At 43.3% G+C, this 57,598-nt stretch overlaps 4 protein-coding genes across 4 annotated transcripts in view; all 4 read right to left on the reverse strand.

The window, feature by feature from the left end:
* Positions 1-2,789, reverse strand: part of LOC145351381 (putative G-protein coupled receptor 139) — an 11,915-nt gene extending 9,126 nt beyond the window's left edge. Inside the window, exon 1 of the mRNA XM_080200992.1 lies at positions 2,660-2,789. Coding sequence (XP_080057118.1) covers positions 2,660-2,789 — 130 coding nt within the window. The remainder of the gene's footprint in view (positions 1-2,659) is intronic.
* A 3,632-nt stretch (positions 2,790-6,421) lies between these two features.
* LOC145351382 (C-C chemokine receptor type 5-like) lies at positions 6,422-9,132 on the reverse strand. The gene is made up of 2 exons (XM_080200993.1): positions 9,066-9,132; positions 6,422-7,332 (listed from the first exon to the last, which is right to left on the reverse strand). The coding sequence occupies exons 1-2, from the start codon at positions 9,130-9,132 to the stop codon at positions 6,422-6,424; spliced, it is 978 nt and encodes a 325-aa protein (XP_080057119.1).
* A 15,838-nt stretch (positions 9,133-24,970) lies between these two features.
* On the reverse strand, positions 24,971-38,693 carry LOC145351384 (putative G-protein coupled receptor 139). The gene is made up of 2 exons (XM_080200994.1): positions 38,576-38,693; positions 24,971-25,881 (listed from the first exon to the last, which is right to left on the reverse strand). Exons 1-2 carry the CDS (start codon positions 38,691-38,693, stop codon positions 24,971-24,973), a joined length of 1,029 nt encoding a protein of 342 aa, XP_080057120.1.
* Positions 38,694-42,716: 4,023 nt separating this feature from the next.
* Positions 42,717-46,167, reverse strand: LOC145351385 (putative G-protein coupled receptor 139). Its single transcript, XM_080200995.1, has 2 exons — positions 46,104-46,167; positions 42,717-43,627 (listed from the first exon to the last, which is right to left on the reverse strand). Exons 1-2 carry the CDS (start codon positions 46,165-46,167, stop codon positions 42,717-42,719), a joined length of 975 nt encoding a protein of 324 aa, XP_080057121.1.
* Between the last annotated feature and the right edge of the window lie 11,431 nt (positions 46,168-57,598).

The raw sequence follows: 57,598 nt of genomic DNA on the forward strand, positions 1-57,598 counted from the left end.
TCTATGTATTACGTTCTAGTTTATAACGTGTGATTAGCTATTTATGTATCTGTACAGCTTGAGGTGGACGAAGTGCAAAGCGGTGTAATGGATGTGCAGGGTGCTGAAGCGTTTACCGGTCTGGTGACGGACACACAGCCATTATTCGACATTCTGCAGTTAAAACTAAATTTACAAAAATTGAGCGAGTTAAAACAATCCCATTGAAGCAAGTCCATATCAAAGTTATGTGGAAATGTCAAATGGATTCACTCTCGACTTGGACGACAAGGTGGAGACTGAAGAGACGTGGAGTTATGAATGCAAGAAGAACCATGATTTATTAAGCCACTGAACATGAAGCAATGTCCGTGAGAACGAAAGTAAAGGGCGATGGAGGTTATGCGATGCCTGGTTATTAACACCGCAGAATAGGTCAGTTGACATTGATGGAGTCATAGTCATAGAGGTTTGCAGCATGGAAACTGGCCCTTCGGCCCAACTTGTCCACGCTAGTCCCAGTTGCGCGCGTTTGGCCCATACCTCTCTATACCTATCTTACCCATGTAACTACCTAAATGCTTTTTAAAAGACAAAAGTGTAACTGCCTCTACTATTACCTCTGGCAGTTCGTTCTAGACACTCACCACTCTGAAAAAAATTGCCCCTCTGAGCACTTTTGTATCTCTCCCCTCTCACCTTAAACCTATGCCCTGCAGTTTTAGACTCCCCTACCTTTCAGAAATGGTTTTGACATTGCTCCACACAAGTGGAGTCGCTGACTTCTGGTGTCACCCCGGAAAACATTGTCTGTACCATTTTTCAGAAGTATGTGATACCCTTTGATAACCGGAGCGGTGTACATTACTTCATGCAAGGTCCAACCTATGATTGCTGAAGATTGAGAAATTCAGTTGACTGTCCATTTACCGAGCTAATTATCCCAGAAGTCTTCTTATCCATCTCACCAAACTAAACGTCTAGCCGTTTTCGCTCTGAAACATGAACTTATTATTACAAAAATTCTGTCATGTTTTTTTTTCCATTTCAACAATCTGTCCTGAGTGGGTTTGCGTTAAGGTCGCTACTTAGTCAATGGACAAAGTTACAGAACCATTATAGTTAGTTTATGCATAATGTAGCTGGAAGAATCTCCGCTCAAATTCCAATATGCGAATTTAACTTAAAATTAGAGAATTAACCACACATGGAATTAAACAAACATGGAAATAAGAAACAAATGTGAACAGTTATCGAGGAAAGTCCCATTGATGTCAAAGTTTGCTTATCAAAGGCCAAATCAGCTTTTCTCCTATTAGCAATCTCACTAAACCGAGCTTCTCTCCGTCTCCTGAATGGGGCCATTTGAAATGTTTTGAATGAGAGAGCAAATGTGACGTCCTATGAACGTAAATTATGTAGTATTTGTTTAAAATGGCCATTCAATGATGCAAAAATATAGCACATTCCTTAAAGTTGAAATCCAGATAGAAACAGTGACCCTTCAAGAAGAGAGGAATTTGAGAAGTTTATGTGTCGGTATAGTGAAAAAGGCTATATCTGGTAAAGACAATATTCCAAACTACAAATAATCTAACACCGTGATAGTAATCATGACCACGAGATAGGCCACTGGCATTCACATCATGTAACAAGTGGTGTTTTTGGGGAGAATTCTTCCAGGGAAAGGTGATAATCCTCAATAATCAGTTAATTAAAATAGGAAACTGAGGGGTTGATTACCAGACTTGGAGCCAAAGCAGCAAGTTGACAGATTTTGCATATAAAATGTCAGTCTTCTTGCAACATTGAATGGCACCAAGTGACTCATTGGCCTGTCCAGTGGTATCCTACTGAGAACAATTTGAAAATGAATCAGCGATAATAAATTGAGAGATCGATGCAGTAAGTAACAAAATCCGCCACGGAAGTGCAGAGTCTGGGTGTATTGCAAGTGGGGAAGGAGTGGATGAGCAATTTTCCAACATTTTCCTCTTCACCGTTCCTCTCCCCACCACTTTCCCATTCATCCGCAACCACCATCCTTGTGCGCCTCACAATCCCTTTCAACACTTCTCATTTCTCCCTCAACTTCTCGGATTTCCAGCCTCCTTCACTCCACAATTCTCCCCTCTTAATTCCCCCATACAACTTAATCTGCAACTCTCTATATCCCATTCCTCTGGTGCTAAATTCTCCCCTCATCTATCCTGTTATTTGCCTGCATTCTCTATGTCCAATTTCCAGCTCTTGTTTTTTTTTCCCCTCTCCTCCATTATATATTTATAAATTGTCCTCTCCTCCTCCCACTCCCCTTTCCTTTCCCACACTAATAATTCATCACATTCCACTTCATATTCCCCATCTGGAGAATGCTGGCACAGTGGTTATCACTGCTGCCTCACCGCGCCAAGAACCCAGGATCAGTTCCATGCTTGGATAACTGTCGATGCACAGGCTGCACGTCGTCCCCATGTCTGTGTGCGTTTCTTCCAGGTTCTTCAGTACCATTTCACAATCCAAAAGATATGCTGGTCAGGTGCATTTGCCATAATAAAACTGTCCCTTTCTGTAGCCGAACAGGCACCACAGAGTGATAACTAGGAAATTTTCAGTGTTAATGTAACCTTACTTCCAGCACTAACAAATTATCTATAGCCATTCACGATCTCCGTCTCACCAATTCTAACACCTCCATCGTCTTCCTTCCCTGTGTTTTTTCCCGATTTTCCACGTTCTCGCCCACTCAAAATTATGCCGTTGACGTTCTCAGCCTTGAGCATTCCACCATTAACAACCACATCGGTCATTTACCCTTTCCACAATTTCTCCTTTAGTTCTTCCCAAACATCATCTTTCCGCTTACATGTTCTCCTCTACCTCTTTCCAATAATTCAACCTTACGTTCTCCCCAACCATTTCTGGATTCTCCCGTTCCATAAGAACATAAGGAATAGGAGCAGGATTAGGCCATCTAGCCCTTCGAGCCTACCCCGCCATTCAATAAGATCATGGCTGATCTGTCGTGGCTCAGTTCCACATTCCCGCCCTCTCCCCATAACCCTTAATCCCCTCTCTTATCAAAAACCCATCAACCCGCGTCTTAAAAATATTTAGGGAGGCAGCCTCCACCACTTCAACGGGCAGAGAATTCCAGAGATTCACCACCCTTTGAGTGAAGAAGTTCCTCCTCAACTCCGTTCTAAACCGCCCCCCCCCCTTATCTTGAGGCTGTGCCCCCTAGTCCTACTGTCCTTTCTGAGCGGGAAGAGTCTCTCCACCTCTATCCTATTCATCCCATTCATCATCTTATATGTCACAATGAGATCTCCCCTCATTCTTCTAAACTCTAACGAGTACAAGCCTAGTTTATTCAGCCTCTCCTCATAGCTCAACCCCCTCAACTCCGGTATCAGCCTAGTAAACCTCCTCTGCACTCCCTCCAAGGCCAAAATATCCTTGCGTAAGTGCGGCGCCCAAAACTGCACACAGTACTCCAGCTGCGGCCTCACCCGTGCCCTATACAGCTGCAGCAAGACCTCCCTACTTTTATATTCAATCCCCCTCGCTATGAAGGCCAGCATCCCATTCGCCTTCCTGACCACCTGCTGCACCTGCAGGCTGGGTTTTTGCGACTCATGCACAAGGACCCCGACTTCCCTCTGCACCGTCGCCTGCTGCAGTTTTTCGCCACCTCTTCTCTTCTGCCTCCTCTTCTGCCCACCTTGTATTCTGTCCCATTTCTCCATTACTTCTTCCCTATTCACTCCTATCATTCTGCATGCCCCAGACTCCCACACGACACCGTGATTTAGTCCTCTGAAGCTGCAACGTTCTGCATTTCCCTCGCTCTCAACCACAGTTACCACGTTCCAACTTTGACCCGTCCCGTGCCTCTTTTCACCATCACAGCTTCCCCATTCTCTTCAGCACATTTTCTCCATATTTTCCATTTCCTATCGTTGCACCACTTCCCCATATTATTGTAACACTCACTCAACCCTTCCCGATCCCCTCCCCGCCTATGTCGCCCTTCCCATTCTCAGTGACAACATTTCTCACTCATTTGTTCTGACTTCTCACCCCACTAATGGTTGCACATCACCCCAAATTCTCATCAACACAATCTCCCTCCGAAATCTTTCGATTCCCTCTCACCCTATTCCATTTGCGCGTCCTCAAGTCAGCATTTAAATTCCGCCATGTCCTCAGCCCGAACATTATTCTCCTTTCTGTTCCCAACCTGTCGATTTGCTCATTAACCGTTCGCTATCTAAGCTTCTCATATCCACTGACCTCTCACACTTCTCCCTATCTGCCCTTTCCAATCATCCACATCTCCATTTCACCATCCCCTCCCACTTCCTAACCCATTCCCTCTCCCATTTACCCACTCTGCAAAGAACCTTTCTTATTATCCATCATCTTTTACTGAAAATTGTTGTTTCCTGTTCCCAATTCACCTGTCCTTCGCAATAATATTCCCCACCATGTATTTTCTTCCCGATTTCTCCTCCACCACTTCCTCCAATTATATCCACCCTTGGCCGGGAGGGGGCGTTGTGTGCACACTATGAAGAGGACTGCTACCGATGCAGAAAGCATGAAAATCAGATCAGTGATGGTGAAGCTCTAGCTCCGTTCTTATGATTTAAAAAATCCCATGTATAACATTTGGACCAATCTCCACATTCCTGTCTATTTTGGAAGATCGTCGGTGCCCTTGTCAACCTATAATCTAACACAACGTTGAAGGCTGGATTAACCCACTGTTCTCTATAATAGCTAATTCCACAAAAAACCTTTTGAGAGAAATTCCTCCACCTCTGAATTTTAAATGGATGGCGTTTTAATACAACGACGTCTAGTTCCACTTTCTCCCAAGAGCGGAATTATCATGTAAGTATCTACTCTATCATTCCGGATGATAATTATATGTCTTTCAATAAGATAAACACACCTTCTAAACACCAGTAAATTTAGTCCCAACTTCCTCAACCTCAGCTCATAAGACAAATTCATCGTTGGAGAAACCATCCCAATGAGCCAAAAGCGATGCAAATTAAAACACAAAGAATGCACCTCAGGATAGGAGTCTGGGCGGCACGCTGGCATTGTGGGTGCGGCACCGTGGCCTCACAGCGCCACGAACTCGAGTTCAATTCTGGCCTTGGGTGACAATCTCTGTGGAGATTATACATTCTCCCCGTGCCTGCCTGTTTTTTTTTCTCCTGCAGGTGCTCCTTTATTCCCCACTCCAAGAAGTACAGGGTAGGTTGATTTCTCACACATTTCTAGCTGCGTTAATGATATAGTTGAGCTAAAGTATGTCAAGTGTCTAACATGGAGGGACTGATACCTGTCGCTTTTCTAACTGCTATCATTGTTAATCCTAAAACGACATCTTAAGAATCTGTCAAGCATCCCAGTAACCTCTACTTCTACAAGTTTGTTGACCATTATCCCAATTTCATTTCTCCTAATAGTGCCATCAGCAACATGCGAGTATCGGTCAGCATCAGGATTGAAATGAAGCAATGACAGATTATTGTTCTGTTCCATCTTCCTTAATTCATGTGCCCCAGTCACTGAGTAAAATCCAGACAGAACTACACACGATATTAAACACACGAAGCCGTATAATGATTTCGTGGGGCAGTGACGTTGAGATAGATAATCAAAAATGATCTTCTGAAGTAACCAAGCAGATTTGGGGGGCGAATAGTATATCCTTGCTCCTATTTCCCAAATTTCTATGAGGAAAATAAATATTTTATGGTGGGAAATTTCTTGTATCTGAAGAAACTGAACCACATACACAACCGGCTCATGTGCGGACGAGGGAAGTACTATATTAGATTTTTCAAATCAGTCCAAAGCTAAGGCTCTGGGGTTGTTAGTTTGATGTCAGACCCAGGCTCATTCGATCGACGTGGTTTATATGTCCTAGCCCAAGACTCTTAGGTGGGCTAGTTCTGAGGAATCCCGCCCGAACTTCTCACCATCAGATTCAAAGATAGAGTGAGGAAAATGAGGAGTGGGCTGGGGGGAGACAGAGACACAGAGACAGACAGAAAGACTTTGGTAATTTGGCGGGAGGATTTGAAGAGTGGTGTGTCCAATAATGTGTGACAAAAATCCATTGCCACACTAATATTGCAAGCATTTGCAGATTTTGACTTCTGAATGTACAATTTTATTCATCGATTAACAGATGTGAGGAGCTGAGAATTGAAGTGAATGTTGGCAGGAGAAAATCCTCGTTTTTTCGCTCTCCTGTCTTGCACCAGGAATGCTGAATCTCGTGTTATATTCTCATGGTTCGAACATGCAGACACCATTTATTTTCCAACGTGCACTTCTTTTTCTGTTTCAATTTGAGGATCTGGGATAAACATTAAGTTAGTGGAGTGAACACATAGAAACCCATCGCTGGGTTTTCTCATTTGTTTCGTTTATTAATTAATTGAATCATTGTTGTAATTGGATATTTCACTGCACTCATGAGCTGTTCTCTAAATTTTGACTGGGTCGCCCCATAAATAAATGTATTTGTACAGCAACTTAAATTCTGCAGCATAAATCCAACTTGCCCGAATATGAATTCAGATGTGGTGTAATCCCTGGCGTTTACTCCTCTAATGGTATAATATAAGAAATGTAAAACATACACTAGCCATAGAAGTATAAAACTGCCGGATACGGTGAAAAGTAAAATTATGGATTTCCTTCTACTCTCCATCTCTGGGTCATTGCGATTGTCTCTATTGCCCTGACCCCTTAAGCTCTTGCGGACTCGACTTGCAACTAAAATATGCCTGACAGTCAGAGCATTGAGCACCATCACCAAAGTGAATGGCAGCAATGGAGTTAAAACCGTATCGGCCCAGTCAAATCCTATCCATTCCGGTGCTGTGTAATAAACTGGCTTAATATAACAGGACCACGGCACATTATCTATTAGTTCGGCAGGTTCTATTGCAAAGTAGAAAGGTATATTTTTCAAACAGAGCAGAATGCATGTTGTTGCCAAAACCACAGCTGCAGTTTCCTCAGTGCAATACTTTGTCTTTAACTTTTGGCAACAAATGGCTACATATCGGTCAAAGGTGAAAGTGATGGTGAACCAGACAGAACAATCTGTGGCGGCATGACGCAGCACATTAATAAAACTGCACACAGGTGTGATGTAAAAGAACCTCTGCGGGAAATAGTAATAGCCAACCTTCCACAGAATGACATTAGTCATAATGAATAGAAGATCTGCCACAGCCATGGCCACCAAGTAGTAATTAGTGCAAGTGGAGAGGCCGCACTTTCCCCGGGATAGTATCACAATCGCCAGTAAATTAACTATGAGAGAAAGGAAAACAGTGCAAATAAACGAATCAAACATTTCTTGCATTAGGATAGCAATTCAGTATTAAAAGCAAAATGGTTCAGGATGGAAAAAAAAGGTTGAAATTTCAAAATTGAATTTTATGGAATCGATTGTGTTTAAGTTAGAGAAATTGGTTTAGGATGGAAAAAAAGGTTGAAATTTCAAAATTGAATTTTGTGGAATCGATTGTGTTTAAGTTAAAGTAATTAGTTTGGGACAGAAAGCAGGTCGGTAGCACAGTGGTTAGGACTGCTGCCTTATAGCGCCAACAAGCAGCGTTTGAACCTCGGCTTGGGTCACTGGTTGTGCAGAATCTATGTGCTCTCCCATGTGTGCGCGAATTTCCTTGGGTGCTCTGGTTTCCTGCCATAATCCGAAAGACGTGCTGGTAGGTGTGTTGACCATGCTAAATTCTCCGTCAGTGTACCGAAACAGGCGACAGATTGTGGCGACTGGGACGTTTCACTGTAACTTTGTTGCAGTGTTAATGTAAACCTACTTGTGACACCAATAAATAGTCTTGACTGATAATTGTGTTAGAAGTCTGATTTTTGTCCTGAGGACGATAAATATTGTTGTCTCCTCAGCGTATCTCCGAGCACAGCTGCTCTTTTGACATCTATCAATCACTTGGCTTTTACATTTTAAATCACATATAAAATTTTAGAAGTGGTCGATGATACCAAAGTTGGAGGAACGACAAAGGGTGAGGCTGATACGAATCGCCTGCTGCAGGAAAAGTTAGGTTAGCGGAATCAACGCATGTGGAAGTTAGAATTTTATACAGATGTGTGAGATCATGCGTTCTGGTAGAAAGCTTACAGAGATGCATATGTACAAAATAATAATATAATTCCATAATATGTGTGTGAAGAAAACCTAAGGCTTGCATGTGCATCTGTTTTGGGGGCTGCCATATCCATAACTGCCACTAAGATATTGGCAGTTATGGATATGGATCTGTTCTTCATAAAGGAAAATTAGGATGGATATTTTTGAAGCTCTGGTTTGTCCTTAACTATTGCTTCCAATTCTTGTCACCACGGGTTATGGAATATGTAAAGATTCTTCAAGGGGTTCAGAGCAGTTTTAGAAGATTGTTCCAGGATGGATGATTTCAGTTGTAAGTATGGATGTAAGTTTAGTTTGGAAATGCCGGCATTGCTTTCCTTGGAGTGAAAAGAAGTTCAAGGTTGATTTAATAGCAGTGCTCCATGTCATAACAGACTTTGGTTAGATAGAGAACATGAAACTCTTCTCATTAGCTCATGGCTCAAGGACTAGGGTATGCGTATTTAACATTTTGACCTAGAGCTACTTGATCAGTGCCAGGTAGAACATTTTTCTTTAATAATGACTGATAGTGACATGTTATTTGTTGCTCATGAGCCCGTTGGAAGTTCAGTCAATCATTTCAGAAGGGAATTGTGCAGACATTTGAAGCAAGTATGGTATGTGGATCAAATGGGGGAATGGCACATAATACTGTTCCACGGGAAGCCAATTTAGAATCAATGAGCCAAATGCCTCTCAATGCCAAATGTCAACGGCTTGGCAATCAAATGATCACCTGATTGATAAATAGAGATTGTATTGGGGCAATGGAATAAAATTAGAACAAGATGTAACATTTACTACCACTGGGCAAATCTTGAAAGCAGATCTTAAACATTGTAAAAGTACTTCAATCATCACAGTCACTTACCAACCACACCAAACACAGAAAGGATGTTGTAATATATTTTCAGGATACTGTCACTTGGATAATGCATTTTGCCTGAGAAGTGATTCGCTGCTTCCTGCTGCACCAAACCTCTCTGCATTAAACTCGAAACCATTTGAAGCATTTAATTTATACCCTGTCGAATCCCCAGGGCAAGTTAATGTTGCACTATTTTTATCTCTATTTAAATTGATGCAACAGATTATGACACTGAGCTCAGCCTGTGTTAGGATGGAATATACCTATTTCCGCAATCGACTTAGAATGCTAATAAAAAAGTGCCCAATGCCAGCATCTTTAACTAATAATAGTAATAATGAAGTTGGCTCTATCTTCTCCCATAACTAAGGTTGTTCATTCAAATATAACAGCCCAACGCTAGATCGTATCTTGTTTATGATATGACTTTTACTCCATTGTGACCATTCATATTTGAAATTCTAAATGTACCCTGCCTGTCTCAGGGCGCTTCTTCTGTAATCTGAAATTCCTTTAACAGTGTATTTTTTGATGCGTTGTGGCGTCGCGGTGACTGAGGTGAGCACTGCTGCCTCACAGCAGCAGAGATCTGGGCTCGATTCCAATCTTGATCCACTACCTGGGTTCAATTCCGCTCTTGGATGACTATCTGTGTGAAACTTGCCTGTTTCTGTGTGGGTTTAATCCGGGTGGCCCTCTTTTCTCGCTCAGGCTAGATGGATTGGTCATGCCCAGAGATATAGGTTAGGAGGTAAAAGCGCGGGGTTACGGGGATAAAGTAGAGGGCAAGTGGCTCAGGTAAAACCCCTGACTGGCACACACTTTTCACGCGGTATGTACTCCCCAGCTGAAAAAGACGCTCTAATTGTTCCAGCTCTTCAAACATTGTGGCCGTTTGAAAGTTTGCCGTGGGCAGGACGGTGGTGCATGTTGCACTCCTGCCTCACAGCACTAGGGATGTAGGTTCAATTCCGGCCTTGGTCACTGCCTTCGTGGAGTTGCACTTACTCCCCGTATCTGCGTGGGTTTCCTTCAGATGTTCTGCTTTCCCCCCACACTCCAAAAATCTGCGGTTTAAGTTGATTGACGTGCTGAAATTGGCCCGAGTGTAAAGGCGATTAGCAGGGCACAGGGCCTGGGTGAGGTTGAGATCGGAACAGATTCTTCTTCTGTACTGTTGGGATTCTGTGATTTCATTTACAATCGCCACAAGTAGCACTAACATTCAGACCAGTCGATGTTCACCCTCCAATTCGGAACATAACTCTGCACCCAATACCGACAATGAAACTGCTTCTTCTCCTCTGACTGAAACAACATCCTAATCTATTACAACCCAGCTGAATTGGTCACCTGAAACTAACGGAGTCCTTAACCTATTTCTTAAAGTTGTGCAGCCAATTCATACTACTAAAAACGTGAAATGAACGTAAGTTTATTCATCAGTTCCTGTAATAAGATATCTCAAGGAAGTGGTACGTATTAGTCAGGCACCTCAAACTAAAGGTACTCTACAAACTAGTACAGTTCAGTGATCTGATGCAGTGTAGGACTATTGAGTCATTGACACTTCCGACAGATGAGACCATCGAACACTTTTTTTTATTCAAAGATAATACGTATTTGCAATAATACTTGTCTTGTGTTACTATGTGATACGAATATCGATCTGTTGAATTTTCAATAATACGATGCAACTCAGTGACTCTGTGATTCTGATACTCTCCAGTGTTTGGGTGAGAAATTATTGTTAAATTTCATGTTATACTGCTGCCACTGAATTTATTAGATTAGATTTTATTTGATTTATTATTGTCACATGTATTAACGTACAGTGAAAAGTATTGCTTCTTATGCGCTATCCTGACAAAACATACCATTCATAGGGAAAGAACTGAGAGAGTGCAGAATGTAATGCTACAGTCATAGCTAGGGTGTAGAGAAAGATCAACTTAATGCAAGGTATGGTCATTCAAAAGACTGACAGCAGCAGTTCTTGGTTCGTGACCTCAGAATTTTGTATTTTTTTTCCCGAAGAAAGAAGATGGAGGAGAGAATAGCAGGGGTGCGTGGGTCCTTAATTATGCTGGCTACTTTGCCGAGGCAGCGGAAAGTGTAGACGGAGTCAATGGATGGGAGGCTGGTTTGCGTGATGGATTGGGCTGTATTCACGGCTTTTGCAGTTCCATGCGGCCTTGGGCAGAGCAGGAGTCACACCAAGCTGTGATACAACCAGAAAGAGTGCTTTCTATGGTGCATCTGTGAACGTTGGTGAGAGTCATAACTGACACGCCAAATTTAGGAAGTTAGGAAGTTAGGATTCAGTCACAGAGGGAGGTGCCGAGGACCAGACCATGGAGTTTGGAGATGAGTTTTGTGGAAATAATAGTGTTGAAGGCTGAGCTGTAGTCAATAAATAGGAGTCTGATATAGTTGTCTAGGTCTTCCAGGATTGAGTGCAGGGCCAGGGAGATGGCGTCTGCTGTGGACCTTTTCCGGTGGTAGGCAAACTGTAGTGGATACAGGTAGTCCAGGAGGCTGGAATTGAGTCAGGCCATGGCTAACCTTTCGAAGCATTTATTAATGATGAATGTCAGTCATCGGCCGATAGTTATTAAAGCACACTGCTTGGTTTTTCTTAGGTAAGTGGATGATGGTTGTCTTCTAGAAGCAGGTAGGCAACTCAGATGGTTGTCAACAGAGGTTGAAGACATCCGCAAATATCTCCGTCAGCAGATCCACCCAGGATCTGAGTTCACGTCCAGATATCCCGACCAGGCTAGTTGCTTTCCTTGAGCTGACCTTCAAGAAAATTGCTCTGATATCAGACCCCAGATACAGGTTCATCCTGGGCTTCCAGGTTGGAGGGCATGCTCTCACTGACCTCTTGCTCAAAATGGGCATAGAATGTATTGAGCTCATCAGGGAGGGGTGCGTTGGAACCAGCAATTTTACGTGCCTTCATTTTGTAGCCTGTTATGTTTTGTAAACCATGCCATTGTCAGTGGGTGTCAGTTTGGCTAGCCTGGGACTCTAGCTTGGTCCTTCCAGGTCTCTGTATGCCATTAGTGTGACGGTATTCTCCATATCCTAAAGAGCAAAAAACAATTCATGGCATTCTAGTTCTGGCTCTGAGCGTGGTCATAAACATTTATCACAAACATCTTGTCATAGGTAGGACGTTTATGCAGAAATGAAAGCTTTGCTTGTTCTTCCATGTCATTGGTGATTAGTCTCACAAGTAACTTTATGTTTCAATTTTACTCCTATATTTATCTTATCAAAAACAAATTATTGAAAAATGACTCAACTTTTCATTATCCCTTTGGTTTAAAGTTATGTAACAAGCAACCGCATTGTAAAAAACACTTGTTCTTCTGTATCACTGTTCAGAATACAAATAGCATTCCAAATCACTTTAATGCCAACTAATTGTTTGTTGAGTCATCAGACAGTGGTATGCCGTAGTAAATGTGATGGTCCATTTGCTGAAAGCAACTTTGTACGATGGGCAACGTTGCAATGACTTTCAGAGTTGGAGTGTTACGGAGACAAGAAGCTTTTTGTGACCTCCTGAGTTTGCAGAGGTAAGGAAGGCATTAGCGTCTGGTGAAGAATATAGAGTTAGAAAAATCAGATCTCGGGGTCACAGTCTCAGGATAAGTGGTAAGACATTCAGGACTGAGAAAATGAAGAGCTTCTTCATTCAGTAAGTTTTGAACCTGTGGAAGCTTTTGAACCTTCACCACAGAAAGCTGTTAAATATGTTCCAGAGGGAGCTGGACGAGCCCTTGTGTCAAAAGGGATTGAGGGGGATGGACAAAAAGTGAGAGTGGGATACTGAGAGTGCATGATCAGCCACAATCATTTTGAATGGTGGTGCGGGCTCTATTTCTATGACCTATTTTCTATGTTTCTATGTCGTATTAAATTGCAGCATTGTCTAATTTAGATCTGCATTACGCAACTTAAAGAAAAATCTGCGCTGCAGGCAGACTGCTTCTCCAAGAGTAAACTGCCTTCCTGGGTCAGAAAATGATTCTGGTAACCTTCCTTACCAGATCTGCACTGCCAGCTTGAGATGGTGCAACCGCCACAAGGCAGTTAGATGTTCATCCGCGAAAGCAGTCTTTGTCTATACCAACATCTTCTCTTCCCGATTGTGGAACTTTGCTTAAACTTGTCAACAGTCTTATATCGACATCCCTGAGGAGGGATGTCTGAGGAGACGTTTAACCTCCATACAGATCCATTAATAAAGTCATAATCGCTATCCGTTCTTGTTGAAACTGCTGCAATAAACAATAATCATTGTTTCCCTCAAACAACCAATGAACCTTAGCCGAACTCATGGTAGGTAAATCTCAGATACTGATTGTTTCCATTATTCTCTGCTAATATTGACACTGGCCAGGCTTCCAGCTTAGTTCTGTAAAGGATATGCTCAGAATGTCTATATTAACCAATCATTTATTACAGACACCTTATGAACACAATTGCGAAATCAAATTCCCCATTACCTCTTCTTCTGTTCCTTTCTAATACGGAACATGAGACACGTTCGTTGTATAATAATTACCTTTCGGATAATGAGCAGGTTAAAAAGAAAAAGGAGGCTTATGTTCGGATGAGATTGGAGGGCTCAGATAGTGCACTAGAAAGCTTTAGATTGGCTAGGAGGGAGTTGAAGAGTGAGTTGAGAAGGGCTAAAAGAGGACATGAGAAGACTTTGGCTGATAGGATTAAGGAGAATCCTAAGGCGTTCTATAGGTATGTCAAGAACAGAAGGTTGGTCAGGGCAAGATTAGGGCCAGTTACAGACAGCAGGGGGAAGTTGTGTGTGGAACCGGAGGAGATTGGAGAAGTATTGAACCAGTATTTCTCTTCGGTGTTCACGCAGGGGGACATGAATATAGCTGAGGAGGACATTGGGTTACAGGGGTGTAAAATAGACAGTATTACGGTTGATAAAGAGGATGTGCTGGAAATTCTTGAGGGGCTGAAAATAGATAAGTCCCCTGGTCCGGATGGGATCTACCCTAGGATTCTCTGGGAGGCGAGAGAGGTGATTGCAGAGCCTCTGGCTCAGATCTTCAGGTCGTCATTGGTCTCTGGTGTAGTCCCGGAGGATTGGAGGATAGCGAATGTTGTCCCATTGTTTAAGAAGGGGAACAGAGACTTTGCCGGGAATTATAGACCGGTGAGTCTTACTTCTGTTGTGGGCAAGGTTTTAGAAAAAATTATTAGGGATAGGATTTATAGTTATTTGGAGTGTAATGAATTGATTAGAAATAGTCAGCATGGTTTTGTAGCGGGTAGGTCGTGCCTTACTAACCTTATTGAGTTTTTTGAGAAGGTGACCAAAGAGGTGGATGGGGGTAAGGCAGTTGACGTGGTATACATGGATTTTAGTAAGGCGTTCGATAAGGTTCACCATGGTAGGCTTCTGCAGAAAATGCAGATGTATGGGATTGTGGGTAATCTAGGAAGTTGGATCAGGAATTGGCTATCAGATAGGAGACAGAGGGTGGTGGTGGATGGTAAATATTCATCATGGAGTGCAGTTACGAGTGGTGTGCCTCAGGGATCTGTTTTGGGGCCACTGTTGTTTGTAATTTTTATTAATGATCTGGATGAGGGTATAGTTGGGTGGATTAGTAAATTTGCTGATGACACCAAAATTGGAGGTGTGGTAGATTGTGAGGAAGGGTGTCATAGTCTGCAGGGAGACTTAGATAGGTTGCAGAGCTGGGCCGAGAGGTGGCGGATGGAATTTAATGCGGAGAAGTGTGAGGTAATTCACTTTGGTAGGAGCAACAGATGTGTCGAGTATAGGGCTAACGGGAGGACTTTGAATAGTGTGGATGAACAGAGGGATCTAGGTGTGTGTGTACATAGATCCCTGAAAGTTGGGAATCAAGTAGATATGGTTGTCAAGAAGGCGTACGGTGTCTTGGCGTTTATTGGTAGGGGGATTGAATTTAGGAGTCGCAGTGTAATGTTGCAACTGTACACTACTCTAGTGCGGCCGCACTTGGAGTACTGTGTGCAGTTCTGGTCCCCGCATTACAAGAAGGATGTGGAGGCGTTGGAGAGGGTGCAGAGGAGGTTTACTAGGATGTTGCCTGGTATGGAGGGGAGGTCCTATGAGGAGAGACTGAGGGATCTAGGGTTGTTTTCGTTGGAAAGAAGGCGGCTAAGAGGGGATCTTATTGAAACATATAAGATGATTAGAGGTTTAGATAGGGTGGATAGTGATAGCCTTTTTCCTCGGATGGAGAAAGCTAGCACGAGGGGGCATGGCTTTAAATTAAGGGGGGGGTAGCTACAGGACGGATGTCAAGGGTAGGTTCTTTACCCAGCGGGTGGTGAGGGATTGGAATGCCCTGCCTGCTGCAGTTGTAAATGCGTCTAGTTTGGGGGCGTTTAAGAGATCTCTGGATAGGTTTATGGACGAAATGGGATTGGTATAGGCTAGTGGGTCATTGTTTTTGTAACTGGTCGGCGCAACATCGTGGGCCGAAGGGCCTGTTCTGCGCTGTAATGTTCTATGTTCTATGTTCTATATGATTGATACTGCGAATCCATATTATATTTATATGTTTGGACTGCAGTTCCACAGTTCATTCCATCATGTGGATGTGTCAATCTGATTGATGATGCCCGTTATGATACAGGCGTGTTGCTGAAGAACATGAGAACATAAGAAATAGGAGCAGGAGTAGGCCATCTAGCCCTTCGAGCCTGCCCCGCCATTCAATAAGATCATGGCTGATCTGTCGTGGCTCAGTTCCACTTTCCCGCCCTCTCCCCATAACCCTTAATCCCCTCTCTTATCAAAAACCCATCAACCCGCGTCTTAAAAATATTGAGCGAGGCAGCCTCCACCACTTCAACGGGCAGAGAATTCCAGAGATTCCAGAGACCCTTTGAGTGAAGAAGTTCCTCCTCAACTCCGTTCTAAACCGCCCCCCCCCCACCCTTTATCTTGAGGCTGTGCCCCCTAGTCCTACTGTCCTTTCTGAGCGGGAAGACCCTCTCCACCTCTATCCGATCTATCCCATTCATCATCTTATATGTCTCAATGAGATCTCCCCTCATTCTTCTAAACTCTAACGAGTACAAGCCTAGTTTATTCAGCCTCTCCTCATAGCTCAACCCCCTTAACTCCAGCATCAGCCTAGTAAACCTCCTCTGCACTCCCTCCAAGGCCAAAATATCCTTGCGTAAGGGCGGCGACCAAAACTGCACACAGTACTCCAGCTGCGGCCTCACCAGTGCCCTATACAGCTGCAGCAAGACCTCCCTACTTTTATATTCAATCCCCCTCGCTATGAAGGCCAGCATCCCATTCGCCTTCCTGACCACCTGCTGCACCTGCAGGCTGGGTTTTTGCGACTCATGCACAAGGACCCCGAGGTCCCTCTGCACCGTCGCCTGCTGCAGTATTGCTTTTCTGTGGCGACACATTTCAAGACGTTAGTTTTGTTCTCACTGTGAAGCTCGGTTCCAGCCTCCGACTGCTCCCTGGAGACTAGGCGCGGATCCCTAAAGTAGGTTAGTTCTATACTCACTAAGTAGCTCCAGTTGTCCCTCCCACTGCTCCCAGGACGCTTCTGGTTCCGCATTCGGAACCAGATACCTGTCCTCAATTTTGTTTCCTTACATATAGTAAAACATGTTTATCAACGGCGTATAAATGCAGCGGGATAGCCACCGATAAGGTTCACAACTTTACTCGGATGAGCAATTAAAGTTCACGTCATTGTATAGTTTCTAAATTAAAGTCGCGAAAAAAAAACACCCAGCTGTTTCAATGAATCGATTATAAATCACGATAAATGCAATTTAGAATGAGACTGGGTTTATTAATCTCTGCAATGAGAATGTACCAAATCGGGAACGCGACAAATATCTTAAGTCAATGGGTATGTTTATTTTATAAGGGGTGTAAATTGATAAGAGAACAATGATCATAATAGTCAGGGAATTAGGCTTCAGTTGATGACTGATCATCTCGGCTTTAATCAGGATTTCAACATCAATGTTTCAGGTGCGGTCTGTCGAACATCTGTCCGCATGAATGTGTGGCAACGCAGCAAATAGTTTTTGCCAGTATAAACTTCACATATTTCAAATCAGCTTCCTATTTTGAAAAATGTAATGACTGTAAAGTTAATTTATCACGAACCTGACAAAGCGTTGAGCGTGCAATGCTATTCAGAACTAGAAGTTGCATTATGATAAATGGCAAAAAAGTAATATATTTTCATAATCCTCTCTCTGACTGGATTTTCTATGTATTACGTTCTAGTTTATAACGTGTGATTAGCTATTTATGTATCTGTACAGCTTGAGGTGGACGAAGTGCAAAGCGGTGTAATGGATGTGCAGGGTGCTGAAGCGTTTACCGGTCTGGTGACGGACACACAGCCATTATTCGACATTCTGCAGTTAAAACTAAATTTACAAAAATTGAGCGAGTTAAAACAATCCCATTGAAGCAAGTCCATATCAAAGTTATGTGGAAATGTCAAATGGATTCACTCTCGACTTGGACGACAAGGTGGAGACTGAAGAGACGTGGAGTTATGAATGCAAGAAGAACCATGATTTATTAAGCCACTGAACATGAAGCAATGTCCGTGAGAACGAAAGTAAAGGGCGATGGAGGTTATGCGATGCCTGGTTATTAACACCGCAGAATAGGTCAGTTGACATTGATGGAGTCATAGTCATAGAGGTTTGCAGCATGGAAACTGGCCCTTCGGCCCAACTTGTCCACGCTAGTCCCAGTTGCGCGCGTTTGGCCCATACCTCTCTATACCTATCTTACCCATGTAACTACCTAAATGCTTTTTAAAAGACAAAAGTGTAACTGCCTCTACTATTACCTCTGGCAGTTCGTTCTAGACACTCACCACTCTGAAAAAAATTGCCCCTCCGAACACTTTTGTATCTCTCCCCTCTCACCTTAAACCTATGCCCTGCAGTTTTAGACTCCCCTACCTTTCAGAAATGGTTTTGACATTGCTCCACAAAAGTGGAGTCGCTGACTTCTGGTGTCACCCCGGAAAACATTGTCTGTACCATTTTTCAGAAGTATGTGATACCCTTTGATAACCGGAGCGGTGTACATTACTTCATGCAAGGTCCAACCTATGATTGCTGAAGATTGAGAAATTCAGTTGACTGTCCATTTACCGAGCTAATTATCCCAGAAGTTTTCTTATCCATCTCACCAAACTAAACGTCTAGCCGTTTTCGCTCTGAAACATGAACTTATTATTACAAAAATTCTGTCATGATTTTTTTTTCCATTTCAACAATCTGTCCTGAGTGGGTTTGCGTTAAGGTTGCTACTTAGTCAATGGACAAAGTTACAGAACCATTATAGTTAGTTTATGCATAATGTAGCTGGAAGAATCTCCGCTCAAATTCCAATATGCGAATTTAACTTAAAATTAGAGAATTAACCACACATGGAATTAAACAAACATGGAAATAAGAAACAAATGTGAACAGTTATCGAGGAAAGTCCCATTGATGTCAAAGTTTGCTTATCAAAGGCCAAATCAGCTTTTCTCCTATTAGCAATCTCACTAAACCGAGCTTCTCTCCGTCTCCTGCATGGGGCCATTTGAAATGTTTTGAATGAGAGAGCAAATGTGACGTCCTGTGAACGTAAATTATGTAGTATTTGTTTAAAATGGCCATTCAATGATGCAGAAATATAGCACATTCCTTCAAGTTGAAATCCAGATAGAAACAGTGACTCTTCAAGAAGAGAGGAATTTGATAAGTTTATGTGTCGGTATAGTGAAAAAGGCTATATCTGGTAAAGACAATATTCCAAACTACAAATAATCTAACACCGTGATAGTAATCATGACCACGAGATAGGCCACTGGCATTCACATCATGTAACAAGTGGTGTTTTTGGGGAGAATTCTTCCAGGGAAAGGTGATAATCCTCAATAATCAGTTAATTAAAATAGGAAACTGAGGGGTTGATTACCAGACTTGGAGCCAAAGCAGCAAGTTGACAGATTTTGCATATAAAATGTCAGTCTTGTTGCAACATTGAATGGCACCAAGTGACTCATTGGCCTGTCCAGTGGTATCCTACTGACAACAATTTGAAAATGAATCAGCGATAATAAATTCAGAGATCGATGCAGTAAGTAACAAAATCCACCACGGAAGTGCAGAGTCTGGGTGTATTGCAAGTGGGGAAGGAGTGGATGAGCAATTTTCCAACATTTTCCTCTTCACCGCTCCTCTCCCCACCACTTTCCCATTCATCCGCAACCACCATCCTTGTGCGCCTCACAATCCCTTTCAACACTTCTCATTTCTCCCTCAACTTCTCGGATTTCCAGCCTCCTTCACTCCACAATTCTCCCCTCTTAATTCCCCCATACAACTTAATCTGCAATTCTCTATATCCCATTCCTCTGGTGCTAAATTCTCCCCTCATCTATCCTGTTATTTGCCTGCATTCCCTATGTCCAATTTCCAGCTGTTGTTTTTTTTCCCCTCTCCTCCATTATATATTTATAAATTGTCCTCTCCTCCTCCCACTCCCCTTTCCTTTCCCACACTAATAATTAATCACAATCCACTTCATATTCCCCATCTGGAGAATGCTGGCACAGTGGTTATCACTGCTGCCTCACCGCACCAAGAACCCAGGATCAGTTCCATGCTTGGATAACTGTCGATGCACAGGCTGCACGTCGTCCCCATGTCTGTGTGCGTTTCTTCCAGGTTCTTCAGTACCATTTCACAATCCAAAAGATATGCTGGTCAGGTGCATTTGCCATAATAAAACTGTCCCTTACTGGAACCGAACAGGCACCACAGAGTGATAACTAGGAAATTTTCAGTGTTAATGTAACCTTACTTCCAACACTAACAAATTACCTCTATCCATTCACGATCTCCGTCTCACCAGTTCTAACACCTCCATCGTCTCCCTTCCCTGTGTTTTTTTCCCGATTTTCCACGTTCTCCCCCACTCAAAATTATGCCGTTGACATTCTCAGCCTTGAGCATTCCACCATTAACAACCACATCCGTCATTTACCCTTTCCACACTTTCTCCTTTAGTTCTTCCCAAACATCATTTTTCCGCTTACATGTTCTCCTCTACCTCTATCCAATAATTCAACCTTACATTCTCCCCAACCATTTCTGGATTCTCCCGTTCCATAAGAGCATGAGGAAGAGGAGCAGGATTAGGCCATCTAGCCCCTCGAGCCTGCCCCGCCATTCAATAAGATCATGGCTGATCTGTTGTGTCTCAGTTCCACATTCCCGCCCTCTCCCCATAACCCTTAATCCCCTCTCTTATCAAAAACCCATCAACCCGCGTCATAAAAATATTGAGCGGGGCAGCCTCCACCACTTCAACGGGCAGAGAATTCCAGAGATTCACCACCCTTTGAGTGAAGAAGTTCCTCCTCAACTCCGTTCTAAACCGCACCCCCCCCCCCTTTATCTTGAGGCTGTGCCCCCTCGTCCTACTGTCCTTTCTGAGCGGGAAGAGCCTCTCCACCTCTATCCTATCCATCCCATTCATCATCTTATACGTCTCAATGAGATCTCCCCTCATTCTTCTAAACTCTAACGAGTACAAGCCTAGTTTATTCAGCCTCTCCTCATAGCTCAACCCCCTCAACTCCGGTATCAGCCTAGTAAACCTCCTCTGCACTCCCTCCAAGGCCAAAATATCCTTGCGTAAGTGCGGCGACCAAAACTGCACACAGTACTCCAGCTGCGGCCTCACCAATGCCCTATACAGCTGCAGCAAGACCTCCCTACTTTTATATTCAATCCCCCTCGCTATGAAGGCCAGCATCCCATTCGCCTTCCAGACCACCTGCTGCACCTGCAGGCTGGGTTTTTGCGACTCATGCACAAGGACCCCGAGGTCCCTCTGCACCGTCGCCTGCTGCAGGTTTTCGCCACCTCTTCTCTTCTGCCTCCTGTTCTGCCCATCTTGTATTCTGTCCCATTTCTCCATTACTTCTTCCCTATTCACTCCTATCATTCTGCATGCCCCAGACTCCCACACGACACCGTGATTTAGTCCTCTGCAGCTGCAACATTCTGTACTTCCCTCGCCCTCAACCACAGTTACCACGTTCCAACTTTGACCCGTCCCGTGCCTCTTTTCACCATCGCAGCTTCCCCATTCTCTTCAGCACATTTTCTCCATATTTTCCATTTCCTATCGTTGCACCACTTCCCCATATTATTGTTCCACTCACTCAACCCTTCCCGACCCCCTCCCCGCCTATGTCGCCCTTCCCATTCTCAGTGACAACGTTTCTCACTCATTTGTTCTGACTTCTCTCCCCACTAATCGTTGCACATCACCCCAAATTCTCATCAACACAATCTCCCTCCGAAATCTTTCGATTCCCTCTCACCCTATTCCATTTGCGCGTCCTCCAGTCAGCATTTAAATTCCGCCATGTCCTCAGCCCGAACATTATTCTCCTTTCTGTTCCCAACCTGTCGATTTGCTCATTAACCGTTCGCTATTTAAGCTTCTCATATCCACCGACCTCTCACTCTTCTCCCTATCTGCCCTTTCCAATCATCCACATCTCCATTTCACCATCCCCTCCCACTTCCTAACCCATTCCCTCTCCCATTTACCCACTCTACAAAGAACCTTTCTTATTATCCAACATCTTTTGCTGAAAATTTATATCTCCTATTCCCAATTCGTAAGAACATAAGAAATAGGAGCAGGATTAGGCCATCTAGCCCCTCGAGCCTGCCCCGCCATTCAATAAGATCATGGCTGATCTGTCACTGCTCAGTTCCACATTCCCGCCCTGTCCCCATAACCCTTAATCCCCTCGCTTATCAAAAACCTATCAACCCGCTTCTTAAAAATATTTAGCGAGGCAGCCTCCACCACTTCAACGGGCAGAGAATTCCAGAGATTCACCACCCTTTGAGTGAAGAAGTTCCTCCTCAACTCCGTTCTAAACCGCCCCCCCTTTATCTTGAGGCTGTGCCCTCTAGTCCTACTGTCCTTTCTGAGGACACCTGTCCTTCGCAATAATATTCCCCATTCCAATTCCATGTATTTTCTTCCCGATTGCTCCTCCACCACTTCCTCTAATTATCTTTCCTGAGGAAATGTTATGACTCCAATCCGCCCTTCCTTTCCTTCCAAGTATCCACTCTTGGCCGGGAGGGGGCGCTGTGTGCACACTATGAAGAGGACTTCTACCTATGCAGAAAGCATGAAAATCAGATAAGAACATAAGAACATAAGAAATAGGAGCAGGAGTAGGCCATCTAGCCCTTCGAGCCTGTCCCGCCATTCAATAAGATCATGGCTGATCTGTTGTGGCTCAGTTCCACTTTCCCGCCCTCTCCCCATAACCCTTAATCCCCTCTCTTATCAAGAACCCATCAACCCACTTCTTAAAAATATTTAGCGAGGCAGCCTCCACCACTTCAACGGGCAGAGAATTCCAGAGATTCACCACCCTTTGAGTGAAGAAGTTCCTCCTCAACTCCGTTCTAAACCGCCTCCCCTTTATCTTGAGGCTGTGCCCCCTAGTCCTACTGTCTTTTTTGAGCGGGAAGAGTCTCTCCACCTCTATCCTATCCATCCCATTCATCATCTTATACGTCTCAATGAGATCTCCCCTCATTCTTCTAAACTCTAACGAGTACAAGCCTAGTTTATTCAGCCTCTCCTCATAGCTCAATCCCCTCAACTCCGGTATCAGCCGAGTAAACCTCCTCTGCACTCCCTCCAGGGCCAAAATATCCTTGCGCAGGTGCGGCGCCCAAAACTGCACACAGTACTCCAGCTGCGGCCTCACCAATGCCCTATACAGCTGCAGCAAGACCTCCCTACTTTTATATTCAATCCCCCTCGCTATGAAGGCCAGCATCCCATTCGCCTTCCTGACCACCTGCTGCACCTGCAGGCTGGGTTTTTGCGACTCAGGCACAAGGACCCCGAGGTCCCTCTACACCGTCGCCTGCTGCAGTTTTTCGCCACGTAAGTAATAGTCCTTCCTACCATTCTTCCTACCAAAGTGGACCACGGGTGTAGCTCTAGCTCCGTTCTTATGATTTAATAAGTCCCATGTATAACATTTGGACCAATCTCCACATTCCTGTCTATTTTGTAAGATCTTCGGTGCCCTTGTCAACCTATAATCTAACACAACGTTGAAGGCTGGATTAACCCACTGTTCTCTATAATAGCTAATTCCAAAAAAAAACTTTTGAGGGAAATTCCTCTACCTCTGAATTTTAAATGGGTGGCGTTTTAATACAACGACGTCTAGTTCCACTTTCTCCCAAGAGAGGAACTATCATGTAAGTATCTACTCTATCATTCCGGATGATAATTATATGTCTTTCAATAAGATAAACACGCCTTCTAAACAGCAGTAAATGTAGTCCCAACTTCCTCAACCTCAGCTCATAAGACAAATTCATCATTGGAGAAACCATCCCAATGAGCCAAAAGCGATGCAAATTAAAACGCAAAGAATGCACCTCAGGATAGGAGTCTGGGCGGCACGCTGGCATTGTGGGTGCGGCACCGTGGCCTCACAGCGCCACGAACTCGAGTTCAATTCTGGCCTTGGGTGACAATTTCTGTGGAGATTATACATTCTCCCCGTGCCTACCTGTTTTTTTTCTCTTCTGCAGGTGCTCCTTTATTCCCCACTCCAAGAAGTACAGGGTAGGTTGATTTCTCACACATTTCTAGCTGCGTTAATGATATAGTTGAGCTAAAGTATGTCAAGTGTCTAACATGGAGGGACTGATACCTGTCGCTTTTCCAACTGCTATCATTGTTAGTCGTAAAACGACACCTTAAGAATCTGTCAAGCATCCCAGTAACCTCTACTTCTACAAGTTTGTTGACCATTATCCCAATTTCATTTCTCGTAATAGTGCCATCAGCAACATGCGAGCATCGGTCAGCATCAGGATTGAAATGAAGCAATGACAGATTATTGTTCTGTTCCATCTTCCTTAATTCATGTGCCTCAGTCATTGAGTAAAATCCAGACAGAACTACACACGATATTAAACACACGAAGCCGTATAATTTTTTTGTGGGGCAGTGACGTTGAGATAGATAATCAAAAATGATCTTCTGAAGTAACCAAGCAGATTTGGGGGGCGAATAGTATATTCTTGCTCCTATTTCCCAAATTTCTATGAGGAAAATAAATATTTTATGGTGGGAAATTTCTTGTATCTGAAGAAACTGAACCACATACATAACCGGCTCATGTGCGGACGAGGGAAGTACTATATTAGATTTTTCAAATCAGTCCAAAGCTAAGGCTCTGGGGTTGTTAGTTTGGTGTCAGACCCAGGCTCATTCGATCGACGTGGTTTATATGTCCTAGCCCAAGACTCTTGGGTGGGCTAGTTCTGAGGAATCCCGCCCGAACTTCTCACGATCAGATTCAAAGATAGAGTGAGGAAAATGAGGAGTGGGCTGGGGGGAGACAGAGACACAGAGACAGACAGAAAGACTTTGGTAATTTGGCGGGAGGATTTGAAGAGTGGTGTGTCCAATAATGTGTGACAAAAATCCATTGCCACACTAATATTGCAAGCATTTGCAGATTTTGACTTCTGAATGTACAATTTTATTCATCGATTAACAGATGTGAGGAGCTGAGAATTGAAGTGAATGTTGGCAGTAGAAAATCCTAGTTTTGTCGCTCTCCTATCTTGCACCGGGAATGCTGATTCTCGTGTTCTATCCTCATGGTTCGAACATGCAGACACCATTTATTTTCCAACGTGCACTTCTTTCTCTGTTTCAATTTGAGGTTCTAGGATAAACATTAAGTTAATGGAGTGAACACATAGAGACCCATCGCTGGGTATTCTCATTTGTTTTGTCTATTAATTAATTGAATCATTGTTGTAATTGGATATTTCACGGCACTCATGAGCTGTTCTCTAAATTTTGACTGAGTCGCCCCATAAATAAATGTATTTGTACAGCAACTTAAATTCTGCAGCATAAATCCAACTTGCCCGAATATGAATTCAGATGTGGTGTAATCCCTGGCGTTTCCTCCTTTAATGGTATAATATAAGAAATGTAAAACATACACTAGCCATAGAAGTATAAAACTGCCGGATATGGTGAAAAGTAAAATTATGGATTTCCTTCTACTCTCCATCTCTGGGTCATTGCGATTGTCTCTATTGCCCTGACCCCTTAAGCTCTTGCGGACTCGACTTGCAACTAAAATATGCCTGACAGTCAGAGCATTGAGCACCATCACCAAAGTGAATGGCAGCAATGGAGTTAAAACCGTATCGGCCCAGTCAAATCCTATCCATTCCGGTGCTGTGTAATAAACTGGCTTAATATAACAGGACCACGGCACATTATCTATTAGTTCGGCAGGTTCTATTGCAAAGTAGAAAGGTATATTTTTCAAACAGAGCAGAATGCATGTTGTTGCCAAAACCACAGCTGCAGTTTCCTCAGTGCAATACTTTGTCTTTAACTTTTGGCAACAAATGGCTACATATCGGTCAAAGGTGAAAGTGATGGTGAACCAGACAGAACAATCTGTGGCGGCATGACGCAGCACATTAATAAAACTGCACACAGGTGTGATGTAAAAGAACCTCTGCGGGAAATAGTAATAGCCAACCTTCCACAGAATGACATTAGTCATAATGAATAGAAGATCTGCCACAGCCATGGCCACCAAGTAGTAATTAGTGCAAGTGGAGAGGCCGCACTTTCCCCGGGATAGTATCACAATCGCCAGTAAATTAACTATGAGAGAAAGGAAAACAGTGCAAATAAACGAATCAAACATTTCTTGCATTAGGATAGCAATTCAGTATTAAAAGCAAAATGGTTCAGGATGGAAAAAAAAGGTTGAAATTTCAAAATTGAATTTTATGGAATCGATTGTGTTTAAGTTAGAGAAATTGGTTTAGGATGGAAAAAAAGGTTGAAATTTCAAAATTGAATTTTGTGGAATCGATTGTGTTTAAGTTAAAGTAATTAGTTTGGGACAGAAAGCAGGTCGGTAGCACAGTGGTTAGGACTGCTGCCTTATAGCGCCAACAAGCAGCGTTTGAACCTCGGCTTGGGTCACTGGTTGTGCAGAATCTATGTGCTCTCCCATGTGTGCGCGAATTTCCTTGGGTGCTCTGGTTTCCTGCCATAATCCGAAAGACGTGCTGGTAGGTGTGTTGACCATGCTAAATTCTCCCTCAGTGTACCGAAACAGGCGACAGATTATGGCGACTGGGACGTTTCACTGTAACTTTGTTGCAGTGTTAATGTAAACCTACTTGTGACACCAATAAATAGTCTTGACTGATAATTGTGTTAGAAGTCTGATTTTAGTCCTGAGGACGATAAATATTGTTGTCTCCTCAGCGTATCTCCGAGCACAGCTGCTCTTTTGACATCTATCAATCACTTGGCTTTTATATTTTAAATCACATATAAAATTTTAGAAGTGGTCGATGATACCAAAGTTGGAGGAACGACAAAGGGTGAGGCTGATACGAATCGCCTGCTGCAGGAAAAGTTAGGTTAGCGGAATCAACGCATGTGGAAGTTAGAATTTTATACAGATGTGTGAGATCATGCGTTCTGGTAGAAAGCTTACAGAGATGCATATGTACAAAATAATAATATAATTCCAAAATATGTGTGTGAAGAAAACCTAAGGCTTGCATGTGCATCTGTTTTGGGGGCTGCCATATCCATAACTGCCACTAAGATATTGGCAGTTATGGATATGGATCTGTTCTTCATAAAGGAAAATTAGGATGGATATTTTTGAAGCTCTGGTTTGTCCTTAACTATTGCTTCCAATTCTTGTCACCACGGGTTATGGAATATGGAAAGATTCTTCAAGGGGTTCAGAGCAGTTTTAGAAGATTGTTCCAGGATGGATGATTTCAGTTGTAAGTATGGATGTAAGTTTAGTTTGGAAATGCCGGCATTGTTTTCCTTGGAGTGAAAAGAAGATCAAGGTTGATTTAATAGCAGTGCTCCATGTCATAACAGACTTTGGTTAGATAGAGAACATGAAACTCTTCTCATTAGCTCATGGCTCAAGGACTAGGGTATGCGTATTTAACATTTTGACCTAGAGCTACTTGATCAGTGCCAGGTAGAACATTTTTCTTTAATAATGACTGATAGTGACATGTTATTTGTTGCTCATGAGCCCGATGGAAGTTCAGTCAATCATTTCAGAAGGGAATTGTGCAGACATTTGAAGCAAGTATGGTATGTGGATCAAATGGGGGAATGGCACATAATACTGTTCCACGGGAAGCCAATTTAGAATCAATGAGCCAAATGCCTCTCAATGCCAAATGTCAACGGCTTGGCAATCAAATGATCATCTGATTGATAAATAGAGATTGTATTGGGGCAATGGAATAAAATTAGAACAACATGTAACATTTACTACCACTGGGCAAATCTTGAAAGCAGATCTTAAACATTGTAAAAGTACTTCAATCATCACAGTCACTTACCAACCACACCAAGCACAGAAAGGGTGTTGTAATATATTTTCAGGATACTGTCACTTGGATAATGCATTTTGCCTGAGAAGTGATTCGCTGCTTCCTGCTGCACCAAACCTCTCTGCATTAAACTCGAAACCATTTGAAGCATTTAATTTATACCCTGTCGAATCCCCAGGGCAAGTTAATGTTGCACTATTTTTATCTCTATTTAAATTGATGCAACAGATTATGACACTGAGCTCAGCCTGTGTTAGGATGGAATATACCTATTTCCGCAATCGACTTAGAATGCTAATAAAAAAGTGCCCAATGCCAGCATCTTTAACTAATAATAGTAATAATGAAGTTGGCTCTATCTTCTCCCATAACTAAGGTTGTTCATTCAAATATAACAGCCCAACGCTAGATCGTATCTTGTTTATGATATGACTTTTACTCTATTGTGACCATTCATATTTGAAATTCTAAATGTATCCTGCCTGTCTCAGGGCTCTTCTTCTGTAATCTGAAATTCCTTTAACAGTGTAGTTTTTGATGCGTTGTGGCGTCACGGTGACTGAGGTGAGCACTGCTGCCTCACAGCAGCAGAGATCTGGGCTCGATTCCAATCTTGGTCCACTGCCTGGGTTCAATTCCGCTCTTCGATGACTATCTGTGTGAAATTTGCCTGTTTCTGTGTGGGTTTAACCCGGGTGTCCTTCTTTTCTCGCTCAGGCTAGATGGATTGGCCATGCCCAGAGATATAGGTTAGGAGGTAAAAGCGCGGGGTTACGGGGATAAAGTAGAGGGCAAGTGGCTCAGGTAAAACCCCTGACTGGCACACACTTTTCACGCGGTATGTACTCCCCAGCTGAAAAAGTCGCTCTAATTGTTCCAGCTCTTCAAACATCGTGGCCGTTTGAACGTTTGCTGTGGGCAGGACGGTGGTGCATGTTGCATTGCTGCCTCACAGCACTAGGGATGTAGGTTCGATTCCGGCCTTGATCACTGCCTTCGTGGAGTTGCACTTACTCCCCGTATCTGCGTGGGTTTCCTTCAGATGTTCTGCTTTCCCCCCACACTCCAAAAATCTGCGGTTTAAGTTGATTGACGTGCTGAAATTGGCCCTAGTCTAAAGGCGATTAGCAGGGCACAGGGCCTGGGTGAGATTGAGATCGGAACAGATTCTTCTTCTGTACTGTTGGGATTCTGTGATTTCATTTACAATCGCCACAAGTAGCACTAACATTCAGACCAGTCGATGTTCACCCTCCAATTCGGAACATAACTCTGCACCCAATACCGACAATGAAACTGCTTCTTCTCCTCTGACTGAAACAACATCCTAATCTATTACAACCCAGCTGAATTGGTCACCTGAAACTAACGGAGTCCTTAACCTATTTCTTAAAGTTGTGCAGCCAATTCATACTACTAAAAACGTGAAATGAACGTAAGTTAATTCATCAGTTCCTGTAATAAGATATCTCAAGCAAGTGGTACGTATTAGTCAGGCACCTCAAACTAAAGGTACTCTACAAACTAGTACAGTTCAGTGATCTGATGCAGTGTAGGACTATTGAGTCATTGACATTTCCGACAGATGAGACCATCGAACACATTTTTTTTTATTCAAAGATAATACGTATTTGCAATAATACTTGTCTTGTGTTACTATGTGATAGAATATCGATCTGTTGAATTTTCAATAATACGATGCAACTCAGTGACTCTGTGATTCTGATACTCTCCAGTGTTTGGGTGAGAAATTATTGTTAAATTTCATGTTATACTGCTGCCACTGAATTTATTAGATTAGATTTTATTTGATTTATTATTGTCACATGTATTAACGTACAGTGAAAAGTATTGCTTCTTATGCGCTATCCTGACAAAACATACCATTCATAGGGAAAGAACTGAGAGAGTGCAGAATGTAATGCTACAGTCATAGCTAGGGTGTAGAGAAAGATCAACTTAATGCAAGGTATGGTCATTCAAAAGACTGACAGCAGCAGTTCTTGGTTCGTGACCTCAGAATTTTGTATCTTTTTTTCCCGAAGAAAGAAGATGGAGGAGAGAATAGCAGGGGTGCGTGGGTCCTTAATTATGCTGGCTACTTTGCCGAGGCAGCGGAAAGTGTAGACGGAGTCAATGGATGGCAGGCTGGTTTGCGTGATGGATTGGGCTGTATTCACGGCTTTTGCAGTTCCATGCGGCCTTGGGCAGAGCAGGAGTCACACCAAGCTGTGATACAACCAGAAAGAGTGCTTTCTATGGTGCATCTGTGAACGTTGGTGAGAGTCATAACTGACACGCCAAATTTAGGAAGTTAGGAAGTTAGGATCCAGTCACAGAGGGAGGTGCCGAGGACCAGACCATGGAGTTTGGAGATGAGTTTTGTGGAAATAATAGTGTTGAAGGCTGAGCTGTAGTCAATAAATAGGGGTCTGACATAGTTGTCTAGGTCTTCCAGGATTGAGTGCAGGGCCAGGGAGATGGCGTCTGCTGTGGACCTTTTCCGGTGGTAGGCAAACTGTAGTGGATACAGGTAGTCCAGGAGGCTGAAATTGAGTCAGGCCATGGCTAACCTTTCGAAGCATTTATTAATGATGAATGTCAGTCATCGGCCGATAGTTATTAAAGCACACTGCTTGGTTTTTCTTAGGTAAGTGGATGATGGTTGTCTTCTAGAAGCAGGTAGGCAACTCAGATGGTTGTCAACAGAGGTTGAAGACATCCGCAAATATCTCCGTCAGCAGATCCACCCAGGATCTGAGTTCACGTCCAGATATCCCGACCAGGCTAGTTGCTTTCCTTGAGCTGACCTTCAAGAAAATTGCTCTGATATCAGACCCCAGATACAGGTTCATCCTGGGCTTCCAGGTTGGAGGGCATGCTCTCACTGACCTCTTGCTCAAAATGGGCATAGAATGTATTGAGCTCATCAGGGAGGGGTGCGTTGGAACCAGCAATTTTACGTGCCTTCATTTTGTAGCCTGTTATGTTTTGTAAACCATGCCATTGTCAGTGGGTGTCAGTTTGGCTAGCCTGGGACTCTAGCTTGGTCCTTCCAGGTCTCTGTATGCCATTAGTGTGACGGTATTCTCCATATCCTAAAGAGCAAAAAACAATTCATGGCATTCTAGTTCTGGCTCTGAGCGTGGTCATAAACATTTATCACAAACATCTTGTCATAGGTAGGACGTTTATGCAGAAATGAAAGCTTTGCTTGTTCTTCCATGTCATTGGTGATTAGTCTCACAAGTAACTTTATGTTTCAATTTTACTCCTATATTTATCTTATCAAAAACAAATTATTGAAAAATGACTCAACTTTTCATTATCCCTTTGGTTTAAAGTTATGTAACAAGCAACCGCATTGTAAAAAACACTTGTTCTTCTGTATCACTGTTCAGAATACAAATAGCATTCCAAATCACTTTAATGCCAACTAATTGTTTGTTGAGTCATCAGACAGTGATATGCCGTAGTAAATGTGATGGTCCATTTGCTGAAAGCAACTTTGTACGATGGGCAACGTTGCAATGACTTTCAGAGTTGGAGTGTTACGGAGACAAGAAGCTTTTTGTGACCTCCTGAGTTTGCAGAGGTAAGGAAGGCATTAGCGTCTGGTAAAGAATATAGAGTTAGAAAAATCAGATCTCGGGGTCACAGTCTCAGGATAAGTGGTAAGACATTCAGGACTGAGAAAATGAAGAGCTTCTTCATTCAGTAAGTTTTGAACCTGTGGAAGCTTTTGAACCTTCACCACAGAAAGCTGTTAAATATGTTCCAGAGGGAGCTGGACGAGCCCTTGTGTCAAAAGGGATTGAGGGGGATGGACAAAAAGTGAGAGTGGGATACTGAGAGTGCATGATCAGCCACAATCATTTTGAATGGTGGTGCGGGCTCTATTTCTATGACCTATTTTCTATGTTTCTATGTCGTATTAAATTGCAGCATTGTCTAATTTAGATCTGCATTACGCAACTTAAAGAAAAATCTGCGCGGCAGGCAGACTGCTTCTCCAAGAGTAAACTGCCTTCCTGGGTCAGAAAATGATTCTGGTAACCTTCCTTACCAGATCTGCACTGCCAGCTTGAGATGGTGCAACCGCCACAAGGCAGTTAGATGTTCATCCGCGAAAGCAGTCTTTGTCTATACCAACATCTTCTCTTCCCGATCGTGGAACTTTGCTTAAACTTGTCAACAGTCTTATATCGACATCCCTGAGGAGGGATGTCTGAGGAGACGTTTAACCTCCATACAGATCCATTAATAAAGTCATAATCGCTATCCGTTCTTGTTGAAACTGCTGCAATAAACAATAATCATTGTTTCCCTCAAACAACCAATGAACCTTAGCCGAACTCATAGTAGGTAAATCTCAGATACTGATTGTTTCCATTATTCTCTGCTAATATTGACACTGGCCAGGCTTCCAGCTTAGTTCTGTAAAGGATATGCTCAGAATGTCTATATTAACCAATCATTTATTACAGACACCTTATGAACACAATTGCGAAATCAAATTCCCCATTACCTCTTCTTCTGTTCCTTTCTAATACGGAACATGAGACACGTTCGTTGTATAATAATTACCTTTCGGATAATGAGCAGGTTAAAAAGAAAAAGGAGGCTTATGTTCGGATGAGATTGGAGGGCTCAGATAGTGCACTAGAAAGCTTTAGATTGGCTAGGAGGGAGTTGAAGAGTGAGTTGAGAAGGGCTAAAAGAGGACATGAGAAGACTTTGGCTGATAGGATTAAGGAGAATCCTAAGGCGTTCTATAGGTATGTCAAGAACAGAAGGTTGGTCAGGGCAAGATTAGGGCCAGTTACAGACAGCAGGGGGAAGTTGTGTGTGGAACCGGAGGAGATTGGAGAAGTATTGAACCAATATTTCTCTTCGGTGTTCACGCAGGGGGACATGAATATAGCTGAGGAGGACATTGGGTTACAGGGGTGTAAAATAGACAGTATTACGGTTGATAAAGAGGATGTGCTGGAAATTCTTGAGGGGCTGAAAATAGATAAGTCCCCTGGTCCGGATGGGATCTACCCTAGGATTCTCTGGGAGGCGAGAGAGGTGATTGCAGAGCCTCTGGCTCAGATCTTCAGGTCGTCATTGGTCTCTGGTGTAGTCCCGGAGGATTGGAGGATAGCGAATGTTGTCCCATTGTTTAAGAAGGGGAACAGAGACTTTGCCGGGAATTATAGACCGGTGAGTCTTACTTCTGTTGTGGGCAAGGTTTTAGAAAAAATTATTAGGGATAGGATTTATAGTTATTTGGAGTGTAATGAATTGATTAGAAATAGTCAGCATGGTTTTGCAGCGGGTAGGTCGTGCCTTACTAACCTTATTGAGTTTTTTGAGAAGGTGACCAAAGAGGTGGATGGGGGTAAGGCAGTTGATGTGGTATACATGGATTTTAGTAAGGCGTTCGATAAGGTTCACCATGGTAGGCTTCTGCAGAAAATGCAGATGTATGGGATTGTGGGTAATCTAGGAAGTTGGATCAGGAATTGGCTATCAGATAGGAGACAGAGGGTGGTGGTGGATGGTAAATATTCATCATGGAGTGCAGTTACGAGTGGTGTGCCTCAGGGATCTGTTTTGGGGCCACTGTTGTTTGTAATTTTTATTAATGATCTGGATGAGGGTATAGTTGGGTGGATTAGTAAATTTGCTGATGACACCAAAATTGGAGGTGTGGTAGATTGTGAGGAAGGGTGTCATAGTCTGCAGGGAGACTTAGATAGGTTGCAGAGCTGGGCCGAGAGGTGGCGGATGGAATTTAATGCGGAGAAGTGTGAGGTAATTCACTTTGGTAGGAGCAACAGATGTGTCGAGTATAGGGCTAACGGGAGGACTTTGAATAGTGTGGATGAACAGAGGGATCTAGGTGTGTGTGTACATAGATCCCTGAAAGTTGGGAATCAAGTAGATATGGTTGTCAAGAAGGCGTACGGTGTCTTGGCGTTTATTGGTAGGGGGATTGAATTTAGGAGTCGCAGTGTAATGTTGCAACTGTACACTACTCTAGTGCGGCCGCACTTGGAGTACTGTGTGCAGTTCTGGTCCCCGCATTACAAGAAGGATGTGGAGGCGTTGGAGAGGGTGCAGAGGAGGTTTACTAGGATGTTGCCTGGTATGGAGGGGAGGTCCTATGAGGAGAGACTGAGGGATCTAGGGTTGTTTTCGTTGGAAAGAAGGCGGCTAAGAGGGGATCTTATTGAAACATATAAGATGATTAGAGGTTTAGATAGGGTGGATAGTGATAGCCTTTTTCCTCGGATGGAGAAAGCTAGCACGAGGGGGCATGGCTTTAAATTAAGGGGGGGTAGCTACAGGACGGATGTCAAGGGTAGGTTCTTTACCCAGCGGGTGGTGAGGGATTGGAATGCCCTGCCTGCTGCAGTTGTAAATGCGTCTAGTTTGGGGGCGTTTAAGAGATCTCTGGATAGGTTTATGGACGAAATGGGATTGGTATAGGCTAGTGGGTCATTGTTTTTGTAACTGGTCGGCGCAACATCGTGGGCCGAAGGGCCTGTTCTGCGCTGTAATGTTCTATGTTCTATGTTCTATATGATTGATACTGCGAATCCATATTATATTTATATGTTTGGACTGCAGTTCCACAGTTCATTCCATCATGTGGATGTGTCAATCTGATTGATGATGCCCGTTATGATACAGGCGTGTTGCTGAAGAACATGAGAACATAAGAAATAGGAGCAGGAGTAGGCCATCTAGCCCTTCGAGCCTGCCCCGCCATTCAATAAGATCATGGCTGATCTGTCGTGGCTCAGTTCCACTTTCCCGCCCTCTCCCCATAACCCTTAATCCCCTCTCTTATCAAAAACCCATCAACCCGCGTCTTAAAAATATTGAGCGAGGCAGCCTCCACCACTTCAACGGGCAGAGAATTCCAGAGATTCACCACCCTTTGAGTGAAGAAGTTCCTCCTCAACTCCGTTCTAAACCGCCCCCCCCAACCCTTTATCTTGAGGCTGTGCCCCCTAGTCCTACTGTCCTTTCTGAGCGGGAAGAGCCTCTCCACCTCTATCCGATCTATCCCATTCATCATCTTATATGTCTCAATGAGATCTCCCCTCATTCTTCTAAACTCTAACGAGTACAAGCCTAGTTTATTCAGCCTCTCCTCATAGCTCAACCCCCTTAACTCCAGCATCAGCCTAGTAAACCTCCTCTGCACTCCCTCCAAGGCCAAAATATCCTTGCGTAAGGGCGGCGACCAAAACTGCACACAGTACTCCAGCTGCGGCCTCACCAGTGCCCTATACAGCTGCAGCAAGACCTCCCTACTTTTATATTCAATCCCCCTCGCTATGAAGGCCAGCATCCCATTCGCCTTCCTGACCACCTGCTGCACCTGCAGGCTGGGTTTTTGCGACTCATGCACAAGGACCCCGAGGTCCCTCTGCACCGTCGCCTGCTTCAGTATTGCTTTTCTGTGGCGACACATTTCAAGACGTTAGTTTTGTTCTCACTGTGAAGCTCGGTTCCAGCCTCCGACTGCTCCCTGGAGACTAGGCGCGGATCCCTAAAGTAGGTTAGTTCTATACTCACTAAGTAGCTCCAGTTCTCCCTCCCACTGCTCCCAGGACGCTTCTGGTTCCGCATTCGGAACCAGATACCTGTCCTCAATTTTGTTTCCTTACATATAGTAAAACATGTTTATCAACGGCGTATAAATGCAGCGGGATAGCCACCGATAAGGTTCACAACTTTACTCGGATGAGCAATTAAAGTTCACGTCATTGTATAGTTTCTAAATTAAAGTCGCGAAAAAAAAACACCCAGCTGTTTCAATGAATCGATTATAAATCACGATAAATGCAATTTAGAATGAGACTGGGTTTATTAATCTCTGCAATGAGAATGTACCAAATCGGGAACGCGACAAATATCTTAAGTCAATGGGTATGTTTATTTTATAAGGGGTGTAAATTGATAAGAGAACAATGATCATAATAGTCAGGGAATTAGGCTTCAGTTGATGACTGATCATCTCGGCTTTAATCAGGATTTCAACATCAATGTTTCAGGTGCCGTCTGTCGAACATCGGTCCGCATAAATGTGTGGCAACGCAGCAAATAGTTTTTGCCAGTATAAACTTCACATATTTCAAATCAGCTTCCTATTTTGAAAAATGTAATGACTGTAAAGTTAATTTATCACGAACCTGACAAAGCGTTGAGCGTGCAATGCTATTCAGAACTAGAAGTTGCATTATGATAAATGGCAAAAAAGTAATATATTTTCATAATCCTCTCTCTGACTGGATTTTCTATGTATTACGTTCTAGTTTATAACGTGTGATTAGCTATTTATGTATCTGTACAGCTTGAGGTGGACGAAGTGCAAAGCGGTGTAATGGATGTGCAGGGTGCTGAAGCGTTTACCGGTCTGGTGACGGACACACAGCCATTATTCGACATTCTGCAGTTAAAACTAAATTTACAAAAATTGAGCGAGTTAAAACAATCCCATTGAAGCAAGTCCATATCAAAGTTATGTGGAAATGTCAAATGGATTCACTCTCGACTTGGACGACAAGGTGGAGACTGAAGAGACGTGGAGTTATGAATGCAAGAAGAACCATGATTTATTAAGCCACTGAACATGAAGCAATGTCCGTGAGAACGAAAGTAAAGGGCGATGGAGGTTATGCGATGCCTGGTTATTAACACCGCAGAATAGGTCAGTTGACATTGATGGAGTCATAGTCATAGAGGTTTGCAGCATGGAAACTGGCCCTTCGGCCCAACTTGTCCACGCGAGTCCCAGTTGCGCGCGTTTGGCCCATACCTCTCTATACCTATCTTACCCATGTAACTACCTAAATGCTTTTTAAAAGACAAAAGTGTAACTGCCTCTACTATTACCTCTGGCAGTTCGTTCTAGACACTCACCACTCTGAAAAAAATTGCCCCTCTGAGCACTTTTGTATCTCTCCCCTCTCACCTTAAACCTATGCCCTGCAGTTTTAGACTCCCCTACCTTTCAGAAATGGTTTTGACATTGCTCCACACAAGTGGAGTCGCTGACTTCTGGTGTCACCCCGGAAAACATTGTCTGTACCATTTTTCAGAAGTATGTGATACCCTTTGATAACCGGAGCGGTGTACATTACTTCATGCAAGGTCCAACCTATGATTGCTGAAGATTGAGAAATTCAGTTGACTGTCCATTTACCGAGCTAATTATCCCAGAAGTTTTCTTATCCATCTCACCAAACTAAACGTCTAGCCGTTTTCGCTCTGAAACATGAACTTATTATTACAAAAATTCTGTCATGATTTTTTTTTCCATTTCAACAATCTGTCCTGAGTGGGTTTGCGTTAAGGTTGCTACTTAGTCAATGGACAAAGTTACAGAACCATTATAGTTAGTTTATGCATAATGTAGCTGGAAGAATCTCCGCTCAAATTCCAATATGCGAATTTAACTTAAAATTAGAGAATTAACCACACATGGAATTAAACAAACATGGAAATAAGAAACAAATGTGAACAGTTATCGAGGAAAGTCCCATTGATGTCAAAGTTTGCTTATCAAAGGCCAAATCAGCTTTTCTCCTATTAGCAATCTCACTAAACCGAGCTTCTCTCCGTCTCCTGCATGGGGCCATTTGAAATGTTTTGAATGAGAGAGCAAATGTGACGTCCTATGAACGTAAATTATGTAGTATTTGTTTAAAATGGCCATTCAATGATGCAGAAATATAGCACATTCCTTCAAGTTGAAATCCAGATAGAAACAGTGACTCTTCAAGAAGAGAGGAATTTGATAAGTTTATGTGTCGGTATAGTGAAAAAGGCTATATCTGGTAAAGACAATATTCCAAACTACAAATAATCTAACACCGTGATAGTAATCATGACCACGAGATAGGCCACTGGCATTCACATCATGTAACAAGTGGTGTTTTTGGGGAGAATTCTTCCAGGGAATGGTGATAATCCTCAATAATCAGTTAATTAAAATAGGAAACTGAGGGGTTGATTACCAGACTTGGAGCCAAAGCAGCAAGTTGACAGATTTTGCATATAAAATGTCAGTCTTGTTGCAACATTGAATGGCACCAAGTGACTCATTGGCCTGTCCAGTGGTATCCTACTGACAACAATTTGAAAATGAATCAGCGATAATAAATTGAGAGATCGATGCAGTAAGTAACAAAATCCACCACGGAAGTGCAGAGTCTGGGTGTATTGCAAGTGGGGAAGGAGTGGATGAGCAATTTTCCAACATTTTCCTCTTCACCGCTCCTCTCCCCACCACTTTCCCATTCATCCGCAACCACCATCCTTGTGCGCCTCACAATCCCTTTCAACACTTCTCATTTCTCCCTCAACTTCTCGGATTTCCAGCCTCCTTCACTCCACAATTCTCCCCTCTTAATTCCCCCATACAACTTAATCTGCAATTCTCTATATCCCATTCCTCTGGTGCTAAATTCTCCCCTCATCTATCCTGTTATTTGCCTGCATTCCCTATGTCCAATTTCCAGCTGTTGTTTTTTTTCCCCTCTCCTCCATTATATATTTATAAATTGTCCTCTCCTCCTCCCACTCCCCTTTCCTTTCCCACACTAATAATTAATCACATTCCACTTCATATTCCCCATCTGGAGAATGCTGGCACAGTGGTTATCACTGCTGCCTCACCGCACCAAGAACCCAGGATCAGTTCCATGCTTGGATAACTGTCGATGCACAGGATGCACGTCGTCCCCATGTCTGTGTGCGTTTCTTCCAGGTTCTTCAGTACCATTTCACAATCCAAAAGATATGCTGGTCAGGTGCATTTGCCATAATAAAACTGTCCCTTACTGGAACCGAACAGGCACCACAGAGTGATAACTAGGAAATTTTCAGTGTTAATGTAACCTTACTTCCGACGCTAACAAATTACCTCTCGCCATTCACGACCTCCGTCTCACCAATTCTAATACCTCCATCGTCTTCCTTCCCTGTGTTTTTTCCCGATTTTCCACGTTCTCGCCCACTCAAAATTATGCCGTTGACATTCTCAGCCTTGAGCATTCCACCATTAACAACCACATCCGTCATTTACCCTTTCCACAATTTCTCCTTTAGTTCTTCCCAAACATCATTTTTCCGCTTACATGTTCTCCTCTACCTCTTTCCATTAATTCAACCTTACATTCTCCCCAACCATTTCTGGATTCTCCGGTTCCATAAGAACATAAGAAATAGGAGCAGGATTAGGCCATCTAGCCCTTCGAGCCTGCCCCACCATTCAATAAGATCATGCCTGATCTGTCGTGGCTCAGTTCCACATTCCCGCCCTCTCCCCGTAACCTTTAATCCCCTCGCTTATCAAAAACCCATCAACCCGCATCTTAAAAATATTTAGCGAGGCAGCCTCCACCACTTCAACGGGCAGAGAATTCCAGAGATTCACCACCCTTTGAGTGAAGAAGTTCCTCCTCAGCTCCGTTCTAAACCGCCCCCCCGCGCCTTTATCTTGAGGCTGTGCCCCCTAGTCCTACTGTCCTTTCTGAGCGGGAAGAGTCTCTCCACCTCTATCCTATCCATCCCATTCATCATCTTATACGTCTCAATGAGATCTCCCCTCATTCTTCTAAACTCTAACGAGTTCAAGCCTCGTTTATTCAGCCTCTCCTCATAGGTCAACCCCCTCAACTCCTAGTAAACCTCCTCTGCACTCCCTCCAAGGCCAAAATATCCTTGCGTAAGTACGGCGACCAAAACTGCACACAGTACTCCAGCTGCGGCCTCACCAGTGCCCTATACAGCTGCAGCAAGACCTCCCTACTTTTATATTCAATCCCCTTCGCTATGAAGGCCAGCATCCCATTCGCCTTCCTGACCACCTGCTGCACCTGCAGGCTGGGTTTTTGCGACTCATGCACAAGGACCCCGAGGTCCCTCTGCACCGTCGCCTGCTGCAGTTTTTCGCCACCTCTTCTCTTCTGCCTCCTCTTCTGCCCACCTTGTATTCTGTCCCATTTCTCCATTACTTCTTCCCTATTCACTCCTATCATTCTGCATGCCCCAGACTCCCACACGACACCGTGATTTAGTCCTCTGCAGCTGCAACATTCTGTACTTCCCTCGCCCTCAACCACAGTTACCACGTTCCAACTTTGACCCGTCCCGTGCCTCTTTTCACCATCACAGCTTCCCCATTCTCTTCAGCACATTTTCTCCATATTTTCCATTTCCTATCGTTGCACCACTTCCCCATATTATTGTAACACTCACTCAACCCTTCCCGATCCCCTCCCCGCCTATGTCGCCCTTCCCATTCTCAGTGACAACGTTTCTCACTCATTTGTTCTGACTTCTCTCCCCACTAATCGTTGCACATCACCCCAAATTCTCATCAACACAATCTCCCTCCGAAATCTTTCGATTCCCTCTCACCCTATTCCATTTGTGCGTCCTCCAGTCAGCATTTAAATTCCGCCATGTCCTCAGCCCGAACATTATTCTCCTTTCTGTTCCCAACCTGTCGATTTGCTCATTAACCGTTCGCTATCTAAGCTTCTCATATCCACTGACCTCTCACACTTCTCCCTATCTGCCCTTTCCAATCATCCACATCTCCACTTCACCATCCCCTCCCACTTCCTAACCCATTCCCTCTCCCATTTACCCACTCTACAAAGAACCTTTCTTATTATCCAACATCTTTTGCTGAAAATTTTTATTTCCTATTCCCAATTCGTAAGAACATAAGAACATAAGAAATAGGAGCAGGTTTAGGCCATCTAGCCCTTCGAGCCTGCCCTGCCATTCAATAAGATCATGGCTGATCTGTCGTGTCTCAGTTCCACATTCCCGCCCTCTCCCCATAACCCTTAATCCCCTCTCTTATCAAAAACCTATCAACCCGCGTCTTAAAAATATTTAACGAGGCAGCCCCCACCACTTCAACGGGCAGAGAATTCCAGAGATTCACCACCCTTTGAGTGAAGAAGTTCCTCCTCAACTCCGTTCTAAACCGCCCCCCCCCCCCCTTTATCTTGAGGCTGTGCCCTCTAGTCCTACTGTCCTTTCTGAGGACACCTGTCCTTCGCAATAATATTCCCTATTCCAATTCCATGTATTTTCTTCCCGATTGCTCCTCCACCACTTCCTCTAATTATCTTTCCTGAGGAAATGTTATGACTCGAATCCGCCCTTCCTTCCCTTCCAAGTATCCACTCTTGGCCGGGAGGGGGCGCTCTGTGCACACTATGAAGAGGACTGCTACCGATGCAGAAAGCATGAAAATCAGATCAGTGATGGTGAAGCTCTAGCTCTGTTCTTATGATTTAAAAAATCCCATGTATAACATTTGGGCTAATCTCCACATTCCTGCCTATTTTGTAAGATCGTCGGTGCCCTTGTCAACCTATAATCTAACACAACGTTGAAGGCTGGATTAACCCACTTCTCTATAATAGCTAATTCCAAAAAAAAACCTTTTGAGGGAAATGCCTCCACCTCTGAATTTTAAATGGGTGGCGTTTTAATACAACGACGTCTAGTTCCTCTTTCTCCCAAGAGAGGAATTATCATGTAAGTATCTACTCTATCAATCCGGATGATAATTGCATGTCTTTCAATAAGATAAACACACCTTCTAAACACCAGTAAATTTAGTCCCAACTTCCTCAACCTCAGCTCATAAGACAAATTCATCGTTGGAGAAACCATCCCAATGAGCCAAAAGCGATGCAAATTAAAACACAAAGAATGCACCTCAGGATAGGAGTCTGGGCGGCACGCTGGCATTGTGGGTGCGGCACCGTGGCCGCACAGCGCCACGAACTCGAGTTCAATTCTGGCCTTGGGTGACAATCTCTGTGGAGATTATACATTCCCCCCGTGCCTGCCTGTTTTTTTTCTTCTGCAGGTGCTCCTTTATTCCCCACTCCAAGAAGTACAGGGTAGGTTGATTTCTCACACATTTCTAGCTGCGTTAATGATATAGTTGAGCTAAAGTATGTCAAGTGTCTAACATGGAGGGACAGATACCTGTCGCTTTTCTAACTGCTATCATTGTTAATCCTAAAACGACATCTTAAGAATCTGTCAAGCATCCCAGTAACCTCTACTTCTACAAGTTTGTTGACCATTATCCCAATTTCATTTCTCGTAATAGTGCCATCAGCAACATGCGAGCATCGGTCAGCATCAGGATTGAAATGAAGCAATGACAGATTATTGTTCTGTTCCATCTTCCTTAATTCATGTGCCCCAGTCATTGAGTAAAATCCAGACAGAACTACACACGATATTAAACACACGAAGCCGTATAATGATTTTGCGGGGCAGTGACGTTGAGATAGATAATCAAAAATGATCTTCTGAAGTAACCAAGCAGATTTGGGGGGCGAATAGTATATTCTTGCTCCTATTTCCCAAATTTCTATGAGGAAAATAAATATTTTATGGTGGGAAATTTCTTGTATCTGAAGAAACTGAACCACATACACAACCGGCTCATGTGCGGACGAGGGAAGTACTATATTAGATTTTTCAAATCAGTCCAAAGCTAAGGCTCTGGGGTTGTTAGTTTGGTGTCAGACCCAGGCTCATTCGATCGACGTGGTTTATATGTCCTAGCCCAAGACTCTTGGGTGGGCTAGTTCTGAGGAATCCCGCCCGAACTTCTCACCATCAGATTCAAAGATAGAGTGAGGAAAATGGGGAGTGGGCTGGGGGGAGACAGAGACACAGAGACAGACAGAAAGACTTTGGTAATTTGGCGGGGGGATTTGAAGAGTGGTGTATCCAATAATGTGTGACGAAAATCCATTGCCACACTAATATTGCAAGCATTTGCAGATTTTGACTTCTGAATGTACAATTTTATTCATCGATTAACAGATGTGAGGAGCTGAGAATTGAAGTGAATGTTGGCAGGAGAAAATCCTCGTTTTTTCCCTCTCCTATCTTGCACCGGGAATGCTGAAGCTAGTGTTCTATCCTCATGGTTCGAACATGCAGACACCATTTATTTTCCAACGTGCACTTCTTTTTCTGTTTCAATTTGAGGTTCTGGGATAAACATTAAGTTAATGGAGTGAACACATAGAGACCCATCGCTGGGTTTTCTCATTTGTTTTGTTTATTAATTAATTGAATCATTGTTGTAATTGGATATTTCACGGCACTCATGAGCTGTTCTCTAAATTTTGACTGAGTCGCCCCATAAATAAATGTATTTGTACAGCAACTTAAATTCTGCAGCATAAATCCAACTTGCCCGAATATGAATTCAGATGTGGTGTAATCCCTGGCGTTTACTCCTTTAATGGTATAATATAAGAAATGTAAAACATACACTAGCCATAGAAGTATAAAACTGCCGGATATGGTGAAAAGTAAAATTATGGATTTCCTTCTACTCTCCATCTCTGGGTCATTGCGATTGTCTCTATTGCCCTGACCCCTTAAGCTCTTGCGGACTCGACTTGCAACTAAAATATGCCTGACAGTCAGAGCATTGAGCACCATCACCAAAGTGAATGGCAGCAATGGAGTTAAAACCGTATCGGCCCAGTCAAATCCTATCCATTCCGGTGCTGTGTAATAAACTGGCTTAATATAACAGGACCACGGCACATTATCTATTAGTTCGGCAGGTTCTATTGCAAAGTAGAAAGGTATATTTTTCAAACAGAGCAGAATGCATGTTGTTGCCAAAACCACAGCTGCAGTTTCCTCAGTGCAATACTTCGTCTTTAACTTTTGGCAACAAATGGCTACATATCGGTCAAAGGTGAAAGTGATGGTAAACCAGACAGAACAATCTGTGGCGGCATGACGCAGCACATTAATAAAACTGCACACAGGTGTGATGTAAAAGAACCTCTGCGGGAAATAGTAATAGCCAACCTTCCACAGAATGACATTAGTCATAATGAATAGAAGATCTGCCACAGCCATGGCCACCAAGTAGTAATTAGTGCAAGTGGAGAGGCCGCACTTTCCCCGGGATAGTATCACAATCGCCAGTAAATTAACTATGAGAGAAAGGAAAACAGTGCAAATAAACGAATCAAACATTTCCTGCATTAGGATAGCAATTCAGTATTAAAAGCAAAATGGTTCAGGATGGAAAAAAAAGGTTGAAATTTCAAAATTGAATTTTATGGAATCGATTGTGTTTAAGTTAAAGTAATTAGTTTGGGACAGAAAGCAGGTCGGTGGCACAGTGGTTAGGACTGCTGCCTTATAGCGCCAACAAGCAGCGTTTGAACCTCGGCTTGGGTCACTGGTTGTGCAGAATCTATGTGCTCTCCCATGTGTGCGCGAATTTCCTTGGGTGCTCTGGTTTCCTGCCATAATCCGAAAGACGTGCTGGTAGGTGTGTTGACCATGCTAAAATCTCCGTCAGTGTACCGAAACAGGCGACAGATTGTGGCGACTCGGACGTTTCACTGTAACTTTGTTGCAGTGTTAATGTAAACCTACTTGTGACACCAATAAATAGTCTTGACTGATAATTGTGTTAGAAGTCTGATTTTAGTCCTGAGGACGATAAATATTGTTGGCTCCTCAGCGTATCTCCGAGCACAGCTGCTCTTTTGTCATCTGTCAATCATTTGGCTTTTACATTTTAAATCACATATAAAATTTTAGAAGTGATCGATGATACCAAAGTTGGAGGAACGACAAAGGGTGAGGCTGATACGAATCGCCTGCTGCAGGAAAAGTTAGGTTAGCGGAATCAACGCATGTGGAAGTTAGAATTTTATACAGATGTGTGAGATCATGCGTTCTGGTAGAAAGCTTACAGAGATGCATATGTACAAAATAATAATATAATTCCAAAATATGTGTGTGAAGAAAACCTAAGGCTTGCATGTGCATCTGTTTTGGGGGCTGCCATATCCATAACTGCCACTAAGATATTGGCAGTTATTGATATGGATCTGTTCTTCATAAAGGAAAATTAGGATGGATATTTTTGAAGCTCTGGTTTGTCCTTAACTATTGCTTCCAATTCTTGTCACCACGGGTTATGGAATATGTAAAGATTCTTCAAGGGGTTCAGAGAAGTTTTAGAAGATTGTTCCAGGATGGATGATTTCAGTTGTAAGTATGGATGTAAGTTTAGTTTGGAAATGCCGGCATTGTTTTCTTTGGAGTGAAAAGAAGGTCAAGGTTGATTTAATAGCAGTGCTCCATGTCATAACAGACTTTGGTTAGATAGAGAACATGAAACTCTTCTCATTAGCTCATGGCTCAAGGACTAGGGTATGCGTATTTAACATTTTGACCTAGCGCTACTCGATCAATGCCAGGTAGAACATTTTTCTTTAATAATGACTGATAGTGACATGTTATTTGTTGCTCATGAGCCCGATGGAAGTGCAGTCAATCATTTCAGAAGGGAATTGTGCAGGCATTTGAAGCAAGTATGGTATGTGGATCAAATGGGGGAATGGCACATAATACTGTTCCACGGGAAGCCAATTTAGAATCAATGAGCCAAATGCCTCTCAATGCCGAATGTCAACGGCTTGGCAATCAAATGATCATCTGATTGATAAATAGAGATTGTATTGGGGCAATGGAATAAAATTAGAACAACATGTAACATTTACAATCACAGGGCAAAACTTGAAAGCAGATCTTAAACATTGTAAAAGTACTTCAATCATCACAGTCGCTTACCAACCAAACCAAGCGCAGAAAGGATGTTGTAATATATTTTCAGGATACTGTCACTTGGATAATGCATTTTGTCTGAGAAGTGATTCGCTGCTTCCTGCTGCACCAAACCTCTGTGCATTAAACTCGAAACCATTTGAAGCATTTAATTTATACCCTGTCGAATCCCCAGGGCAAGTTAATGTTGCACTATTTTTATCTCTATTTAAATTGATGCAACAGATTATGACACTGAGCTCAGCCTGTGTTAGGATGGAATATACCTATTTCCGCAATCGACTTAGAATGCTAATAAAAAAGTGCCCAATGCCAGCATCTTTAACTAATAATAGTAATAATGAAGTTGGCTCTATCTTCTCCCATAACTAAGGTTGTTCATTCAAATATAACAGCCCAACGCTAGATCGTATCTTGTTTATGATATGACTTTTACTCTATTGTGACCATTCATATTTGAAATTCTAAATGTACCCTGCCTGTCTCAGGGCTCTTCTTCTGTAATCTGAAATTCCTTTAACAGTGTATTTTTTGATGCGTTGTGGCGTCACGGTGACTGAGGTGAGCACTGCTGCCTCACAGCAGCAGAGATCTGGGTTCGATTCTAATCTTGAGCCACTACCTGGGTTCAACTCCGCTCTTCGATGACTATCTGTGTGAAATTTGCCTGTCTCTGTGTGGGTTTAATCCGGGTGTCCCTCTTTTCTCGCTCAGGCTAGATGGATTGGCCATGCCCAGAGATATAGGTTAGGAGGTAAAAGCGCGGGGTTACGGGGATAAAGTAGAGGGCAAGTGGCTCAGGTAAAACCCCTGACTGGCACACACTTTTCACGCGGTATGTACTCCCCAGCTGAAAAAGACGCTCTAATTGTTCCAGCTCTTCAAACATCGTGGCCGTTTGAACGTTTGCTGTGGGCAGGACGGTGGTGTAGTGTTGCACTGCTGCCTCACAGCACTAGGGATGTAGGTTCGATTCCGGCCTTGACCACTGCCTTCGTGGAGTTGCACTTACTCCCCGTATCTGCGTGGGTTTCCTTCAGATGTTCTGCTTTCCCCCCACACTCCAAAAATCTGCTGTTTAAGTTGATTGACGTGCTGAAATTGGCCCTAGTGTAAAGGCGATTAGCAGGGCACAGGGCCTGGGTGAGATTGAGATCGGAACAGATTCTTCTTCTGTACTGTTGGGATTCTGTGATTTCATTTACAATCGCCACAAGTAGCACTAACATTCAGACCAGTCGATGTTCACCCTCCAATTCGGAACATAACTCTGCACCCAATACCGACAATGAAACTGCTTCTTCTCCTCTGACTGAAACAACATCCTAATCTATTACAACCCAGCTGAATTGGTCACCTGAAACTAACGGAGTCCTTAACCTATTTCTTAAAGTTGTGCAGCCAATTCATACTACTAAAAACGTGAAATGAACGTAAGTTAATTCATCAGTTCCTGTAATAAGATATCTCAAGCAAGTGGTACGTATTAGTCAGGCACCTCAAACTAAAGGGACTCTACAAACTAGTACAGTTCAGTGATCTGATGCAGTGTAGGACTATTGAGTCATTGACATTTCCGACAGATGAGACCATCGAACACATTTTTTTTAATTCAAAGATAATACGTATTTGCAATAATACTTGTCTTGTGTTACTATGTGATAGAATATCGATCTGTTGAATTTTCAATAATACGATGCAACTCAGTGACTCTGTGATTCTGATACTCTCCAGTGTTTGGGTGAGAAATTATTGTTAAATTTCATGTTATACTGCTGCCACTGAATTTATTAGATTAGATTTTATTTGATTTATTATTGTCACATGTATTAACGTACAGTGAAAAGTATTGCTTCTTATGCGCTATCCTGACAAAACATACCATTCATAGGGACAGAACTGAGAGAATGCAGAATGTAATGCTACAGTCATAGCTAGGGTGTAGAGAAAGATCAACTTAATGCAAGGTATGGTCATTCAAAAGACTGACAGCAGCAGTTCTTGGTTCGTGACCTCAGAATTTTGTATCTTTTTTTCCCCGAAGAAAGAAGATAGAGGAGAGAATAGCAGGGGTGCGTGGGTCCTTAATTATGCTGGCTACTTTGCCGAGGCAGCGGAAAGTGTAGACGGAGTCAATGGATGGGAGGCTGGTTTGCGTGATGGATTGGGCTATATTCACGGCTTTTGCAGTTCCATGCGGCCTTGGGCAGAGCAGGAGTCACACCAAGCTGTGATACAACCAGAAAGAGTGCTTTCTATGGTGCATCTGTGAACGTTGGTGAGAGTCATAACTGACACGCCAAATTTAGGAAGTTAGAAAGTTAGGATCCAGTCACAGAGGGAGGTGCCGAGGACCAGACCATGGAGTTTGGAGATGAGTTTTGTGGAAATAATAGTGTTGAAGGCTGAGCTGTAGTCAATAAATAGGAGTCTGATATAGTTGTCTAGGTCTTCCAGGATTGAGTGCAGGGCCAGGGAGATGGCGTCTGCTGTGGACCTTTTCCGGTGGTAGGCAAACTGTAGTGGATACAGGTAGTCCAGGAGGCTGAAATTGAGTCAGGCCATGGCTAACCTTTCGAAGCATTTATTAATGATGAATGTCAGTCATCGGCCGATAGTTATTAAAGCACACTGCTTGGTTTTTCTTAGGTAAGTGGATGATGGTTGTCTTCTAGAAGCAGGTAGGCAACTCAGATGGTTGTCAACAGAGGTTGAAGACATCCGCAAATATCTCCGTCAGCAGATCCACCCAGGATCTGAGTTCACGTCCAGATATCCCGACCAGGCTAGTTGCTTTCCTTGAGCTGACCTTCAAGAAAATTGCTCTGATATCAGACCCCAGATACAGGTTCATCCTGGGCTTCCAGGTTGGAGGGCATGCTCTCACTGACCTCTTGCTCAAAATGGGCATAGAATGTATTGAGCTCATCAGGGAGGGGTGCGTTGGAACCAGCAATTTTACGTGCCTTCATTTTGTAGCCTGTTATGTTTTGTAAACCATGCCATTGTCAGTGGGTGTCAGTTTGGCTAGCCTGGGACTCTAGCTTGGTCCTTCCAGGTCTCTGTATGCCATTAGTGTGACGGTATTCTCCATATCCTAAAGAGCAAAAAACAATTCATGGCATTCTAGTTCTGGCTCTGAGCGTGGTCATAAACATTTATCACAAACATCTTGTCATAGGTAGGACGTTTATGCAGAAATGAAAGCTTTGCTTGTTCTTCCATGTCATTGGTGATTAGTCTCACAAGTAACTTTATGTTTCAATTTTACTCCTATATTTATCTTATCAAAAACAAATTATTGAAAAATGACTCAACTTTTCATTATCCCTTTGGTTTAAAGTTATGTAACAAGCAACCGCATTGTAAAAAACACTTGTTCTTCTGTATCACTGTTCAGAATACAAATAGCATTCCAAATCACTTTAATGCCAACTAATTGTTTGTTGAGTCATCAGACAGTGGTATGCCGTAGTAAATGTGATGGTCCATTTGCTGAAAGCAACTTTGTACGATGGGCAACGTTGCAATGACTTTCAGAGTTGGAGTGTTACGGAGACAAGAAGCTTTTTGTGACTGCCTGAGTTTGCAGAGGTAAGGAAGGCATTAGCGTCTGGTGAAGAATATAGAGTTAGAAAAATCAGATCTCGGGGTCACAGTCTCAGGATAAGTGGTAAGACATTCAGGACTGAGAAAATGAAGAGCTTCTTCATTCAGTAAGTTTTGAACCTGTGGAAGCTTTTGAACCTTCACCACAGAAAGCTGTTAAATATGTTCCAGAGGGAGCTGGACGAGCCCTTGTGTCAAAAGGGATTGAGGGGGATGGACAAAAAGTGAGAGTGGGATACTGAGAGTGCATGATCAGCCACAATCATTTTGAATGGTGGTGCGGGCTCTATTTCTATGACCTATTTTCTATGTTTCTATGTCGTATTAAATTGCAGCATTGTCTAATTTAGATCTGCATTACGCAACTTAAAGAAAAATCTGCGCGGCAGGCAGACTGCTTCTCCAAGAGTAATCTGCCTTCCTGGGTCAGAAAATGATTCTGGTAACCTTCCTTACCAGATCTGCACTGCCAGCTTGAGATGGTGCAACCGCCACAAGGCAGTTAGATGTTCATCCGCGAAAGCAGTCTTTGTCTATACCAACATCTTCTCTTCCCGATTGTGGAACTTTGCTTAAACTTGTCAACAGTCTTATATCGACATCCCTGAGGAGGGATGTCTGAGGAGACGTTTAACCTCCATAGAGTTCCATTAATAAAGTCATAATCGCTATCCGTTCTTGTTGAAACTGCTGCAATAAACAATAATCATTGTTTCCCTCAAACAACCAATGAACCTTAGCCGAACTCATAGTAGGTAAATCTCAGATACTGATTGTTTCCATTATTCTCTGCTAATATTGACACTGGCCAGGCTTCCAGCTTAGTTCTGTAAAGGATATGCTCAGAATGTCTATATTAACCAATCATTTATTACAGACACCTTATGAACACAATTGCGAAATCAAATTCCCCATTACCTCTTCTTCTGTTCCTTTCTAATACGGAACATGAGACACGTTCGTTGTATAATAATTACCTTTCGGATAATGAGCAGGATATGATTGATACTGCGAATCCATATTATATTTATATGTTTGGACTGCAGTTCCACAGTTCATTCCATCATGTGGATGTGTCAATCTGATTGATGATGCCCGTTATGATACAGGCGTGTTGCTGAAGAACATGAGAACATAAGAAATAGGAGCAGGAGTAGGCCATCTAGCCCTTCGAGCCTGCCCCGCCATTCAATAAGATCATGGCTGATCTGTCGCTGCTCAGTTCCACATTCCCGCCCTCTCCCCATAACCCTTAATCCCCTCGCTTATCAAAAACTTATCAACCCGCGTCTTAAAAATATTGAGCGAGGCAGCCTCCACCACTTCAACGGGCAGAGAATTCCAGAGAATTCCCTTTGAGTGAAGAAGTTCCTCCTCAACTCCGTTCTAAACCGCGCCCGCCCCGCTCCCTTTATCTTGAGGCTGTGCCCCCTAGTCCTACTGTCCTTTCTGAGCGGGAAGAGCCTCTCCACCTCAATCCGATCTATCCCATTCATCATCTTATATGTCTCAATGAGATCTCCCCTCATTCTTCTAAACTCGAAGGAGTACAAGCCTAGGTTATTCAGCCTCTCCTCATAGCTCAACCCCCTCAACTCCGGTATCAGCCTAGTAAACCTCCTCTGCACTCCCTCCAAGGCCAAAATATCCTTGCGTAAGTGCGGCGCCCAAAACTGCACACAGTACTCCAGCTGCGGCCTCACCAGCGCCCTATACAGCTGCAGCAAGACCTCCCTACTTTTATATTCAATCCCCCTCACTATGAAGGCCAGCATCCCATTAGCCTTCCTGACCACCTGCTGCACCTGCAGGCTGGGTTTTTGCGACTCATGCACAAGGACCCCGAGGTCCCTCTGCACCGTCGCCTGCTGCAGTATTGCTTTTCTGTGGCGTCACGTTTCAAGACGTTAGTTTTGTTCTCACTGTGAAGCTCGGTTCCAGCCTCCGACTGCTCCCCGGAGACTAGGCGCGGATCCCTAAAGTAGGTTAGTTTTATACTCACTGAGTAGCCCCAGTTCTCCCTCCCACTGCTCCCAGGACGCTTCTGGTTCCGCATTCGGAACCAGATACCTGTCCTCAATTTTGTTTCCTTACATATAATGAAACATGTTTATCAACGGCCTATAAATGCAGCGGGATAGCCACCGATAAGGTTCACAACTTTACTAGGATGAGCAATTGAAGTTCACGTCATTGTATAGTTTCTAAATTAAAGTTGCGAAAAAAAACACCCAGCTGTTTCAATGAATCGATTATAAATCACGATAAATGCAATTTAGAATGAGACTGGGTTTATTAATCTCTGCAATGACAATGTACCAAATCGGGAACGCGACAAATATCTTAAGTTAACGGGTATGTTTATTTTATAAGGGGTGTAAATTGATAAGAGAACAATGATCATAATAGTCAGGGAATTAGGCTCCAGTTGATGACTGATCATCTCGGCTTTAATCAGGATTTCAACATCAATGTTTCAGGTGCGGCCTGTCGAAAATCTGACCGCATAAATGTGTGGCAACGCAGCAAATAGTTTTTGCCAGTATAAACGTCACATATTTCAAATCAGCTTCCTATTTTGAAAAATGTGAAGTTAATTTATCGCGAACCTGACAAAGCGTTGAGCGTGCAATGCTATTCAGAACTAGAAGTTGCATTATTATAAATGGCAAAAAAGTAATATATTTTCATAATCCTCTCTCTGACTGGATTTTCTATGTATTACGTTCTAGTTTATAACGTGTGATTAGCTATTTATGTATCTGTACAGCTTGAGGTGGACGAAGTGCAAAGCGGTGTAATGGATGTGCCGGGTGCTGAAGTGGTTACCGGTCTGGTGACGGACACACAGCCATTATTCGATATTCTGCAGTTAAAACTAAATTTACAAAAATTGAGCGAGTTAAAACAATCCCATTGAAGCAAGTCCATATCAAAGTTATGTGGAAATGTCAAATGGATTCACTCTCGACTTGGACGACAAGGTGGAGACTGAAGAGACGTGGAGTTATTAATGCAAGAAGAACCATGATTTATTAAGCCACTGAACATGAAGCAATGTCCGTGAGAACGAAAGTAAAGGGCGATGGAGGTTATGCGATGCCTGGTTATTAACACCGCAGAATAGGTCAGTTGACATTGATGGAGTCATAGTCATAGAGGTTTGCAGCATGGAAACTGGCCCTTCGGCCCAACTTGTCCACGCTAGTCCCAATTGCGCGCGTTTGGCCCATACCTCTCTATACCTATCTTACCCATGTAACTACCTAAATGCTTTTTAAAAGACAAAATTGTAACTGCCTCTACTATTACCTCTGGCAGTTCGTTCTAGACACTCACCACTCTGAAAAAAATTGCCCCTCTGAACACTTTTGTATCTCTCCCCTCTCACCTTAAACCTATGCCCTGCAGTTTTAGACTCCCCTACCTTTCAGAAATGGTTTTGACATTGCTCCACACAAGTGGAGTCGCTGACTTCTGGTGTCACCCCGGAAAACATTGTCTGTACCATTTTTCAGAAGTATGTGATACCCTTTGATAACCGGAGCGGTGTACATTACTTCATGCAAGGTCCAACCTATGATTGCTGAAGATTGAGAAATTCAGTTGACTGTCCATTTACCGAGCTAATTATCCCAGAAGTTTTCTTATCCATCTCACCAAACTAAACGTCTAGCCGTTTTCGCTCTGAAACATGAACTTATTATTACAAAAATTCTGTCATGATTTTTTTTTCCATTTCAACAATCTGTCCTGAGTGGGTTTGCGTTAAGGTTGCTACTTAGTCAATGGACAAAGTTACAGAACCATTATACTTAGTTTATGCATAATGTAGCTGGAAGAATCTCCGCTCAAATTCCAATATGCGAATTTAACTTAAAATTAGAGAATTAACCACACATGGAATTAAACAAACATGGAAATAAGAAACAAATGTGAACAGTTATCGAGGAAAGTCCCATTGATGTCAAAGTTTGCTTATCAAAGGCCAAATCAGCTTTTCTCCTATTAGCAATCTCACTAAACCGAGCTTCTCTCCGTCTCCTGCATGGGGCCATTTGAAATGTTTTGAATGAGAGAGCAAATGTGACGTCCTATGAACGTAAATTATGTAGTATTTGTTTAAAATGGCCATTCAATGATGCAGAAATATAGCACATTCCTTAAAGGTGAAATCCAGATAGAAACAGTGACTCTTCAAGAAGAGAGGAATTTGATAAGTTTACGTGTCGGTATAGTGAAAAAGGCTATATCTGGTAAAGACAATATTCCAAACTACAAATAATCGAACATCGTGATAGTAATCATGACCACGAGATAGGCCACTGGCATTCACATCATGTAACAAGTGGTGTTTGTGGGGAGACTTCTTCCAGGGAAAGGTGATAATCCTCAATAATCAGTTAATTAAAATAGGAAACTGAGGAGTTGATTACCAGACTTGGAGCCAAAGCAGCAAGTTGACAGATTTTGCATATAAAATGTCAGCCTTGTTGCAACATTGAATGGCACCAAGTGATTCATTGGCCTGTCCAGTGGTATCCTACTGACAACAATTTGAAAATGAATCAGCGATAATAAATTGAGAGATCGATGCAGTAAGTAACAAAATCCACCACGGAAGTGCAGAGTCTGGGTGTATTGCAAGTGGGGAAGGAGTGGATGAGCAATTTTCCAACATTTTCCTCTTCACCGTTCCTCTCCCCACCACTTTCCCATTCATCCGCAACCACCATCCTTGTGCGCCTCACAATCCCTTTCAACACTTCTCATTTCTCCCTCAACTTCTCGGATTTCCAGCCTCCTTCACTCCACAATTCTCCCCTCTTAATTCCCCCATACAACTTAATCTGCAATTCTCTATATCCCATTCCTCTGGTGCTAAATTCTCCCCTCATCTATCCTGTTATTTGCCTGCATTCCCTATGTCCAATTTCCAGCTGTTGTTTTTTTTCCCCTCTCCTCCATTATATATTTATAAATTGTCCTCTCCTCCTCCCACTCCCCTTTCCTTTCCCACACTAATAATTAATCACATTCCACTTCATATTCCCCATCTGGAGAATGCTGGCACAGTGGTTATCACTGCTGCCTCACCGCACCAAGAACCCAGGATCAGTTCCATGCTTGGATAACTGTCGATGCACAGGCTGCACGTCGTCCCCATGTCTGTGTGCGTTTCTTCCAGGTTCTTCAGTACCATTTCACAATCCAAAAGATATGCTGGTCAGGTGCATTTGCCATAATAAAACTGTCCCTTACTGGAACCGAACAGGCACCACAGAGTGATAAATAGGAAATTTTCAGTGTTAATGTAACCTTACTTCCAACACTAACAAATTACCTCTCGCCATTCACGATCTCCGTCTCACCAATGCTAACACCTCCATCGTCTTCCTTCCCTGTGTTTTTCCCCGATTTTCCACGTTCTCGCCCCTCAAAATTATGCCGTTGACGTTCTCAGCCTTGAGCATTCCACCATTAACAACCACATCCGTCATTTACCCTTTCCACAATTTCTCCTTTAGTTCTTCCCAAACATCATTTTTCCGCTTACATGTTCTCCTCTACCTCTATCCAATAATTCAACCTTACATTCTCCCCAACCATTTCTGGATTCTCCCGTTCCATAAGAGCATGAGGAAGAGGAGCAGGATTAGGCCATCTAGCCCCTCGAGCCTGCCCCGCCATTCAATAAGATCATGGCTGATCTGTTGTGTCTCAGTTCCACATTCCCGCCCTCTCCCCATAACCCTTAATCCCCTCTCTTATCAAAAACCCATCAACCCGCGTCATAAAAATATTGAGCGAGGCAGCCTCCACCACTTCAACGGGCAGAGAATTCCAGAGATTCACCACCCTTTGAGTGAAGAAGTTCCTCCTCAACTCCGTTCTAAACCGCACCCCCTTTATCTTGAGGCTGTGCCCCCTAGTTCTACTGTCCTTTCTGAGCGGGAGGAGCCTCTCCAGCTCTATCCTATCCATCCCATTCATCATCTTATACGTCTCAATGAGATCTCCCCTCATTCTTCTAAACTCTAACGAGTACAAGCCTCGTTTATTCAGCCTCTCCGCATAGCTCAACCCCCTCAACTCCGGTATCAGCCTAGTAAACCTCCTCTGCACTCCCTCCAAGGCCAAAATATCCTTGCGTAAGTGCGGCGACCAAAACTGCACACAGTACTCCAGCTGCGGCCTCACCAATGCCCTATACAGCTGCAGCAAGACCTCCCTACTTTTATATTCAATCCCCATCGCTATGAAGGCCAGCATCCCATTCGCCTTCCTGACCACCTGCTGCACCTGCAAACTGGTTTTTTGCGACTCATGCACAAGGACCCCGAGGTCCCTCTGCACCGTCGCCTGCTGCAGTTTTTCGCCACCTCTTCTCTTCTGCCTCCTGTTCTGCCCACCTTGTATTCTGTCCCATTTCTCCATTACTTCTTCCCTATTCACTCCTATCATTCTGCATGCCCCAGACTCCCACACGACACCATGATTTAGTCCTCTGCAGCTGCAACATTCTGCATTTCCATCGCTCTCAACCACAGTTACCACGTTCCAACTTTGACCTGTCCCGTGCCTCTTTTCACCATCACAGCTTCCCCATTCTCTTCAGCACATTTTCTCCATATTTTCCATTTCCTATCGTTGCACCACTTCCCCATATTATTGTAACACTCACTCAACCCTTCCCGACCCCCTCCCCGCCTATGTCGCCCTTCCCATTCTCAGTGACAACATTTCTCACTCATTTGTTCTGACTTCTCTCCCCACAAATGGTTGCACATCACCCCAAATTCTCATCAACACAATCTCCCTCCGAAATCTTTCGATTCCCTCTCACCCTATTCCATTTGAGCGTCCTCCAGTCAGCATTTGAAATCCGCCATGTCCTCAGCCCGAACATTATTCTCCATTCTGTTCCCAACCTGTCGATTTGCTCATTAACCGTTCGCTAACTAAGCTTCTCATATCCACTGACCTCTCACACTTCTCCTTATCTGCCCTTTCCAATCATCCACATCTCCACTTCACCATCCCCTCCCACTTCCTAACCCATTCCCTCTCCCATTTACCCACTCTACAAAGAACCTTTCTTATTATCCAACATCTTTTGCTGAAAATTTTTATCTCCTATTCCCAATTCGTAAGAACATAAGAACATGAGAAATAGGAGCAGGATTAGGCCATCTAGCCCCTCGAGCCTGCCCCGCCATTCAATAAGATCATGGCTGATCTGTCGTGGCTCAGTTCCACATTCCCGCCCTCTCCCCATAACCCTTAATCCCCTCTCTTATCAAAAACCCATCAACCCGCGCCTTAAAAATATTTAACGAAGCAGCCTCCACCACTTCAACGGGCAGAGAATTCCAGAGATTCACCACCCTTTGAGTGAAGAAGTTCCTCCTCAACTCCGTTCTAAACCGCCTCCCCTTTATCTTGAGGCTGTGCCCTCTAGTCCTACTGTCCTTTCTGAGGACACCTGTCCTTCGCAATAATATTCCCTATTCCAATTCCATGTATTTTCTTCCCGATTGCTCCTCCACCACTTCCTCTAATTATCTTTCCTGAGGAAATGTTATGACTCGAATCCGCCCTTCCTTCCCTTCCAAGTATCCACTCTTGACCGGGAGGGGGCGTTGTGTGCACACTATGAAGAGGACTGCTACCGATGCAGAAAGCATGAAAATCAGATCAGTGATGGTGAAGCTCTAGCTCTGTTCTTATGATTTAAAAAGTCCCATGTATAACATTTGGGCCAATCTCCACATTCCTGTCTATTTTGTAAGATCGTCGGTGCCCTTGTCAACCTATAATCTAACACAACGTTGAAGGCTGGATTAACCCACTGTTCTCTATAATAGCTAATTCCAAAAAAAACCTTTTGAGGGACATTCCTCCACCTCTGAATTTTAAATGGGTGGCGTTTTAATACAACGACGTCTAGTTCCACTTTCTCCCAAGAGAGGAACTATCATGTAAGTATCTACTCTATCATTCCGGATGATAATTATATGTCTTTCAATAAGATAAACACGCCTTCTAAACAGCAGTAAATGTCGTCCCAACTTCCTCAACCTCAGCTCATAAGACAAATTCATCATTGGAGAAACCATCCCAATGAGCCAAAAGCGATGCAAATTAAAACACAAAGAATGCACCTCAGGATAGGAGTCTGGGCGGTACGCTGGCATTGTGGGTGCGGCACCGTGGCCGCACAGCGCCACGAACTCGAGTTCAATTCTGGCCTTGGGTGACAATTTCTGTGGAGATTATACATTCTTCCCGTGCCTGCCTTTTTTTTCTCTTCTGCAGGTGCTCCTTTATTCCCCACTCCAAGAAGTACAGGGTAGGTTGATTTCTCACACATTTCTAGCTGCGTTAATGATATAGTTGAGCTAAAGTATGTCAAGTGTCTAACATGGAGGGACTGATACCTGTCGCTTTTCTAACTGCTATCATTGTTAATCCTAAAACGACGTCTTAAGAATCTGTCAAGCATCCCAGTAACCTCTACTTCTACAAGTTTGTTGACCATTATCCCAGTTTCATTTCTCGTAATAGTGCCATCAGCAACATGCGAGCATCGGTCAGCATCAGGATTGAAATGATGCAATGACAGATTATTGTTCTGTTCCATCTTCCTTAATTCATGTGCCCCAGTCATTGAGTAAAATCCAGACAGAACTACACACGATATTAAACAT

The sequence above is a fragment of the Carcharhinus amblyrhynchos genome, chromosome 13 (assembly GCF_965287045.1).
Source record: "Carcharhinus amblyrhynchos chromosome 13, sCarAmb.v2.hapA, whole genome shotgun sequence".
In the NCBI taxonomy this organism is placed as follows: Eukaryota; Metazoa; Chordata; class Chondrichthyes; order Carcharhiniformes; family Carcharhinidae; genus Carcharhinus; species Carcharhinus amblyrhynchos.

Coding starts and splice junctions, on each gene's coding strand:
- LOC145351385 (XM_080200995.1), bottom strand. CDS start 46,167: ATGTTTGAAGAGCTGGAACAATTAGAGCGTCTTTTTCAGCTGGGGAGT. Junction 43,628..46,103: donor GAGTACATACCGCGTGAAAA/GTGTGTGCCAGT, acceptor TTTCTCTCATAG/TTAATTTACTGGCGATTGTG.
- LOC145351384 (XM_080200994.1), bottom strand. CDS start 38,693: ATGACGGATGTGGTTGTTAATGGTGGAATGCTCAAGGCTGAGAATGTC. Junction 25,882..38,575: donor AGGGAAGGAAGACGATGGAG/GTATTAGAATTG, acceptor TTTCTCTCATAG/TTAATTTACTGGCGATTGTG.
- LOC145351382 (XM_080200993.1), bottom strand. CDS start 9,132: ATGCATTATCCAAGTGACAGTATCCTGAAAATATATTACAACATCCTT. Junction 7,333..9,065: donor TTCTGTGTTTGGTGTGGTTG/GTAAGTGACTGT, acceptor TTTCTCTCATAG/TTAATTTACTGGCGATTGTG.